We start from the raw sequence: 71,395 nt of genomic DNA on the forward strand, positions 1-71,395 counted from the left end.
AAAATTAAGACTCCTCGTAAAAATATTACCATTAGTCATCAATTGCATATAGAAACTATTTTGCACTAGCTAAGTATGATAACATTTATCGAATGAAAACATAAAATACAGAAAATAAAATATATGAGATGTACATCTGATGCTTTCATTGAACTAATATTAATATGACACGTCCATTTTTGCTGCAATCCGCTTGCGTTTTCTGCGCAAAATAATTTACATTAAAAAAAAAATTTGTGATTCGAGCATGACCGGTGATGACATTAAGTATATCAACAAACTCTTAAATTAGGTTAATTTTTTTAATTATATTTAACCTTGTCTTCTTCTTACACCTTATTAATAATAAAAAATGTTTCTAAACAAAACTAATACATGCAAGGCAGTGATAGATCTTAAGAAGTAATTCACCGGTCCAAAAAAAATAAAATGCTATTGCCATTAGTCAAGTAACAAAGGCGGATGCCTGTTGGGGAAAGTACTGCATCCAAGAGGAGTCAGTAGGGAGGGTATTAAGTCAGCGTTGCAGCAAGTTTGGAAGACAACGGAGGGATTCAAGGTGGAAAGCTTAGGAGGCAAGATGTTTATGTTCAAGTTTGCCTCGGAAGCAGACAAGAAAAGAGTTCTTTCTGGAGGTCCCTGGCACTTTGAACGTGCGTTGATAGTTCTACAAGAACCGAGCGGCATAGGGGAAATAGCAAAGCAATCCTTTACACAGTCAGCTTTTTGGGTGCAATTACACAATGTACCAGTTGGATGTATGGAGCAAGAAACTGTTAAAATGCTGGGGGAAACCATTGGAAAGGTTGAAGAAGTTGATGCTGATGAAGAAGGGGAATGCATTGGCCGATTTGCCAGAGTAAGGATCTCCATTGATATTACGCAGCCTCTAAAAAAGATAATATATCTAGAGCATGCAGGGGGAGAAGAAATTCCGATTCCAGTGGTATATGAGAGGCTACCAGAATTTTGCTTCTGCTGTGGTCGGATAGGACACCCATATAAGGAATGTGATAAGTACGAAGGGCAAACGAAGGATGAACTTGCTTATGGGGTGTGGATGCAGGCAGTCCAGTTGTATGGAAAATCCAGAGTTAACAGCAGTTATGAAAGAGGGCAACATGGTAGTAGCAAACCGGCCAATCACCCAACAAAGACAGGGTACCAGGAGCAAAGGGGAAATTCTCACCCTCAACGTCAAAAGCCCTCTCAATGGAACAAGGCCAGTGAAACCACAAGCGAACCAAGCTCCAACCAAGAGGACATACACGTGGCAGTCAGCCAAGAAGGCATTGCTAAGGAGATGGGGGAAGATCAATTAATGTCTGTCGTGCAGGAATCGAGAAACCTACAAATGGACTGCAACCAGTCAGCTATGACAGCTAGCAATGAGACACATGTCAAAGCTCAGACCAACAGAGCGGGAACAACAAGCAAAAAAGGGAGGGAAAATGAAAATTTAACCCGGGAAAGGAGCTTGGTTATTGGGAGGTTGGAAAAAGAGTATGAGGCCCAGAATAGCGGTGAAGAAGAGGAAGGGATGGAAAATGGGCCAGAGCTAGTACGTCAAAAGCCCAAGGGGAAAAATTGGAAGCGCCAGGCTCGGATTAAATGCGAGAAAGGTGCAGTGAAGTTGGAGACATACTTAAAGAAGAGACCATGTCATGAACAATATGGAATAAGCCCAAACCAGAAAAAACTTAGAATGGCTAGCCCGACTAAGCCAATGCCGAACCAAAAGCAAAAGAGTCCACCTTCAGTAATGCTCAAGCTAGCATGGGAAACGATGTCAGTAGAGGAGTTAGAGATGGCAACCCCAAAAACTACAGACGCAGCGGCGGAGGCTGGTGGCCAGCCCCGCCGACAGCCATGAAAATCCTCAGCTGGAACGTTCGGGGTTTGGGGAATTCCCGGACGTTTCTAGCCCTTCAAAAAATTCTCCAACAACAAAGGCCGTTAATTCTGTTTGTTTGTGAAACGAAATTAACGGCTAAGCAGATGTATGAAACAAGTAGGAAGCTTAAGATTGATAACTGTTTGGCAGTGAATAGAAACGGCAAAGGAGGGGGTTTGGCTATGCTATGGTATAATGAGGCTAATGTGCATGTCACCTCGTACAGCAATCATCATATTGATGCCCGGGTGCAGAGAGAGGATGGTAGCTGGATGAGATGCACTGGCATTTACGGACATCCTGAGATGTCACAAAAACATCACACTTGGATATTGCTGAAAAGGTTAGCAGATTTGTTTGATATTCCCTGGTTATGCTTTGGTGATTTTAACGAGATTCTGCACCCGAATGAAAAACTAGGAGGAAATGATAGAAATGTTAACATGATTAGTGAGTTTAGAGAAGCTTTATGTGAATGCAATTTGATTGATCTGGGCTGTAAAGGGTACCCCTTCACATGGAGTAATGGTAGGTTCGGCCAGCATTTTGTAGAGGAGAGGTTGGACCGATTTTTGTGTAATAAGAAATGGAGAGAAAAGTATGTGGACTGTGCAGTTGTTAATCTAGAGACGTGGACCTCAGACCACTGTCCTATCATCATGGAAGTGCAAGCTAAAGGTAGTGCGTTAAGTTATGCGCGAAAAAGGACCTCAAGAATCCATTATGAGGATGCATGGAGCAGTTATGAGGGCTGTAAAGACATTGTTGATAAGGAATGGAGGAGGCATGGCAACTGGAAATGTGCTGACCCGGTTTGGCTCTTTAAACAAACAACAAAGTCTTCGATGGCTCAGCTTAAAAACTGGAGTAACGCGGAATTTAAAGGGAGGCAGCAAAAGTTAGAAAAGCTGACAGCTAAACTGAAGGAGCTGAGACACAATGGTGTGAATATAGTGACGGGAAGGAAATTAAGAGAGTTAAAAGTCAGATCCAGAACATCTTGCTTGACGAAGAAATTTATTGGAAGCAGAGGTCTCGGGCAAATTGGTTGAAGGAGGGTGATAAAAACACTAAGTATTTCCACGCCAAAGCATCATCTCGAAGACGAAAAAATAAAATCTGGGGTATAGAGGACAATCAAGGTAACTGGATGCAGGAAGAGGAAGAGGTGGAACGAGAATTTTGTAGCTACTTTGCTAACTTGTTCACCACCTCCAGACCAGACCAGAAGCAGGTGGATGCAGCCCTAGAAGATTTGAAGCCAAGAGTCACCGATGAGATGAATGAGCAACTGATGCAGCCATTTACGAAAGAGGAGATTGTGGAGGCGCTGTCCCAGATGTGCCCTACCAAAGCTCCAGGGCCCGATGGACTGCCAGCGGCCTTCTACTAGAAGCACTGGAACACAGTTAATACGGGTGTGGTCAACACATGTCTCCATATCCTGAATGAGCGAGGTAATATCACTCCTCTCAACCACACTTACATTGCTCTGGTTCCAAAGATTAATAAGCCTAGGAAAGTGTCTGAGTTTAGACCCATAAGTCTATGTAATGTAATTTACAGAATCATTACAAAGTCAATTGCAAATAGGCTGAAACAACACCTCCACAAAGTGATCTCTCCATCCCAAAGTGCCTTCATACCGGATAGACTCATAACTGACAACATTATTATAGGATATGAATGCCTTCATAAGATTAGGCACAGTAAAGGGAGAAAAAATGGCCTTGTAGCTCTGAAACTAGACAATAGTAAGGCTTACGATAGGGTGGAGTGGCTGTTTTTAAAGCAAGTAATGCTCGAGCTAGGCTTTGCGGAACCTTGGGTCAACTTGATCATGAGATGCATTACCACATCTTCATTCTCTATTATTATCAATGGGACAGCTAGAGGTATAATTTACCCGCAAAGAGAGCTAAGGCAGGGCTGCCCTCTTTCCCCTTATTTATTTCTCATGTGTGCAGAGGCATTCTCGAACATGCTGCACAGGGCCGAAGAAAAAAGAGTCATCCATGGGCTAAAGTTCAGCAAAGATATCACCATATCTCACCTCTTGTTTGCCGACGACAGCCTTATATTCACAAGAGCCTCAGAAAATGATTGTATGCACCTGAAAAGAATCTTTGAGTGTTATGCCGTTGCCTCAGGTCAGCTCTTTAACTACGACAAATCCTCCATGTTTTTCAGTGGCAACATAACCAATGGGGTCATTACGGCAATTAAGAACATCTTCCAACTGAATGTAGTTTCTAGACATGAAAAATATTTGGGGCTTCCATCCATGGTCGGGAGGAAAAAATCGGGATTCTTCAATGACATTAAGCTGAGAGTGTCCAGCAAGATTGCGGGTTGGCAGCACAAGTTCTTTTCGTGCGGAGGGAAGGAGATATTGATAAAGGCAGTAGCTCAGGCAGTTCCAGCATACGCTATGAGTGTATTCAAAATCCCCATGAGCATTTGCACAGATATTCAGCGAGCAATTGCGAGGTTTTAGTGGAGCAGCAACATAGAGAAAAAGGGCATTCACTGGGCAAAATGGGAGAGGCTAAGCCAAGCTAAACGGAGGGGAGGGCTAGGATTCCGAGACTTTGCAAGCTTTAATCAGGCATTGGTAGCTAAGCAAAGTTGGAGAATTATTCAGTTCCCTGAGTCCCTGGTAGCAAGAGTCTTACAAGCGAGATATTTTAAGGATAACCAGTTCCTTACTGCAAAATTGGGCTCCAAGCCCTCATTCATTTGGAGAAGCATACTGTGGGGGAGACAAGTGATTCATAAGGGGATTAGATGGAGGATCGGGAATGGTCAGCAAGTTCAAATCTATAAAGGGAACTGGATTCCAAAGCCCACGTCCTTTAAACCAGTTTCCCCTCCATCCTTACCAAGTGACACACGGGTAGCTGAGTTGGTCAAGGAGGATAACCAATGGAATGAGGATATGATCCGCCAACATTTTTTGAGAGAGGATGCTGACATAATCTTAAGAATTCCTCTCCCTAGCACACCAATGGCTGACCAAATTCTTTGGCACTATGATAAGAAAGGAATTTACACTGTCAAGAGCGGATACCAAGTGGCCCTGAGGATTAATTTCCCGGATACCCCTTCCTGTTCAGAGCAGCCAGCCAACCAATGGTCGATTATTTGGTCCATGTCCTTACCAGAAAAAATCAAGATCTTCATCTGGAGAGCAGCAAAAAACATACTTCCAACAGCTGAGAACTTATGGAGGAGGAAAATAGTGCCACAACCCGAATGCCAAATTTGTGGAATCAGCATGGAAACTGTTGGTCATGCGTTGGTGGAGTGTAAATCTGCTCGCAAAATCTGGAAAACTACCAAGTTTGATGCTGAGCTTAAACACATTGGTGGCCATGACATTCTGGGCATATTGCATGTGCTGGTGAAAAGAGTGGGGAAATCAGATACAGAGTTGGTGGTTGCTCTTCTCTGGGTAATTTGGGGTGTTCGAAATCAAAGCTTGTTCAAAGGGAAGAGGGAGGACCCTGGCATAGCAGCAGCTAAGGCTGAGGTTGTTGTGGAGTCTTTTAGAAGGATCCAAAGTACTGGGACAATGGCCCATACTGGAGATACATTGGAGAATCATGTATGCTGGAGCCCCCCCCCCCCCTCCAAATTGGTGTAAGATCAATGTGGATGCAGCTGTAAATCTGGAGGATCATTTAGTTGGGCTGGGAATTGTTATACGGGATGCTAACAAGAATTTTGTGGCTGCTGCAATCAAGAATACAAAGCTGTACAGTGGCGTTACCTTTGCAGAAGCAGAGGCAATGAACTGGGGACTGAAAGTAGCTTATGATGCAGGGCTGGCAAACATAATCATTGAATCAGACTCTCTCGAAGCTGTAGATTATGTTAACAACAGGAAGAGTAGCAGAACAGAGATCCAGTGGCTAATTTTGGAAGTTCAGAATAGATTGAAGGAGTTTTGTTCTTGGAAAACACTGCACACGCCAAGGTCTTGTAATGCCATTGCTCATTCTCTAGCAAAGTTAGCTCTAGAGAAAAGTATAACTGTTGTTTGGGTAGGTTCGTACCCCTCAGAAGTCATGAATTTGTTAAACTCTTTTATGGAATGAATTTTATTTTCTTCTCAAAAAAAAAAAAAAGTAACAAAGGCTCTTCCCCAGTAATGGAGGGAATGATATTAGAAGTATCTGTATGGGAGGGAATGAATTCGATTCTTTAACAAGAGACTCACCTTAGAATATTTTAGCCCCCACAATGTTTTTCTAAAATCTTTCTCCCTTGCAAAATGTGAGTAGAGACGTTTCTCGTTTGTAAGGGCTATTTATTTGGACATATACTTTATAAAATTTAATGTAATAATTTAAGTCCCAATTATATATATCAGTGTAATGTCTGTTATAATAACAGTTATAGATATCTATATAATACAGTAATATGATGTGTAATCAGTATTAAAAAAAAAACAGGAGACTCATTCTTTTTCTCATATATATATTAATATATATTACATGTATTAGGTGCAATCTTTTGGTAATAATTATAATTTTATTACTACAGTTTAATAGATTTAAATTTTGGTAAACTTCTGATGGTAATAATTGTATATTTTAAAATGATTACTTATTAAAAGAGACAGTAAATGGAGCGAATTAGCTTACCCGAGCATCAAAATCACATTTCAGGATCAACATAGGAGGAGCCGGGGGGGTGTAGATTGGTGATTGATATTTGATACCTTTGGAAATTGGAACCTCCTTATCAAGTCCTCATTTGGGGTCTCTAAAAGAACACGTAGCATCGAGCTTTAATGGTGATAATGAGATACTTCTGCCCTACCTACCCACTTCAATCTCTTGTTTAATTTATCCCTCTCTTTTCTTGATTTTTAACATTTTTAAAGACACATAAACCTAAAACTATTCTCCAACTTTTTTATTTTTGCCTAATTTTTCTTGAAAATAATGGCTCCCAATCATAAAAGCAATCATGTTGAATGTTTTATAAGGCTTAAAAGAAAGGAACGATCTCTCACTTTCTCACATAGTGCCATTTTTCTTTGTAGATTTGGGGGCATAATGAATGATTAACGATGAATTGTATATACAGTTGTTGTGGCTAAAAGATGTACAATAGAATATAGATAGCTCTTTAGATTCCTAGAATTCCTTATTGGATCTCTCTTACATTTGCTTATATATATATATATATATATATATATATATATATATATATAATTTAGGTGCTATGATAATGAATCCATTATTCCTCTTTTTCTCTTCTGGTTTTATGTGGATGTAGGGTGGTCATAGGCAAAAGTGATTGATGATTAAAGTGGCGATTAACATTAGTGTGAAGCGTTGTCACCTATATATAAACCATCGCAACAAGATATACTTTCATTCTGTAAAGAACGGAGAGAAAAGAATCTTTAAGAAAATGGAGGAAAAATGATGACACTGACTTCAATTTATACTTGTTTGAAACTCAAATAATCTTTAAACTAATTAGAATATATAATTTTAAGCGTATTGTGACTTAATTGCAAGTAAACTAAAATATGATCTTCATATGCAATTACAACACAACATGCACATAAAATTAAGAGTGGAAATTTAAAATCGAACCTCCAACCATTGACATACTTTCCAAACTGATATTTAATTTCTCTGAATCTTTTTTGTAATGGTGTAGCATATGAATAAGATTAAATAGTCTCAAGGACCAAAATATCACTTTCACCATTTTATTTTACATCATCTTTCCATCAAAGATGAAGAGGTGCAAAGTTATCAAAACAGCTGATACACTGCAACTGCTTTCAGAACATGACACATTTTTACTTAAGGAAATGTTAGGCCAAAACGATGTAAACATATTTGCAAGACAAGTTTTTAACAGCCACGTGTTCAACATTAACAACACTGTATAATCTCATATTTATATTTTAGAACATGCTGACGATTTACATAGATGTAGTAATTTTTAAGTTAAAACAACAAGCATTGATTTCAAAATGATGGGCACTCTTTGATTCATTCATAACTCGGGTCACATATTCTCTATAAAAATATATCATAATCCATCGTGAAAGACTATCTCTAATCTCTATATTCTCTAAAGAGAGATGAAGAATAATTAAAGTGTTACAGTTGAATAAAAATCTCAGTGATTGCTTTTGAAGCTAACAAAAGCTATTAGCTGAATATATTACAGCATCATGGGACCAAGTTCATTCAATTTAATATTACTAGATAGAAGTATATCCATTAGAAAGAAAAAGGTGGACCAATTGCTGGGGGAAATTATACAGATCATTCTACATTAATAGCTATCAATTTCACATTCCATTTTTTCACCAGAGAACTGCAAAAATTGAGTGCATTAAATTAAATTAAAATGTGGTCCATTGACAAAATTTAAAGTCCTCCATAAATGAAGAAGTGAGAAAAACTACCTGATCAGACCTAAAGATAGGCTTAAGAGTTAAGAGTCTTTATTTTCAACAATCACCATCAATAACTCTTTCACAAATTCCAACCAATTCAGTATCTCTTATTAGCTATTTTTTATTAAAAAATTAAAAAAAAAAAAAAAAAAAGCTCTCTCTTCAGTGTGTGTGTGTCTATATATATATATTAAGAGTTAAGAGCCTTTATTTTCAACAATCACCATCAATAACTCTTTCACAAATTCCAACCAATTCAGTATCTCTTATTAGCTATTTTTTATTAAAAAAAAAAAAAAAAAAGCTCTCTCTTCAGTGTGTGTGTGTCTATATATATATTATTTTCTCTTGATCGAATTATATTCTGAACAAATAAATTAATTATTGATTAATTATTAATAAATAAAAATTTAAAAGAAATTAAATTTTACCTATACACTACCACTAAAAGATACATGACAAAAAATTATTAAAAGCTCAGTAATACTCAGATCAAGAGAGGATCATGTTCTATATGTATATACACACACCTACAACCGCAAGATTTAATAAAATGATCATGTAGACTTTTAATTTTTGAATAAAAGATAACGAGATCTCATTTTAACTATAATACTAAAAAGTTAGTTTTAAAATTGATAATAATAATTAAAGAAATTAATTTTAAAAAATTTTAATAATAAAAAATAATTTAAATAGTTCAATTTTTCTAGAAGACTAACAATATTAGAATAATTTTAATATATAAATTTATTTTTAAAATATAAATTTATTTTAATAATATAGTTGTATTTATTATAAAAAAATTAAATAGATCATTAGGTTATATAGATTTTACAATTAATAAAATATATCTCATTTATTAATAATGTTAAAATTATATTATATAATATTGAAAATAATTTTAATTTCTATATATTTACTTTAATATTATGTTTTTATTTTTTATAAAGTTTAGTTTAATATAATATAAGATTGTAAAGTATTAAAAAGTTTTTTTAAATATTGAAATTATTTTAAAATGTATATATTGTAACATTTATTTTAATAGTATATTTATATTTGCTATAAAATATTAGAGTTGAATTTTTTGAATTAATAGAATTAAAGGATATTATAGTCAAAAGGGAATCTTGATATCCCATACTGAAAATTTGAGGGTTTTATATGATTATTTCTCTAACCTTTGGAAGTATGAGTATCTTTTTCTCATATTTATAATTAGAATTATGACTAAATAAATTGACTCTAACTATAACTAAATTTTCGATAGAATATCTTTCCACAAAATTCATGAGGAGGTTTGAACCCTTACTCACAAGAGTAATAAAGAAAATAAATAATAATGATAATGGAATCAATTTTTTTTGGACTCTTTGGATTATTTGAAGACAATCTATTAATTATTCACTTAAAGTTAAGTACTTAAAGTAATAAGCTTGTATGGGGACGCAGACTATGTCAAATTTCAAGAAATATTCTCATCGAAAAGTAGAATGAATGAGAGAATCAAATCCTCCCACTTGCCTGAATTTGAGGTTCTTGAACTCGATCATCTAACTAGGCCTTCATCATTTGCAAATTAGCCATGTTATGTTCAAATTATAAAATTCCTTTGAAGTAATATATAAAAAAAATGTGCACATGCTCATTTTTCTTACCTAATTCAACAAGTGATGATGATTAGTCCATCGCAAATTTCCATAAACTAGTTCAAGTGAAATTCCCCAATTTTATATTTATTTATTTTTATTTACCAGCAGAATGTCGGCATTTAAATTGACAAAGTACTAAACATTCTCTCCAGTCCCACCTATTTGACTAATGGTAAGAAACTTTCTACGTCCTGTCCACACCAGCATTAAGGGAGGTGAATTTGTGACTGCCGCACATGTGTCAAGCTCCCATTGAAGTGTCGTGGGCTTTAAAGCTCAATTCCCTCTAATGGAAGGAATATGATTATCTCATTATCTGAATTTTACTAATTTTTTAAAAAAATTTTGTTATGTGTCTTTTAGTGATAGTGTATGAATAATATTTAATTTTTTTTTATTTTTTTATTTATTAATAACTAATCATCAATTGAGTTATTTGTTCAGGATATGATCAGATTACGAGAGAATTCTATTACTATTAAATGTAATTCTTTTTTATTTAAAAGGTATCATTATTTTCGAAGATGTACTACAACTTTGCCACCTAATGTCCGAGGACAAGGAGTCGAGTCTTTATAAGCCTAAATTTTGAGGTATGCTTAGCCGAATTTAAAGTATACGGTAATATTGTAGAAATGTAACTTTTCAATAGACTATTAATCAATTTCAATATTAATAAATTTCAGTGTAACTTCAAAATGTCAAAGCACGACAATTTCAAACAGATGCTATAAGATTTTTAACATATATCACCCTAGTTTTGATTTTTAACAATTATCGGATCCAAATGTCTCTTTATGATATTTGATTCTGCGAGAAGAAACATTGAAACAAATGACTGAAAAGAAAAAGAAAAGGCCAGATTCTTGTGAGTTTAAATAACCTTTTTCGAATTCTGTTCTCACACACAGGAGGTGGAAACAAACCAGATGAGAGTGAGATGATGAAGTCAGTCACGCCTACGCTCTTCGATTAAAGTATAATATATATATATATATTTTTTGGTGTTTTTTGGGGTAATAACATCTGAATTCCCGTAATCTGTATTATTTTTTTTGACAAATAAAGATATTATGTGTCTGTATAATCTCCAAACTTTACTCGAAAAATAATTGAGAAAGTGAAAAAAAAAGGCCCAGTCCTAGCTTGACTAAATATTTATGAGGACATAAAAGTAGCCCCAATGATTAGTGTTAAAAATTATATGTTTATTAAGGGATAAAAATGTTATTTTATGATATTACTGTAATTTATATTTGTAATTGTGTAACATACTGTGAATTTTTAATTATTTTTCTAAATATTTGATTATGTGTATTTTGTGTGTTTATTAGGTAATAATAATAATTTCATGCAATTTGAGGCTCCAAACAAATGTACATATATCAAATTTAGATTCCGAAAGTCCTAGAAATTATGTCATTATCGAGGAGAAACCGAGACTTTTGTTGTAAATTTTTATATTTTTATCATGGTAAATGTGATAATTGTAAAATTATAAGTTTTTATCATGTTAGGTATGATAATTGTTAGTGAAATATGTTGGATATGCTTGAGTGGATTAAGTTAGGTTTATGTTTTATTAGTGGGATTATTAGTAGGACAAATGTAAGGTTAAGACGTAATTATATTTTTTTTTTATTTGTGTGGTGTGGATTTACCATGTAATAGTATAAATAGAAAAGGGGTCACACACATCTTCACATATCTCTTCTCTTCTTTCCCCCAAAATTCTTCTTCTCATCTCTCTTTATAATATATTTTCAATAAATAAAATTAGTTTTATTTTCAAATTTCAAGTATTTTTTAATTATGTCTTTTTTTTTTGTTTTTAAAGAAAATTCCTTTTATTTTAAATATGTTTAGCTAAATATTAGTAGTTAGGGGAAGGTGAAACTCTTAGTAAAAATATGGTTTAATCAACTTCCATTTTTAATTTTATAAATTAAATTGTTTTCTATTTAATTTTATCCATATTTTATATTTTGAAATTTTAATTTATTGTAAACAAACATGGGAGTTTGGCACAATGAATTCTTAATATCTTAGTATAAAGTATGGTAAAATGATATTTTGACTTATTGTAAACAAGTTAAGTTTTGGCACATTAAGTTCTTAATTCATAATAAAATAAATGGGAAAATAATTTAAACTTATACAATTAATCTTTTGAGAAATGTAATAAAAAATAAAAAGAATTTGTTAAATTGTATTTATTACTAAGAGTGGATCAATAACCCTAATTAATTCAATTTCATAATTTTTCTTAAACTAAATTACATATTTTTATTTTTAATTTTAATTTTTTTATAAACTTAAATAAACAAATTAAATCATTTCTCTGTGGATTAATTTCGGACTCACCAAAATATATTATAATTAAACACTCTTATACATGAAAGAAAATCAAATATTTTTAAGTCGTGTCACCCGACTAGTGGCCTGAAGGGGGAATTTTGTTATCTGCATAAGCCAAGCTTGGGACCTAAATGGCACAAATGAACAACTTATATTTTCATTTGAAGAAATATGAAAAGGGATCGATGTTTTGGCTGTCAGCCCATTGTTTCAAACAGAAACCAGAAAATAAAAAAGAAAAGAAAAAAAGAATGCGGGTGGGTGTTTGTGAAAATTTTGTCAGAGGTGGGCAGCTCGCGGTACGTGTTTTGTCTGGCACCGAGAAAGCCAAGGCCTGGGGCTTCGCCTTCGCTCCCAATTGTTGTTAACTCCACTACGGGACATAATCAGTTAATCACCTGCAACTATTAACCCCCGCATTATTTATTCTCCAACGTGGCATTCTACTGTGTGCTGGACCCCACCTGATCGCGGGTAGCAGCCGGGTCCTGATCTGATTTGATGGTGAACTGGAGCGAGAAAATTAAGGAATGTGCGGATGAAGATTCATCTTTGTTTGAGATTGGGCCCCTTTTTATTCAACTACTAGAAGATCACGAGTATTGGGATGGCCGATGGGTCATCCTGCTTCTTGGGGTCTTGGCGACCTTTTTTTTTTTTTTTTTTAAATTTTTTCCCCCAATATTATTTGAATAGGAAAAAATATATATAATAATTTATTTACAATGCTCCCAAGTTTGTGGTTTTGATCTGGATCATCAATTTCTTCTTAAAATAGAGCAGCTAATTTTATGATAATACGATGAGTAAGGCACTTTCATATCTTGTTATTTCATTGAGTTAAGACTTAGATCTTTAGAGCACTCGAGGTGACAATTTTAATTTTAGGCCACACACTTGAGACACTGTACTGTCTGCGTACGCGCAGCTGGCAGTTGGCCGCCTTCATCTAATTGGTACCCATGCGCTTGCGAGCGGAAATTCTTTTAACCAAGCTCCAATTAATATGCATGCTACCGTATTGGACCACATTGGTCATTACCATTTTGTTTACACATTCCTCCTCTCCATTAAAAAGCTGATTTTATTATGACAAAGTAGCATAAAATGATAAATTAATTAAACAATAATAGAAAGGATCACGATATTTCACCACCAAAAAAACAAAAAAAAAATTGAAAATTGGGTATAAAGATTGAAGAACGAGCGAACATGGTGCATGAACGAGAAGGCTTTGTCTCTCAATCATTGACGTTGTAACCATTCATTGGAGGCTCACTGGCATTACCTCATTCGCAGGTTATTCCTGTGAGAAACCCCATCTCATTTATTATTCCAGATCGGTATGCATCACTAATTTCCTCTTGTAGGCTCCATTTTGCCACCACTTCTTGAATTCCCTATAATTATAATTATTGATGGGTTTTACTTTTATCTTCTTTAGGATGAAATTTCCTTATTAAACTGTTTAATTTTTATGGGTAGAAACTCAATAAGTTTATTTAAACGTTACTGACGCTAGAGCTTGTAAATAGGTTGATTGACTAAAAATTGGTTAGTGAATAAAATAAGTTCTCAACAACTCATTTCACGCAAAAAAAAAAAAAAAGACTGAGACGAGATTTTATAAATGAGACAAAAGAATACGAAAATCAGCCAAATGAGCATAAAGATGAGTAGTTTAAAAGTAGAGCTAAAAACTGATAAAATTAAAATATACATAATTGCATATGGAACATGTCCATATTTATATTTAGGTAAATGACTCAATCAATATACATGATTGCATACAAAGATAATTGAAAACTAATGCTCTGATTTTATTTTTACAAACCACTTAGTTAATTCAGAAGGTGAAGTTTTACGAGGATTATGGTAAAAATTCCTCCAATGCCTTATTAAATATTAGGGTGTGCAATCATGAAGTTAGTTTTCCTCTGGGTTATAAGAATTTTATAGTGAATAAAGTCAATTTTTATGGTATTTCTCATGATGTTAACCGTAGTTGTAAACGGATTTTTTTCCGATGTTGTAATGGAGCTTTTTTTTTTTAATTACATGAGACTAATTTATATTACATAAGATTACTACTGATACTACATCAAATTATTACTGATATTTACAATTAGATAATTAACTAAATTTCACATTATTTAATATTCAAGAGACGTATATCTACTCTACTCACGTTTTGAAAGGAAGAATAAAATCTTCACTCGATTATCTCCATAATTGAGGAAAAAATTAAGGCCCCATAATGTTTTGTGGGGGCTTGAATTGCCTGCCTATGACACTAGCCACTCGGCCTTTCTAATCAAGCTTAGAGTTTTAAGTTTTGCCATGCAAAGCTTAAATGTTGTATTTAAAGCCTATTGAGACATGAGATGTATGATGTATTATTTGCCAATTTGGCCCTTTTAATATAATTTATTATTTGAATAATAATATCAATAGGATTGTATTAAACCATCACCAAAAAATTATTTTTAATTTTACTCTTCAAATATTTGTTTGGATATTTATGTAATAAATAGAAGAGTGAAGAAATAAACCATCTCCTAAAACATTCTTTAAATAAAAATAAATTTATAGTATTTTAATTAAAAATTTTCTCTACTTAAATAATAGCAATGTAGCACTTTTTGTCTTCAACAATGATGAGATAAAAAATAAATAATAACAATATTGAAGAGAAAAAAATATAATCTCTCTGAAAAGTCTCTTGAAACTTTTATTATTGGTGTGACTGTTCAACTAAAAGTGGAATTTAATTTGGAGAGTTTTTTGATGATGCTCAAAATTAAAAAAATTAATAAAAAAATAAAAGCTCATATAATTTTATTTTTCAAATGCTTATTTATTTATTTATATGGCAAATGACACGATAAAAAAATAAGGGTGCGTTTGGAATTGAGGCTGGACAGTTGTAACTTTTAAGATGCAGCACTAAAATATTTGGTAAAACTAACTGTTGTACATTGGAAGCTATATTAATATGAATTTTCACTTGTATAATAAAAAATATATTATATCTTTAATAGTTTTGTAAAAATTATTATTTAAAATTTATTTTTACTATATATTATTAATTTTTATTTATATTTATAATTTTTTTCTACAATAATTATAATTTAAAAAGTACAATACATCAATACCAAACGCATTCCTTTATTATATTATTTTAGTCAAATTATTTTCAACCAAATTTTATTACCCTCGTCTTTTTCAACATCGTAATTAAGATACTCCCCTTTTTTCTATATTGATAATATAAAAATAACATTAATTAATTAAAATTAATCTATAAACAGATGACATTTTTTATTCTTTCCATCATAACGAGCATTAATTAAAAACACATTAATTAAGGTTAAGTCCTTCCATCAATTGAAGCATCAGCTTAATTACTAAAACTAACCGTTAATCCACCCCATAGATGAATTGATAACTAGAAGTGGCAGTGGCACCCACAGGCCACAGCCACCAGGCCCACCACGGCCCCCATCGAGCAGCACGTCATCTCTACCGATCAAATCCCGCCGTACGACTCAAACACCAGACTGTACAACACTCCCCACTGAGTGTTGACAGTCAACCGTATAATTGACCATCATCCTATTTCCAATTTTACCCCTATTTTCCTCGTTTTTTTTTTTTTTCTATTCCAACAAGCAGTCTTTACTTTTCTTGACAATATTAACAACATAAGTTCCGATTATTCATAATTTCCAAGGTATCAACATAACTTTTGCATTTTTGTTAGATTAGTCTCTCGCCTCTTTTAAACCAACTTAAATATCTTTGAGTAACATACAATAACTTTACGATGTCAAACTCAGTAACATAGAGCTAATCTCCACTATTTCAGTAAAAATCAACTACGATCACATGAGAGAATTAGGTGATACGAATATTTTATTCTCGTAAGTTTAACATTTAAGTAACATAAATATCTCTCTCTTAAATTAAAAAAAATTCACTCGAATTGACTTTATACATAAGCTTCAAAATGAGCTCAAATAATTTGCCAAAGTCTGATAATTATCCAACTAAATTAGTAATTCAAAATAACGGTAAAAATCCACAACGAACATATTTCATATATAAAAGGACTATCGATTTTCCGAGGAAAAAGTAAAACATTAAGGACCTGTAAGATAATGGCCCATTATTTTTCTTTAGTCCAGAATCTCAAGCAGAGCCTTTTAACACTTTCAGCTCCTCTATAAAATCGCCGATCAAGCTTCACTCTGTAATGCCTTTCGCTCGCTAACAACACATACAAAACAACTCTTCTACATTCCCTTTCATTAAAAAACCTCAAACATGGACAAGCCCGTACCCATGCCCGAACCTTGGCGACCCGACTCGTTACTGTTCCGCCCGCCGGAGACGCCCCGCGAGCCGATGGAGTTCCTATCGCGGTCTTGGAGCGTCTCGGCTGTCGAAGTCTCGAAAGCACTGGCCCCACAGCACCCGCAGCTGATCCTGTCGAAGACTCCGAGCAGCGTCATACAAGAAGACTTGGCCGCCGAGCTCGAAGACCAAAATGGCGCCGTTTCGGGTAACCCCTTCTCCTTCGCTTGCTCCGAAACTTCGCAAATGATCATGGAGCGTATCATGTCACAGTCGGTAAGTTCAAAGTGCACGTCTCCCACTAAATTACAATTTTCTTTTTTTTTTATTTTGGGTTGTGTGTCTTTTAGTTTTTTGTTTTCTCGGTAACACGTTGTCGTCTTTTGCATTTTAGCAGCAAGACGTTTCTCCGCGTACGTCCGGTCGGCTCTCACACAGCAGCGGTCCGTTAAACGGCGGCGGTTCATTAACCGACAGCCCCCCTGTTTCTCCATCGGAAATCGACGACGTGAAGGTTCGTTTAGTTCATCTGACAACAAAGAACCAAAACATGAAACACAAAAGCAAATGACTCTTGATAATTATTTGGGCTATGGGGATTGATTAGTTTAATTACCGAGTTTTAAAAAATTGTGAAGTGTGCTGTGTGTTTTTTTATCTCTTTTAGGATACAAAAGCGCTGAGTTACTCCTGAATACTGACTCGGAAACAAACATATCTCAGGCTTTCTCTCTAACCAACGCTGCTTTAATCAACACTTACACTCGGCAGCATTTGTTTTGATTTGCTTTCTTCAATAATACAAAAGTAAAAAACACCACTTTTTTTTTCTTTCTTTAATCCCAAGAAATCCATTTTTCTCTTCATATTTTCTTTTCAGGTATTAGGAAGTGAGGTTCCTCCATATTTTCCTTTATTATAATTTTGATGTGATATTAGAAAATCAGTTCACTTTGATCCTTTGAAGCTATAAACAACCACGCGGTGTGACTCTGCATAATTAGTTAAAAATGAATAATATAATAGGATTAATTTTATTATAGGCCTGGCTTACTTTTTTTAATTGATGGATGATTATTATTGTTTTACCAAGTTTTTGTACAGAAACGGAAAATGCAAAATTAGAATTTTTATTTGTGGTGGGTGCAGCAAAATTTGCTTAATTTTAAAACCGAAAAGAAAAATTGGAAGAAAGTATTAACGATAACAAATTTCTATGTCCAATCACTGGCGTTGGTTCTCTGTGCAGTTCTGTCGTAACAACAATAACAACAGCAGCGCTAACAACATTCACGGGGGGTATCATCACCATCAGCTGAACACCGGCTCAACTTTTCGTACACCCGCCGCCGCCGCCTCCGCCACCCCCGTCGCCGCCGCCGGGGGGAAGACGGTGGGGAGGTGGCTCAAGGACCGGAGGGAGAAGAAGAAGGAAGAAGCCCGCGTCCACAATGCCCAGCTTCATGCGGCTATCACCGTGGCCGGTGTTGCTGCGGCCGTGGCTGCTATCGCGGCCGCCACCGCTGCGTCATCTGGGTCCGGAAAGGACGAGCATATGGCGAAGACTGACATGGCTGTAGCGTCTGCTGCTACCCTTGTTGCTGCCCAATGCGTGGAGACTGCCGAAGCCATGGGTGCTGAGCGGGAGCACTTGGCTGCCGTCGTTAGCTCCGCCGTTAACGTCCGTTCCGCCGGCGATATCATGACCTTAACTGCCGGGGCAGCCACAGGTACGATCAAGTTTTTATTCGAAAGTTTGTAATATTTCATTATGCATATAGTTTTGTTTTTGATGGGTGTTAATTATGAAATGTGTATAGCATTAAGAGGGGCGGCCACGTTGAAGGCACGTGCGTTGAAGGAGGTGTGGAATATAGCGGCAGTGATACCGGTGGAGAAAGGGATGGGAGGAGGCAATAATAATGGTGGCGGTGGTAGTAAAGATGGTAGTTCAAATGGTAGTTTCAGCGGTGAGCTTGTTCCTGAAGAGAATTTCTTAGGTATTTGCAGTAGAGAACTGCTTGCCAGAGGCTGTGAGCTCCTCAAACGCACCCGCAAAGGTAACATTTCTCAATTAATCTTGTTCATTGTGTTTTTGAGTTTTTTTTCCCTCCAAATTTACTTTCACTTGTTCTTTGTTTGAATAGGATTATGTTGTGTTTTGATGATTAGTAAATTAGATTTTAGTAATTTCTTGCTAGTTGTGAAAGTGATGCCTTTGCCGTATTTATTTGGTTCCTGTCTTTTTATGTGGTTTGATTTTTCAGCAGGATAATTTCTTACTATTCATTATAATTACTGATCCAAGTTATGGGGCACATAGAGGAATGCTTTGTTGATCATTTTATCTTTATCTTAATGGATTGTGGCATGTTTTGCAACCAACATCATGGCTGGTAAAAGGGACATGTGAAATTAATCTTGTCATTAGATTCATTTTAGTGATCAAATTTCAATACTGAGTAAAGAATCTGTTTCGGTAGAATTTACAAGGCTATCCTATATGATTGTTTACTGTGGTTGATTGATCTTTTGATCATTGCAGGGGATCTCCATTGGAAAATAGTTTCTGTTTATATCAACAGGTTGAACCAGGTACGGAATTCTAAATTCAAATTATGTTCTTTAATTTTTATCTGATAGATCATATCATGCAATTATTTGGTCATCAATAGAACTTTAGCGTGATGAGTGTGAATCTGATGAGTTAAAAAGGTTCTTGGCAAAAGGTTAAAATTCTGAACATGATGAAAGAAATGGTTCTGCTGTTACTGTATTTCTTTCTTCTTTCTCTGTGATCTTTAATTTTGTGAGAGCTTCCTTTTTGTGTAGGTTATGTTGAAGATGAAGAGCAGGCATGTTGCTGGGACCATCACAAAAAAGAAAAAGAGTAAGTAAATTACTTTTGTCTTTCTTCAATAATGTGAAAACAGAATTGGAGGTGGGTCTGCTTCTATTTTGGGATTTGAGAAAGCAGATTGGCACTAAAGTAGAAAAGATCAAAAGGGTTTAGCTTTAGTTGTATCTTTATTGAATTACAGGATCGAAAGTGTTCTCCTCTAATGTATTTTTCTCTTTTCAATTTTACAGATGTTGTATTGGAGGTGATCCCGGATATGCCTGCATGGCCAGGCCGCCACTTGCTTGAAGGCGGCGAGGACAGGAGGTACTTCGGGTTGAAGACCGTTTTGCGTGGAGTTGTAGAATTTGAGTGCCGAAGCCAGAGGGAGTACGATATATGGACTCAAGGCGTTGCAAGGCTACTGAATGTTGCTGCAGAAAGAAGCAATAGACATAGAATTTAAACTATTGTTTACATGAGCGGGATAATTTGGCAAATGGGAGGGGGATATGGGATTATTGGGGAGTTTAGGATCAAAAGCCCTTTTAACAAAGTATGAGATGTTCTAGTACCAAATGTTGGGCTGTTTTGCTTGGGTGTTTCTTGTTGTAAAAAAAGGTTTCAAATATTAATTAAAGATGAGTTATCCAAAGGGGTCTCTTTGAGCTGTGGGGGGATAATATTTTGTACTTTTTGTAAGTTAATTTTGAACTGGAAAGAGTAAAGTGATTTTGAATGAAAGCAAAGCAAGAAAGGAAAAATGCCATGTGATGCCCGGCCATTGTTGTTTCACTGTTGTGGAAAGAAAAGGAGTACCTTGGACTGAGATGGTCAAAAAGAGAAGAAAGGAATCCCATTTTGAGGAAAGAATAAATATTGAAGACAGAGACATGCCCTAATGGCTGATTCTACGAGCTTTTTTTTTTTTTAATTTTATTTGTAGGCTGATGCTTTTGTCCTTTTTCCACTTTGATTTTGGCTCTTAGTTTTAGATTTTCAGTATGGTGGAACCATAATTGTCTAGATTTGTAATCTTCCACTTTATATTATAGTTTTGTTTGGATTAAGTGATCAAGGAGTCAAGGACTGGTGAAATATTTTATTTTATTGAAGAGTGAGATCCTCTTACTGTCAGAGGAATGTGCGAATAAATCAAACTAAGTTTTCAAAGAATGGCCCTCATGGCTCTTTTTTATAGTGAGTTTGTATATTTGTTATTATAAAAACATTTAGTCAAAAGTAGCACCACAAAAATTCATCTTCAAAGATTAAGTTGTCAAGTATTTTTTTTTTTCCTTTTCCTGTAGCCTCTGTTTTAGGTTCATTGTGCAAGTTTGCTGTATTCAATTATTCTAATTCTGCTCCTCTCTTAATCTCTCTTATTGGATTAATTAACCACGTACTTGTGATTATTGTTGTTGGAGCCCATCTGCAGAAAATTCAATTGAGTGGCTAAAAGAGACGGGACATGTAGCCCAAGCAAAAATTTGGATTATTTATTCTAAATATGGGAATCTTGCTCTTAAGGAAATGAGTACATAATTTAATTAGAACCCACTATAAGAAAATGGACCGTCCTTGAGATCATTGCATGGTTTAATCACGTCATCATCACCAAGTAAACTTTTCGGCTTCATAAACCCAGCATGAGCTGAGACAACAATTAACATCTGACCACTAAAATTTTACCAATTTCAAATTAACCGCACTAAATTTTTTCTTTTTATCATAAATAGCCAAACAATATGAAAAATTTCTTGTGCTTTCTCTTCTAAAAGAGGAAGCCTTACCCATTCCCATGTTGTCGATTATAGGCAACTCATACTTTTTTAGATTAAAATTACTCTTCTTTTTTTTTTTTTTTATAAAAATTATCCCTATAATTCACTCACACACAACAAACATCCATTACTAAGCAAATTTGGTTTCATTTCAATCACCGAAGACAAAATTAAGCATCATTAATTTACGAATTTGACCACTAAAACTTAATCAATTTTAGACTGAAAGAGAGCTAAGAGACAAGCACCTATAAAAGTATAAATTTACGAATCTGACCGCTAAAACTTTCAATTTCAAAACTAATCACGCTAGACATTTTCTATTATAAATAATCAAACATATGATTTTCGGATGAAATTACCCGTAAAAGTCACTTCACATGCAACAAACGTCCATTACTCTCATGGTGCGTTTACTTCCTAGATTGGGGAATCAAAATCTGAAATCAGAATAATTGACGGCGTTTACTTCACAAAATAGAACTGGGAATCGGAATCAAAATCATGGGGCCCACCACAATTTGAGAATAAGGAATGAGAAACTCATTCCCAATGGGAGGTGGGAATGAGTATTCCATTCCCAGAAATGACTATTTTGCCCTCTCCCAAAATTAAAAATACCCATATTGTCCTTATTTATAATTAATTAATATATTATTAACAATAATTATTAATAATTATAGTTTTTGAATAAATAATCACAATAATTAATATATTATGATTATAATTAATTCATATATTATAATTAATTAATTAATATATTATTAACAATAATTATTAGTAATGATAAATAATCAAAATAATTAATATATTATTATTAATTAATATACTACTATAATAATTATATTAATAATTAATTAATATAATTGTTAATAATAATTAATATATTAATATATTATTAACAATAATTATTAATAATTATATTTTCTTATAAATAATCACAATAATTATTATATTATTCATAATTAATTAATTAATATACTACTATAATAACTATTAATATAATTATTATAATTGGTTAAAATATTATTAATTAATTAATTAATATAATTTTTACTGTTAATTAATATATTAATATATTATTAACAATAATTATTAATAATTATAATTTTTTATAAATAATCACAATAATAAATATACTTTTATTATTATTAATTAATTAATATAATTGTTACTGTTAATTAATATATTAATATATTATTAACAATAATTATTAATAATTATAATTTTTTATAAATAATCACAATAATAAATATACTTTTATTATTATTAATTAATTAATATAATTATTGCTATTAATTAATATATTAGTATATTATTAACTATAATATATTAATAATTACCATTAATCAATTAATATATAATTTTAATAATTATTAATATAATTATTTCAATTAATTCATATATTATTATTAATTAGTTAATATACTATTATAATAATTATTAATATAATTATTACTATTAATTAATATATTATTAAGAATAATGTATTAATAATTATAGTTTTTGAATAAATAATCACAATAATTAATATATTTTTATAATAATAATTAATATAATTATTATAATTAATTAGTATATCATTATAATTAATTAATTTTTTACAATTAATTAATATATTATTCACAATAATTATTATTAATAATAATTTTTGAATAAATAATCACTATAATTAAAATATAAAATAATAATTATGATAATAATTCATTAAATACTTTTTAGTAATTTGTTACATTCTAATTCATTCCGATTCCGATTCTAAGATAAAATAAACACATCAATGAGATTTCATTACATTCCAATTCCAATTCCTATAGGTCAAATAAATAACTTATTCTGATTCACATTTCTCATTCCCATTCCAGTTCATTTCGAATCCAGCTCATTCCGATTCCAGCTTATTTCGATTACTGACAAGTAAACGCAGCATCAGTCTCATTCAACTATGAAAAAAGTCTTTTTTACCCCTTGAGTTTGATACAATAACTAATTTCATTCTTATTATTTAAACAATAACCTATTTTATCTTTATTTTTTAAATAAAACCTCAAAACACCCTTATGTTAATTTACCATTAGTTTACTATGTAATTCATTGAGGCAAAATATGATTTTTTTTAAAAAATCAAAGATATACAAACTATTTTAAAATAAAACACTCAAACGTAATTAAATAACATATGATTTTATGCCTAAATTTAAAATTTAAGGGTAACTTAATGAATAAATAATAATAACACGAAATTTTGTGTGTGTGTGTGTGTGTGTACGCACACACATACATATATTTCACAGGCACTAAATAATATGTCCTTTAACTTTTTCTGACTTTAATATAATCAAGATAAATAAATAATTAATTAATCAATATTGTTATTTTACCAAAAACAAACATAAGCTCCTTCGTCTACTTAAAAAACACAAACTAAAGACATAAAAACACATAATTAAAATACTACAAAATAATTTAATGAGCGCATTCACGCATATGTGTAGGTGTGTGTTGCATATTCTTTAATTTTATTTTTGTTTGATTAAGTTATCCTTAAACTTTAAATTTATGCAGAAAATCATATATTATTTTATTGTATTTGAGAGTTTTATTTTAAAATAGTTTGTATATCCTTAATTGAAAAATAATATTTTACCCTCAATGAATTACAAAGTAAACCAACAGTAAATTAACGAAAGGATTTTTTAGGATATTTTTTGAAAAATAGTGATGAAATGAGCTATTGTTTAAATAGTAAGGGTGAAATGGACTATTGCATCAAATCCAAAGGTTGAAAGGGGTTTTTTCCATTCAAACTATTCAAAACTTCAATACATGCTAAAAATTATGCATCTCTCATCATCTCTCTCACGTTCATTAAACAATTGTGGTTTCTATAGTTAAAGATAAAATTATTCATCATAAATTTTGGACGGCAATAAGTTAAGATTAATGACTTAATGTATGTTTTAATAGAATGTTAATTTTGTATTAAGCTGTTTTTTTTTTTTTTTTGTAGATTTTATATACACTGTCTTTTTTTTCCCCCCATGTATAATACACTCGGTTTGAGTTAATAGAACCCAATTTACCAAAAATCTATGAAAAATGCATAATTTTCGAGATTGAAGACAAACCTAGAATCTTTGGGTAGCGACACTCTTTTTCCTAGTAAATATTAATTAAATTAATCTTCGTAATTCAAACTCACTAATTATATTATGGGTACTATCTAGTTGAGATAATAAAATCTTTTGTTTTGAAAATAATATGTTTACAGTTCGAACTCACATGGTGGAGAGAGGATTGTGTTGTTATTAGGCAAATAAAAGAAAATTCACTGACTATATTAATTATAGAAAAATTAAGATTTAGATTTTATAGAATCAATATTCAATAAGGAGAGATAAGGGAAAAAATAAAAAATGAAGTGTGTTTAAAGCTTCAATCTTATTGCGGCCTGATGAATCTCTCACAGTATAAGGAAATTAATTATTTGAAAAAATACAAGACTTTTTTTTTTAATACAAAAAAAAAATACAAGACTTAAATTGATGAGATTGAGAAAATCAAATTAAGGTTCAGTGCAGTGCATGAACCTAATAAATAGATGTTAAGATTAAGAATAATATATTTTTATTCAATTCCTTAATATTAAATTCAATTAATTATATAATTTTTTATCAAAAGAAGGGAGTCGCTCTTTCTTTCTAGATAATGTTATAACTATAAATTTTTGCAAAAAATATTTTTGCACAAATTGAAGTGATGACATAAAATAATTAGTTGAATGAAAATATAAAATAATAAAAATAAATCATACAAGTCAAGCAATTGACATCTTAATTCAGCCATTCATGTGATGCCATATTTATTTGTATAAAAAAATTCATTGCATTACCGTTCTTAATATTATATACAATACAACCAAACTCACTGAAAAACCTTAATATTTTTATTTTTTTCATTAAAATTATTATTTAAAAAGATTTACTTTACACTATCAGATGTTGATTGTTACAACTTAAACTTTACTTTATAATCAGTCTCCTCCTCCAGTACTGTTTCGAACAACAACTTCGTTCGGTCACTGACTGTGGCCAAACCTTTCTACACGTGACCGTTAAACACAGTAATCGCCAAGTCCTTAAAACCTTGTTGAACGAGCTGCGTACCAGGAATATGCTTGAGTTATTGCAAGTCAAGGATGAAGCAGGAGACACTGTGCTACGTGTTGCTGTTTCTGTTGGGGTAAGAGAATTTTTCATATGTTTAGATTAATGAACACCCAGTTGATCAATCAGAGTGTTGAGATATTAGGTTTTTGGAGACAAATGCCCGGAGCAAGAACAACCTTACAGCTCGAGGTGTGTTTTCAGATACCTCTTAAAGCTCTTGTCCTTATCCAGCTGACTGCATGATGGAATTGCTTGAGGACACGCTTTATTCTAGAGAAGACGACCAAACATAATTCTGCACTCGAGGATTTTTAATTAGCATCAAAAGAAATGAAGAAATTTTGGCTTCAGCAATTGCAACAACTCCTCCTCCAGTGAAAGAACACACCATTGATCCCCTGGTGGGGTGTGCCCATTGCCGCTGCTGCATGAAGCATGATCATGTCTTGGTGAGATCAACTTGCAGTTGTCCATCTGGAACAATATAATAGATGTTGAAAAAAAAAGGCTTTTATTTGGGGAAAAAAATTGAAGCGAAAAATTAAGTTTGTATTTTTGAGACTTTGTTATACATTACGAAACCAAAAACTTACACATTTCGTGGAACTAGGCTCCTCTTATTATTATTATTATTATTATTATTCACAATTTCGCAGCTGACGACGTACCTTGTTATTATTGTATTATACTCATATTTCTTCTCTTTCAATTATTACGTAACACAATTTGTCCACGTATAATTAAATTTCAAAAGTTGGAAACTGAAGTTCCAAATAAGCAATTATTATTATGCGTGAAAGACATTTTTCTTCTTTTTCTTATACAATGTTTCAGTTTTATTTTAACTTTGTACATGATTCTTTCAAGTTATATTAATATGTTAATATTGTTAATGCAATCTAAGTACGGCATTTTAATCCTAAGAATTAACCTCATAAATAAATTAGAACCGAAAACTCTACAATAATTTTTCAAAATCAAAACCTAAAGTTTTGGGTTATAAAAACATAAGTACCGGATTCTTTCCAAATTAGAATTAGAAGTTCCAAATATTAAGTATTGTCACAAAACTTAGTTCTAGTTTTCGTTATAAACAATCTACAATTCTAGTTTTTGTAAGATTTCAAACATATGAACCTAGCTAAGTTTTATATATATGGGGTATAAACGAAAATTTTCTTCCTCAAATGTCCAATATTCCGACTACATTTCATGCTCATATTGAGCTATGGGTAAAAACAAAAAATCAAATATCCCTGTAGGAGGAATATATGGGCGGCGGAATTACAGAACTCAAGTCATCTCTATGCTGCTGCTATGTGAAGATAAGAAGTGCAATGCGAGTAGGATTCAATCGGTGGCTCCGAGCATTTGGAGGAATGCAATGAAGATGTTGACGATGTCCAAGTAGAGTTCGATTGCAGCCGTGATGTATTCATCATATGTGTAACGCTTGATCAAGTTGTTTGTGTCGTACACGATGTAGCCAGAGAATATGATGGCTCCCATGAGGCCGTATATCATATGTGCTACCTTTCCCACACGGAAAAAGAACTGTAAAATGAGAAATGTTAGTGCACTGATCGGAATATGATAATGGGGAAAGCATATTAGGCAGTGACTGAGTGAATGTCAAATGAGAGAGTGAGAAAGTTGAGACCATGAAGATGCCGAAAACGATCAGCACCAAGAGGGACGCACTCAAAAAGGGACCGAGAAAGCTGAAATCTTTGCCTCTTTTCACTGCCCAAAATGTGTATAGAGTGAGACCAGCAACAGCAGCCCCAGTCAGAATGAAAGCTTCCAATATGATCTTCCCTGTTGGAAATCCAAATAGCACAAGTTCGTGAATGCTGATGTGCAACCTCATGCATTATTAATATTACTATTACCCACAACAAATGAACACATTTTGAAAACACAGAGCCACAAAAGTCACAGCAACTGAGCAAAGGTTACATTCTAATATGTATGCAAAACAAATTACATCAATTTAATCTTCTCCCAAAGAGTATGACAGTCATAATGCAGTTATGGACAATTGATCCAAGACTCTTCAGCCGTGTTTGGGAGTGAGGTGCTATAACTTTTAAGCTGCAACTGCTGTGGAGTAAAAAACATAGTTGTGGAGTATAACTGAGGAAAAAAAATTTGCTGAACTGCTAAAACACAACTGCAAGGTATTACCAAACACATCACTCCCGACCACACACTTCATCACTCAAACAAAGACACCAATCATAAATACTTCAGCTACTGAATTCGGGATTCATTAGCGACCATTTGGTTAACGAAAAAGTAAAGGTAAATGCAAGTCCATAACAATTAAGCTTTAATAAAATTCCCAATATAAACCCACTTCATTATTTATCTCACAATGTGCATTAGATACTAGTTTAGGCTTCAGATACCAATTAAGCTTTTCACCTGGAACAACATAAGTATAAACAAGAAAAAGATCCATTCCAGGAACTCACATACGTTGATATTAAAGCAATAAACTAGCACGATCAAAGCAGAATTGAGATGTGTTATCAATCAATCAATAATCACTGTACCTTTAGAGAAGGCGCAAGCAACTCCCAGCGTGAAGGAAAGTAGTATTGTGAACAGCACGAGAAGGACAAAGTTCCATGGATGGCGCTTTCGATAAGCAAACAGTGGGCATATTACTACAAATGAAAAAAAACATATATCAATTTCCCAATAAGAAAAAAAAAAAAATCAGAAATTTAACTCACATTAGCCTGAGAAAGCACAACAACCCCAATAAATTCTCTCTAATTTTATTCCTCAGAAAGGGGCAAAAAGATCTCAAAACACAAAATGCCATCCATTTGCAAAGATTAGTATGTGGATTTATAAGCAACCATGCACCGTTTCTTTACAAGTTAGCTTTAAAGAATGAGTAAGGCCACAATTAGTATCAGAACAGGCAACTCATTGCAAAAAAACAGAGTAAATTGGAGAGGACTGTTTAGATAATTGATGATAATAACTCATATTCTTTCAGTAAGAATTCCCTATTATTATTTAAATTCAACTCTCGCAACTCTTTCTACAAATAAATGCGAGATTTTTTTTTTTTACAGAGGATTAATTTTTGTTTCGAGAATAGAGCACGACTGTTAATTCATTGTACTAAAACCCTAAAGAATATAATATAAAAAAGAAAAGAAAAATTAAATTCGTAATTAAATAATTAAAAATTAAAAAAAGAAAGAAAGAACGAGAGAGAAATAACATACGTAAGAGGGTAAGAATGAAGACGACGATAAGAAGGACGAGACCGGGCGTCCCGCTGGCCAAGAATTTGTGAATGGGCTTGACAAAAACGACGACGGAGGCAACGGCAATGGTGAGAAGAATCTGCATGGCGACAATGGCGTAAACTTTTCTTATAAAAGCCCATCGTATCTCGGGCGGCTCGATCATGCCCGGATACAGCTCCGTGGTCCCTCTTTCTACGTCACCTTTTGCCATTTTTTTTTACTCTTTTTTTTTTGGTTTCGATGAATGGGAAAAACAAACCAAACAAAATTTATTATTAACTTTGTTTTTTCCCCCCGAAGCTAGCGAGCAGCGTTGTTATAACGGGCATGTGGCATTTATTCGAATTTATAGAGATTTGATAAATAAAAGATCAAATAGGAGATTTTATTAAATAGGAATCTAAAAGATTCTTGCGAAGGCAATAGCTAGGAAGCCAGGTGATAGATTCACGCGATTGCACTCTTTTCGGTTATGAATCGGAAGGAAGAGAAGCAGCGAGAATGTTTTGCGCGCCAGATTCTCAGAAATGATCGAGTTAGTTAGTTATGAGCGACGTTCACTTGGGATAGAAGGCAACTGTATTTATTCGCTGCCTCATCCGAGATTAATTTACATGTAAGTAATCGATGACGTAGACTTTACTCGGTAGAGAAGGCGAAACGAAGGAAACGAAACGAATCTTAGGCGCGTGGACTCGTGGTAGGCAATTTAATTAAGCATTAAGAAAGTGAAAAAAATATTATACCGATTCAATGTTAGTCGGTATCACCATTTAATCGAATTAATTAATCTTGAGGAAGTTGTAGAATTGTACGATTTGTCGTAGGATTTCTTCTCTTTCGGTTTTTCCAAAGAATATCACCGTCACCCACCAAATATGATGTTCAAAGTATTTCCTATGGATTATATTTATAAGACATTAGAAGTAATATTTCGTGAGTTGTTCTTTATCACGTGATGCCAATCAAAATAAATATAATAAATTATTGTTAAGAGCGATTACTTTTTGTTTGCTTGTACATTTTATTAGAGAAATGAGAATGCTTACAAACTATTTAAAATTTTGGAGATCAGTAAGGTTGGCAATAGGATGGGATGAGATTTGTCAATCTCAGTTCTGTCTCGTATATGTAAATGTGATAAAAAAAATTTCTATTCTCGTTCTTTTTTTTTTTTCAGGGGATAAAAATTTCCCCCACTTCCATCCTGTCAAATATCTCATCCCATCTAATATCTTGAATAGTTTTAAATATAAATAAATAAATAAATTTTAATTTTTTAAGGATCATCATAATTCAATATAGTAAAAATCTTGAATAAAAATAAAGTAGGATAATCAAATACATAATAGTTTTATTTTGACTACATGTATATTCGAATATAATTTTATGCTAACAGTAATCAACTTCAGCTATGTTAAAATATCTAATAATTTAATAATAAAATAATAAACTGAACCATTATGGTTAGTAATGAGATGGGGTAGGATGAGATTTGCCAACCCTAGTATTGTCCTGTTTATACAAGTGAGATAAAAAAAAAGTCTCATTTTCGTCCTTTTATTTTTTTAAGACAAAAATATATTAACAAAATAAGATCCCACAGAATTCCATCCCAATAAAAAAAAATTACCATCCCTAAGAATCAGAATCACATTCTCATATTTTCTACCCACTGAGGTTGAGTTGGTTGTTGATGAATGGATGATCTTAATGAGCTGACATTATGGGCCCAAGATGCACAAATACAGATGGGCTTAGGCTAAACAGAGACAGTAGGGCTAACTAAAAAAAAGCCCATTAAAATTAAAAATGGGAAAATATCCTAACAGCATAGAATACCGAGAAAGAAAATGAAAACGCATCCCCCAAGTCGGACTTTAGTGAGGCTATAAGGGCCACACAACAACTTATCCCACAAGGCTATTACATGCAAGCTAAGTAGAAGAAACTTAAGTGAGAAGGAATATACGTCATCATGTCTTCATCTTCAACAAGGAGTTTAGCTACAAATGTTTTTGATACTGGGAATTATTCAACCAGTCTTCTAAGGGTGGAATCTGCTACTGTGGCATCATGCAACAGTACAAGCTCCACTCCACTTCCGCCACCCAAGCCACTTTTGATCGGCATGCCTTCTGATGATGCTGGAGGAGAATTCCCAGTACTGATTTTACTCCACGGTTACGTTCTCCTCAACTCTTTCTACTCTCAGCTTATCTTACATGTTGCTTCTCATGGCTTCATTGTAATCGCTCCTCAGGTAAGCTATCCTAATTAACCCTTTGTACGGGCATATGTTATGCAATTGTGTCATGTTTATAACTTTTGATCATAGTTACATGCATCTATATATGATTGGTGCTAATCTAACTTACATGATGGGGGTATAGTACTAATTGCTTATAGAGTGCAAACAGGGGATGCTCATTGGTTTGCATTTGAGAGGAATTTCTATTTTAGTAGCATAACAAATATATCTGAACCGAACTCTTTGAATGTTTGATTTTCATGCGAATTTATTTGTGTATTTGAGAGTTTAGGGCTATTAAAAATTTATGGATGTACTGGAGTTGTATAATTGTGATTAATACGCAAGTCTAAATTAATGTTCCTTTTTAACTCTGATGCTGATATTAGATAAGGTGATTGCCAGCACAGACACATTTCGTTGCTTGTAGAGAGTGAATGAAGTAGCTGGAAGGCTCCATTTTCTTGTCAAAATACTGTTCTGTATTTTTTTGTTTCTTTTTTCTTGGAGGTCCACACTGTCCTTGTCAATTTTTACATAATAAAAGAAGCAACTAAAGTGGAATTAGTCAGCTGTTCACATTCAAATGTCATAAAAAGAAACGGCAGTCAATTCACTCAATTCATTTTGCTGCTGACTTAGCCAATTAATTATGAGACCGACAAATAGAGAATGCAAAATAAACATGGCATAACCCATTTTAATTTCCTCTAATTATTAGTTTTAACTAATACATAGACTTGTAGTTGTTGTAACATAGTGTTTAGCTCTGTCCATTAACAAAGAAATTGAGCTCTGATGACGGGTTTTGGAAAGAAACAAACTGATATCCTCTAATTGAACTCTCTAGCTAGTTTTTGTTTTACATTTTTGGATTTGACCAGATTAGAGAAATGGGTAGAAAGAAAGAATTTAAAATTGAAAAGTGACACTATTTCGTGTTTGGCTCATGGAAATATTTTTCTTCTTTGCCTTCAATAGTTATACAATGTGGCTGGACCAGATGCAACTGCTGAGATTACGTCTGCAGCTGCAATCACAAATTGGTTATCTGAAGGACTCGGCCACTTCCTTCCACCACATGTTCGGCCAAATCTAAGCAAGCTAGCCCTTGCTGGTCATAGTCGAGGAGGCAAGGCTGCCTTTGCACTAGCTCTTAAGAAAGGGGCCACTACTTTAAAATATTCAGCATTAATTGGTGTAGACCCTGTTGATGGAATGGACAAAGGGAAACAAACTCCTCCACCGGTACTAACTTACATTCCTCATTCATTTGATCTTGGTATGCCGGTAATGGTTATAGGTTCAGGCTTAGGTGAAATTAAAAAAAACCCTCTGTTCCCTCCTTGTGCTCCGAAAGGAGTTAACCACAAAGACTTCTTCAACGAATGTCGGACACCGGCCTGTCATTTTGTGGTTAAGGATTATGGTCACCTTGATATGTTGGACGATGATACTAAGGGGATCAGGGGGAAAGCAACATACTGTCTGTGTAAGAATGGTAAGTCCAGGGAACCTATGAGGAGGTCCATTGGAGGAATTATTGTTGCTTTTATGAAAGCTTATCTGGATGGTGATATCACCGACTTAATGGCTATAAGAAAAGAGCAAGAAACTGCACCAGCAGAGTTCGAAACTGTTGAATTTCTTGAGTGAAATTTTAGTAGTTTGACAATCGTGGAGGATTTTGAAAATACGTGCTGGTTTTCAATGTAAGTGCTATTTACGGTAAAAGAAATAAATACCAAAGATAGGAGATCAGGAAGAAATAGTAGTATCGCACCTAAACAACTTCATTTTGCTCTATTGGATCTCATTACAGCATCAAATAGTGGAAAATTTCGCTTTCCAGATATTTTGATGTCAATATAATCTCTTTTAACATTTAGACTAGTGTTACAAGCCGGTGATAATGAAACAGAATGTGAAGAAATCCCACACCAAAACTGGTTGGTGTGAAGAGACCTGACAACAGAGCTTGTGTGCTAGGCGTAAGAGTAAGCTCGAGTCAAGTCGGTCTAATACGTCAAAAATAGTGTTGAGAACTTTCCATTGACCTAGCCTTTGCCGTATCCTTTCGGAAAAAAAGTGAAAGTACAGAAAAGAAAATCTCACAATAACCCCTTCAACGTACCTACTCTATTATAAATTAACACGAAGTAACTTTCTGAAACGATACTGATTCTTGACTTTGTCTTTTCTCCCTCTCTATTCCAACCAGTCCCAACTTTGCAAGACAAGTTTTAGACCTACCACACATTAGTTTGAAGTCGACCTTCAACCTTCAGAACCGAAACCAACGCGTTATAGAGCAGTGACACTCTTACCTAACGAACTAAATGTCTGTTTTTGATGCCATTAAGTACCCATATGTGTCTCGCAACCTTGTTCTTTCAGAAGTCTTCTCGGTTCCGTTCGTTGTTTATTATGGGTTCACAGCATAGTTGACAATTTTTATTTATTGGAGTGATATAGTCAACTGAGATTGGTACATTGACTTCAGGAACACTTCTGTTCTAGAAATATATGTCACTAGTTAATGTTTTCGTTTATTGTTTTTTTTTATATCATTATAAATTGCAATATGCCGTCATTATCCTTAAATTTAAGTTTTTAACAAGTAAAAATTGAGACAGGGGAATATATGCAAATCATGTTCATGTGCTCATAGATTCTTGTAACCTTCTGATTGATTGGATTGGCCATTCTCAGGGGAATTTCTCCATTGCTTGCCTTCATTATGAGATGTATTGTTGAGTTGTGTCTAACATTGGCTAGTAAAGGGGAGATACTTGAGTTTATAAGGTAGTTGGTCACTCCACCTAAAATTTTAGCTTTTTGGGTTGGATACCTAGAAATCTTATGTTAAGTCCCTCCAACAAGTGGTATCAGAGCTAGACCTAGTAGCCAGAATGTGGTGGTGGAACAACTCATGTGTGTCGGACGAAAGGACCAGAGTCTGGCAGTGGTTTCGTCTGAGGGGGGGATTGTTGAGTTGTGTCCCACATTGGCTAGTAAATGGGAGATATTTGGGTTTATAAGGTGGTAGGTCACTCCACCTAAAAGGTTAGCATTTTGGGTTGGGTACTTAGAAATCTTATGCTAAGTCCCCTTAACATGTATATTATTTTTAATCTTTATTCCATCAAAGTCTTCGTGTCTGCTGTATTAAGTTTTGGGAGCAATTTTCTAAAATTTCCTGCTTATTATTTTTTGATTTTCTTCTTCATCTGTTGCAAGCATGTATGCGAATGCCTTGCGGCCCAAATCTATAATATTTGACTTTGATTAAATTTCTTTCTTTCTCTCTCAAGTTGTGGCCTGCAAGTGGAATTAAACAAAAACAAAATTTACATCACAAATAAATTTCAATTTTAGCATGCTTGAATGGACCACAGAAACTGAGTCTCAGCCACTATTGAATAGCCCCACCTGCTCTGTGCGACCACTCACATTCGTGAAACCTGACTGCATTCAAGTGTTGTTACTACTAGTTAGGACAACAGGCCAGGGATGTGGCCTATTTCATTTCTGGGTTCAAGAAGCTCATGACCCCGAGATAATAACACTTAAGCTATAGCAGCTACCTCACTCTTGATTGATCTTATCTTGTTTCTCTTTGCTACTACAGCAAGTAAAGTTTATAAAAGCTCAACGTGGGTATTATTTGGCTCTCATTCATCAAGCGTACCCATGGCAATAGCATAATTTAATGTTTCTTGATATATTTAACAACCATTTGCTTTGTAGATTGTAGGAAAAATGTTCTGTCAATAATGATTATCCAATTATCTGTTGACCCAGTACTCTTTTTTTTAATTATTATTTTTTAATTTCTGTCTTTTGGGGTTTCTAACCACCCAGATTTCTTAGACGTTCATAATCTTATTAAGCCTTGCGGATGACCAACCATAAACTAAAACAACAGAGCAATTGCTTAACAGATTGATTAAAGTGGGGTGTCTGCAACTAGCAATGAGAGAAAACATATGGCTTCAACTTCATTTTCGAACCGCGAAAACATATCAGAAATGACAAAACAAAGATTTACTTCTGATACAAGGTATCCAATTTTTTATATATACAACCTTTCACATCTGAGGCCTTGGTTCCATACATGTGCCAAGTATTGCATCATTAGTTATTAAGCCTTCTTCATTGCCTGCCAGACAATATAACTTATTAAATGGTCCCATGCTCGAGCATCGACTAAACAACTTAATACCGCCAAAATTGTACTTACAAACCCGAGTATTTGTTGAGGCCACACACCGGTTTCCTTCCAAATTTCCACCAATAACTTGAAACCACAACCACACCATTTTTGTTACAAACAAACCAAGGATCATTCCTTCTAATTTCTTAATCAAGTCAGTCAAATTGAAAGTTAAAATCCATCTGTACTCCACTAATATAACGTCAATGTTTTTAATCTTTTTAATATTCATAATATTTTACACTTTTGATCAACGATTACAAGTTGTCAATATGTTATATATACCCCTCGTATAAAACGTGATAGCCATCTTCTTATCAACAAAAGTCATAAGATGGCAAGTCTTTCTTCAAAATGATGATGAAGAGCCCTTCTCTGAATCTAGCTCTTTGGGGCATGCTTTGTGTCATTTTCCTTTGCTCTGAACCCTCTCAAAGTATAGACATTGATATTGGATTGACCATACCAAATCCAAGGCTCTCGAAAGCTTACACAGCCCTTCAAGCTTGGAAATATGCCATCACCTCTGACCCTAATGGCTTCACGTCAAATTGGTATGGCCCTGATGTGTGCAACTACACAGGCGTATACTGTGCACCAGCCCCAGATGATCCTCACTCCTTAACAGTCGCAGGTATAGACCTCAACCACGCCAACATAGCCGGTACCTTGCCGGAAGAGCTGGGCCTCCTCGAAGACCTTGCCCTCTTCCACTTAAACTCTAACCGATTTTGTGGCACAATACCTGATAGCTTCCGAAATATGCGACTTCTTTTCGAGCTTGATGTTAGTACCAACCAATTCAGTGGTTGTTTCCCTTCTGTTGTCCTTTGTTTGCCTTCACTCAAGTTTCTTGACATCAGATTCAATCAATTTGAAGGTGATATCCCCTCAGCTGTTTTTGATCTAAAACTTGATGCGTTGTTTATTAACAACAACAAGTTTAGCTCATCTTTACCGAAAAACATCGGTAACTCTCCTGTTTCTGTGCTTGTCCTTGCAAATAATAACTTGAACAGTTGCATACCTTCAAGTTTGACAAAAATGGCAGGAACCCTCAATGAGATCATTCTCTTGAATACGGGATTAACGGGGTGTTTTCCGCAAGATATAGGGTTGTTAAATCAAGTGACGGTATTTGATGTTGGCTTTAACAACTTGGTTGGTCCGTTACCGGAGTCTATGGGGAACATGAAGAGCTTGGAGCAGCTAAACGTCGCTCACAATAAGCTATCTGGTGCAATACCAGAAAGTATATGCCGTTTGCCGAAGCTGGAGAATTTCACCTACTCCTATAATTTCTTCTGTAGTGAACCGTTAACTTGCCTTAATTTGAAAGATAAAGATGATAGGCAGAATTGCATTCCTAATAGGCCATTGCAGCGATCAGCTAAGGAATGCAAGTCATTCTATGCACATCCTGTTGACTGTGGTGCCTTCGGTTGCTCACCAAGAAGCCCGCCACCGCCACCGCCTCCGCCTCCACCGCCACCACCTTCTCCTCCACCACCCTCGCCCCCGCCCCCTTACCAACCGTGGCATTCAAAGCATCCAAAGCACCCAAAGCATAATTGGGGAGCATTCCCGCCAGGCCATTTTCATCATCCGTGACCCCAGCAGTACAAACATAGGATAAAGAGGGAATAATAAAAATTCTTCTTTTGCAATATTCATGTATTTATCTTCTTGTTTGAATAATAGAAGGGGAGTAGTTTTTTTTCATTTTTGTTCCTTTTCTTTTCTATTTTTAATTTGCTTCTTTATACCAAAGATTGACAGTGTCCAATCTTGTTCTGTGGCACAATACTCATGTATTTACCAAAGATTGAAAATGCCCAATCCTGTTCCGTATGTAAATTTGACGGATGGAAATTAATGTTGCCGCTAGGTTATCATAAATGTTTCTAAATTATTAAGTTGAGTTATGATAAATTATTTTTTATTATTTAAAAAAGAAAAACCTTTGCTAGTAAAAAGAAAAATCAAGTGAAAAGTAAGACTAGTCAAGTGAAAACAATAATAATGCATCATCATTCATAAACGTTTTAGAACTTCAAGGAAGAGCAACAAGAGTCAAGATGGGCGGATATTGTTTAAATTAGTCAAGATGGGCCAATAGTGTTTAAATTAGTTTCGATTTTGTTTGTGCGGAGGCATGAGTTGCAGTTGCAGATGGGTATTATTATTATTATCATCTTAAGACTCCTACCAATTTTTTTTTTTCTTTGGAAACAATTGGGGGATATCTTCGATAATTTTTTAGTAGGGTGGAGATTAAAATGGGCCAATATCCAATTATTTTTATTTTAAAAAATATGATAATTTTGCCACTACTTAATCTTTTCGTCAAAAATTAAACACAATTTCTTTGATAAAACTGAATAACTACAGCAGCATAATTTCCTTGATTTTGTTTGCCCTCTAGTTTGTTTGTTGTGGATTTTTGTGGACAGATTGTTACGCCTCTAATAGGCCAAGATCGAGTCATCTCACACGAAGCACGCAAATATTCATTCTAGTTAATCCCTGCATTAGGATTTCTAATATGGTCTTCTCTTTCGATTGGGTTATGTATTGCTAATTAGGAATATATATTCTTTTCTATTTTAAATTGGTTGAATTGTGTTGCTTAATTTTAGGGCTTGGCCTATAATAGGATTTTATTTGTAAATTAAGAGTTTTTTTAATTATGAGTACTGATGGATTATCAAACAAAGAATCTTGGTTTCCCCACTTTTTTATTCCTTTATCTAAGTGATAGTCAATCATAAATCATAATGATTCTTCATCTGTGGTGGTAGTCGATAGTCAATCATAAATCATAATGATTCTTGATCAAAGTGGATGATCAGTAGAGTCTTTTACTAGATTTTCTACAAAAAGTTTGTCAATCAGTTCAGTCGTGTTATCACAACGCCTGTCTTTACAGCCCACCATGCGGTTCTGCCCAATTCCTAGCCTACTTTATTGAATATCTTAAGGTTTTAGCTAAGCCCTTGCGCCCTTAATAAACCGGAAGAAAAGCAGAAATATAATTAGTTAATTATTATGAATGACTGCAGTGTAAAAAGCTCATGCTAACATTTGATTTGTACATAAAATAATATTCAAACATTTGAATTCCCGAAACTTTAGTGCGCTCAAATTATTAATAATATTTTCACAAATTGATATCAAATTACTCGTATTAGTTACATTGAAAGAATGGAATCAGTATTTATTTAATTAATCAATCATTCTTCACCAACAAACTAAAAATAACACCGACAAATTCCAAACTAGAAGAAGTGGGTTTATTTTGAATTCGAAGATGATGCAAGGTAGGCAAGCGCATCGGTCAATATCTTGTGTTGCTCTTGTTCGGGGGATATATAACGACGAGACCAACAGTATTAAACAAGGACTTGCTTGCTGCGTTATGTTGTCCAGGAGCAGAAGCCTTTTGCCCGTTGCCCGTTGCCCGTTGCCAAGGAGGTCCTTTGCCGGGAATCATGGCACGAGCAGGAATCCTCTACTTAGTACCTAAGATAGTTCCCACTGAACTTGAGCTCGGCAGGCTCAGCCTTCGGAAGTTATCAGAGTGTTCACCACTCTCCAAAAATCTAGGCACGGGGCCCACTCAGCCACGATCGCCACTCTTCGAAAACCAGGCACGAGGCCCACTCAACCGCAACTACAAAGTTCAAGCATCCATGATTGAGAATCATGCTAAGGTGGAGAACGTGAACGGGAGAAGCTGAATTCTGATGAGGGCTATAAAGGGGGTGATCAAAGAAGGTAAAAAGGTTTGACAAAAAACACTAAAAAAATATAATAAAAGAATTTCCAGAGGACATTCTAAGAGAAAACCTCAATAAAATTTATAAGGATTTCATTATTTTAGAAATCAGAATAAAGCCAAGAAATTATTGGCAAAGTTTTTGGAATTGGCAAAGTTTTTCCAAAAGTAAACCCTGATTTCTGACTTGAGCGTCGGATGGTTTACGCTTACGCCGGGAAAATCCCAGCGTACTCTGACCAGTTTTTGCGTGCGTATGAGTCTGCAGGAAAAAAGCAGCAAGTGTCATAGTCCTGCTCGTCTAGAAGGGATAGTGTTGATGCTGAAATTTGCTCGCCTCTTGACCGACCAGATTCTTTCACCAACGTTTGTGTTATCTACTGTTGCTCGTTCACTGGGATTGGAATCGTCCTCCTTTCTCTCAATAGACCTGCACTCACTAAAAATGGATCAGAGACGCCGGTGGTTTTGCCGGCGTAAACCCTCCGATGCCTAAGTTAACACAAGGTGTTTACGGGAAAACAATGTAATTTGGATTCCAGGAGTTTATTAAAAATTTGTAAGGAAATGGCCTAGTTGCAATTTGGCAGCGTTTTCCCTCTCACTTTTTTCTATCCCCTTTCTTCACCGATTTCTTCTTCTTTTATAGCCGCTGTCCCTACGTTTCCGTTTGCCATTCATCCCACATTTTCTGGGTAGTGGCAGCCCCTCATGGAATTTTAACTGCTACATTGTGGGCAAACGTGGGATCTCGCATCTCCCACAACGGTTCTGGGAAAAGCGCAACTACCGCGATTTTGTGGGATCGTATTTCCGCTTTTTTGGGGGACGGGTACCGGCTCGGTATATGACTCTGGTCAGTATTCGTCTCTGATCAGCTCATGTTACCCCCTGTTCTGCTCGTACCATTTGGCTGAGGTGATTCATGCCGGGGTGGAAATAGTAGCATGGCCGACATGGTGCTTTTATTTGCTTAACACCAGTCCCCCAGTTTCTGGTCTTGTGAGTGAAATGAGTCAAGAGTAGAAACTGATAGTCAAATCTTACCAATCCGGGGGCTTCTCCTCTGGTCTTCCGTCTACCGGGATGGACTTGAGGTATCATTTTTCTTCAGGGGAGATTTTGACCTGAGCATGGGCCTAAATGAGTATGTCCATTGCGTATCTGGGCTTGCATCTAGCCTGGCCTCTTATAACGATTGGTGACGTGGCATCTCCCGACTCTTCGTATTTGAAATTTGAAACGACGGGCTATCTGTCCTTGATGTACGGTGAGTGAGCTGGCGTCTCTATCACTTAAATGCTTTCATTTCCCCCTTTTTATTTCAAATCCCTAGACTTATATCTTCATCGCTTTGTTATTCATCTCTTCATCGTTAACTAACTCCCTCTCTGAACTTTGCTTACACTTCTCGTGTCTGGAGTATCCACTCGCTGGATTTTTTCTCTATCACGGTCGCGCTATCAGTGCCAGTTCAATTCAGGTATTGCCTTTAACTTCTCCTCTGGTTGTTGTTGATTGGGTTCTGTGTTGCCCTTTTTGTGTCCATATACTCGAGTTTTCTTTGTTTTCTTTTGAGGTTCCGATATGTCAAACCGAAAAAGAAAATTAATTGTTGATGAGGATGATGAAGAATCAGGGGATTCAGGCCTCAACGTGTCAATACCCACCGATTTCTTAGGTCCCTCCAGTAATGTAGGTCATTCCCATGGCAGGGATACCCTTGAGTACCCACGCCCCTTGGTTGTCTCTTCCTCTCCCGAACTAGAGCTTGTAGGGAATAGAGGTGGACCTGCGTCGGGATCTGGTGAGAACCACAGCTCTGGTGGGGTTGGGATCCCTGAAGGAGTTGGCGATGGTGAGGGGAGCAGTTCCGGACCGAGCGGTCCTGCTAAGAAAAGGAATCTTGGCCATAGGGTGGAGGCTGATTCCTACCCTATTGATTACATAGCTTGTGCCACCACCTAAACTGACTTATTCAAGCTTAGGAACCTCTACGACATTCCTGAGGAGGTTCTCCTTGTAGTTCCTGGGAAGGGTGACGTTCTTAGTCGGCCTCCACAGGGGTATGTGACAATGCACCTAGAGAGTTTCAAACTAGGAGCTCGACTGCCCCTTCAGCGTTATTTTGCCAAAATATTGGGGGGTATGCACCTGACCCCAAGTCAGCTACACCCGAACGGGTGGAGGGTTCTCTCGGCAATGTTTGTGTTGTGGGAGAGGTGCGGGTCGGAGGAGCCTTCCCTTGTTGAAGCAAAACATCTGTATCAGCTGCGGAGCAGCCCAAGGGAGGTGGGCTGGTATTACTTCATGTCCAGTTCCGCAAAGAGAAAGCCAATCACTGGTTTCCCCTCCTCGTGCAAAAATTGGAAGAACAAATTCTTCTTTGCTGGGGGAAAGTGGTGTTCAGCACTCCGTTCGTTGGGTGATGATATTTACCTTCCAACGCAGTTTGTCACCCCAGGTCGTTCATTTTTTGCCTATATTCTTTCTCAAACTGTCACTTATCGAGTTCTTTAACCTCTTTTGCTATTTCAGAGTTGTGGGGTTTGATCGGGGGGCTTGAAGATCGACCTTTGCTTCAGGTGGAAACTGCTCTGTTGAACGCGTCTACCTGCCAAGACCTTCTATCGCCAACAAACCTGGTCGGTTCGGGCCTAGTAGACATAGCCGCTGGAATGGATAACAAGATCCTCAGCGCGATGAGCAGGAAGCGTGGTCGGGCTCCGAGTAGCTCCAGCAACCTTCCCCCTCCTCCAAAGAAACCCAGTGTCGGTCCTTCTAAGGCGCCTGTTCCTGCTCTGTCCCCTCCTCCACCTCGTAAGAGTGGTGGGGAGAAAACCTACGACAAGAGTCCTGAGGTCAGCTTGCAGTCTGGGGACCGATCTTCTCCTCTTCCATCTCGGGATCAAGGTGACTACCTGAGCCCATATCAGAAGGATTATAAAAAATCGGTTGGGCCCAAGATGGTGAAGGACATCGAGAGCATGAGCCTCTCCGAGTTAGCTGCTTCTGTTCAGAGAGTCTCCTTCAGGTTGTCCACAATGGTCTCGTGCTACAAGACCGGGTCCGCGCGTCATGAGAAGAAGCTTCAAGCTGACAATCAGGAGTTGAAAAAGAAAGCTGAATCTGCTGACCGCTCCAAGGAGAAACTAGCCGAGCTGAACAAGCAGATTACAGAGCTGGAGGAGAAAGTTGCAGTTGCTGAGTCTACTGCCTCCAGGTTTGAGGGTGAGTTGGATGGCCTGAAGTCGGACCTTCAGGTAACTCAAAGTGAAAGAGATACTTTGAGGACCACCCTTGAGGGAAAAATCAAATCCCTGAATGAGCAGCTGGCTGAGGAGAAAGGCAAATCCGCTGATGTGGACGATCGGTTTGATGCCGAGTATGACTCGGGGGTTGCTTTCTCCTATAAGTGTATCATGTCTGTGCTTTAGGGAGAATATCCCGAGCTGGACATGAGCAAGTTGGAGGCTGGAGTGCAGTGGTATATGGCAGAGGTCGACCAGGCGGACAAGGAGCAGGGTGAGCAGGATCAGGTGGAGGCTCCTTTGGATGGGGTGCAAGAGGGGGAAGCTAGGGGACGTCCTTTCGAAGTGGGTCAAGGGTCCATGCCTCCTCCTCCCGGCATTGCTGATCTCCCACCTCCTGATGTTGCTGATCCCTTGCTTTCCGAGCTCGCTGATCCTTCAGCTGCTGGAGCCGTTGACTCTGCTAAGCTTTGAGCCTATTTTTGTATAAACTCTAGATTTGCATTTGTTTTGTAAACAATTGAACATTTATAAATTTTTAGATGCTCTTTATTTGCTTTCTTGTCCGGTTTTTGCTCATAGATTGTTTCTGAAAAATAATTGGACAACTTATCTGATTTTGCCTGCTGGTTCCTTAGTGGACTGAGCAGGAGTAGGCATTTACTTGCCTTAGTAAAATTTCCATAAAACTGGTTGCTTGTCTTCATTGACCGAGCCGAACTAGACACTTACTTGCCTTAATAGGATTTTTTGTAGAATTAGCTGCTGGTCTTTCGTTGACCGAGCAGAAGTAGACACTTACTTGCCTTGGTAGAATCTTCGTAAATTTAGCTGCTGATCTTTCATTGACCGAGCAGAAGTAGGCACTTACTTGCCTTAGTAAGATTTTTTGTAGAATTAGCTGCTGGTCTTTCGTTGACCGAGCAGAAGTAGGCACTTACTTGCCTTGGTAGAATCTTCGTAAATTTAGCTGCTGATCTTTCGTTGACCGAGCAGAAGTAGGCACTTACTTGCCTTAGTAAGATTTTTTATAGAATTAGCTGCTGGTCTTTCGTTGACCGAGCAGAAGTAGGCACTTACTTGCCTTAGTAAGATTTTTTTGTAGAATTAGTTGCTGATCTTTCATTGACCGAGCAGAAGTAGGCACTTACTTGCCTTAGTAGAATCTTCGTAGATTTAGCTGCTGGTCTTTCGTTGACCGAGCAGAAGTAGGCACTTACTTGCCTTAGTAAGATTTTTGTGGGCTTATTAGCCGGGAGATTCCATACTGAATTCATCTTTATTGAAATTTGAATGCGTTACAAAAATACAAAATATATGCATGTGCACCAAGCCACCATGCATTTGACAAATATAACTTATCAAATTGAAGATTTAGTAGAGTATTTTGCTTACTGGAAATACTTCTTTAAGTGTTCGGCGTTCCACGACCTCTTCACGTCTCGCCCATCTGGGTATGCTAACTCATAAGCTCCTGGTCCCGTGGCTCGTATTACTCTATACGGGCCTTCCCATTTTGGGCCAAGAGCACCATGGTTGGGATCCCTAGTATTTTGATTCACCTTCCTAAGTACCCAATCTCCTGCTCAGAACTGCCTCACGCGTACATTCTTGTTGTAATAACGCGTGACCCTTTGCTGATACTGGGCCACTTTCTGTGAGGCCCCTTCCCTTTTCTCCTCAAGTAGGTCCAGGTTTAGGCAGATCTACTCGTCATTTTCTTCCTCAGCGAAATATTCCGTTCGATGTGTCCCCACTCTAATCTCTGCTGGGACTACTGCCTCATGACCAAAAGCTAAAGCGAACGGGGTTTTCCCTGTAGCAGTTTTGTGAGTTGTCCGGTAAGCCCACAATACCCCTGGTAGCTCGTCAACCCAAGCTCCCTTCTTCTCTCCCAATCTGGTTTTCAAGAGCTTCTTTATCACTTTGTTGGCTGTTTCCACTTGTCCGTTTGCCTGGAGGTGTGCGGGGGTGCAGAACTTCAGGTCCACCCCCAAATTTCCGCAAAACTCTCTGAAGTTGCTGTTGTCAAATTGTCTCCCATTGTCTATAATGATGGCATAGGGGATCCCATATCGGCAGATGATGTTCTTCCAAATAAAATCTGTTGTCTTTCTCTCCGTGATTTGGCTAAGGACTCCCACTTCTACCCACTTGGTGAAGTAATCTATTGCTACAATTGCATGTGTCGCCGCTCCTCGGCCTTTCGGTAACGGACCAATCAAGTCGATTCCCCATTGGGCAAAAGGCCATGGGGATGTCATTGTGGTCAGCTTTTCTGGGGGTTGTACAGGAACCTCAGAGAAGCTTTGGCATGTTTTACAGTTTTTTGCCATCTTTTTTGCATCCTGGTGCATGGTCGGCCAGAAGTATCCTTGCCGGAGTGCCTTGAAGGCTAAAGTTCTTGCTCCCGAGTGATTGCCGCAAATTCCTTCATGAATTTCCCTTAGTACATAATCTGCCTCCTCATCATCCACACATCGCAAAAGGGGCAAGGTGAACCCTCGGCGGTACAACACTTCATCTAGTAGCGTGTACCTCGCTGCTCGGCATTTTAACTTTCTTGCTTGCCTTTTATCCTCAGGTAAAACTCCGTCGCGGACATACGCGCGAATCGGGTCCATCCAGGATTCTCCAGTGCTTACTCTCATCACCTCCACTTCCTCCCCTATGCTCGGCGAGGTCCTTACCTCTAAGGAAACCGACTTAGGTAATTTCGGGTCTGCAATTGCAGCCATCCTAGCCAACATGTTCGCTCGGTAATTCTTATTCCGGGATATTTGCTTTACCTCCACCTCTTGAAAAAGCCCGACCATCTGCTTCGCCTTCTTCAAATAAAGGCCCATCTTCTCTCCCCTTGTCTGGAATTGATCATTGAGCTGATTACATACCAATTGGGAATCTGCTTGAATTTCTACCCTCTCTGTTTTTAAGGCGTGTGCGAGTCCGAGCCCGGTGATAAAGGCTTCATATTCAGCTTGGTTGTTTGTGAGCTGAAATTCGAACTTCACTGCATACGTTATTTCGGATCCTTCTGGGCTCCGTATTACAACTCCTGCTCCGGATCCTTGCTCACTACATGATCCGTCAACCATTACTAACCATACCCCTTCTGTTTTCTCCTGCTCTAACTGTTGCTCCTCCCGATCTCTTCCCCCTGGCTCAGCTCGGTCTACCATAAATTCTACCAGGGCTTGGGCCTTGATTACTCCTCGGGGCCTGTAGGTCAGGTCAAATTCACTCAGCTCCACTGACCATTTTATCAACCGACCAGACGCATCTGGTTTTTGAAGCACTTGCCGAAGGGGCTGGTCAGTCATCACAACGATCTGGTGGGCTTGGAAATAGGGTCGGAGTTTGCGTGCTGCCGTTATCAGAGCCAGCGCCCACTTCTCCATTAGTGGATATCTGGTTTCTGCGTCCACCAGGGCCTTGCTCGTGTAGTATACCGGGTGTTGCTTCCTTTCTTCTTCCCTAACTAAGACCGAGCTGGTAGCCCGCTTGGAGATTGCCAAGTACAAAAGCAGCTGGTCACCCTCTCTCGGAGTTGACAGTAATGGTGCACGGGCCAGATATTCCTTCAGCTGCCCAAATGCTTCCTCCCACTCTGATGTCCATTCCATCTTTCTTCATTTCTTTATGACTTGGAAGAAATGGTGGCATTTATCTGTGGCCCGCGAGATGAATCGGTTCAATGCTGCCAACTTCCTTGTAAGGCTCTGCACCTCTTTAACTGTCCGCGGAGATCTCATATCTGTAACCGCTCGTATTTTTTCAGTAATTCAAAGGTCTCTTCTAAATGCTTCACATGATCCCTCGGCTCTTTGGACTTTGTAATCATATCATCCACATATACCTCCATAGTGTGCCCAATCAACGGCTTGAAGATCTTGTTTACCAACCTTTGATATGTGGCTCCTGTATTTTTTAGGCCGAAAGGCATTACCCTGTAGCAAAACAAACCCATGTTAGTTATAAAGGCAGTGCTTTCCTCATCCTGCTCGTCCATGGGTATCTGGTTGTACCCAGAAAAGGCATCCATGAAACTCAGCAGACTGTGACTTGCTGTTGAGTCCACCAGCTGATCCATTTTGGGTAGGGAAAAGCTATCCTTTGGGCATGCCTTATTGAGGTCCGTGAAGTCCACACACATTCTCCACTTCCCGTTGGCCTTTTTTACCAAGACTACATTTGAAATCCATTCTGGGTACTTGGCTTCCCTTATAAATCCTGCTTTCAACAGCTTCTCCACCTCGGCGTTTATTACCTCGTACCTTTCCTGGTTGAAGCATCTCCTCTTCTGTCTCATCGGCCTTGCCCCCTTCTTGATTGCCAACTTGTGGCAAGCTACCCCGCGATCAATTCCGGGCATATCTTCATGAGACCAGGCGAATATATCCGCATGAGACTGTAGGCAATTTATCAGTTCGCCTTTTACTGCCCCAACCAATCCTGACCCGATCTTCACTACTCTGCTCGGGTTGCTTTTGCTTACCGCAACTTCCTCCAGTTTCTCAACAGGCTCTTGGCGGCCCTTTTTAGAGTCTCCTTGATTATCTAGAGAGGTAACCTGCAGTGTCTCCTTGGCCGCTGTAGCATAACAACTCCTTGCCATTCTCTGGTCGCCTTTTACTACGCCAACCACCCCATTTACTCTGTATTTCAGTGCCAAGTAATGCGTGGATACAACGCATTGGCTTATCCTCATGAATGGTCTCCCCAGTATCATCTGGTAAGGGCTTCTTTCCTCTACCACGACAAAATCCAGCATCATTGTTCTTTCAAATGGCTTTGCCCCCATAGTAATTGGGAGTTCGATGATCCCCATGGGAGTTAACCGTCCCCCTCCAAATCCCTTTAAAGATGTATTTGTCCACTCCAATTTCAAGTCTGCGATCCCCATATCATCTAGAGCCGACTTAAACAGGATGTCAACCGAGCTACCTGTGTCTACTAGTATTCGTCGCAATTTTGTACCGGCCACCATTGCCTTGATCACCAATGCATCCTCATGCGGATATAAGATACCCTCTTCATCGTCATCTGTCCACATAATGGGAACTTGCCGCACTTTTTCCTTTTTTGTTGCCGGCAAATTGAGAATCACTTCTTTGCTAGTCAGGGCATATCTCCCATAGTTCTTCCGTGCCCTGTTCGAATCCCCGGCCAATGTTGGCCCTCCTGCTATTACACGGATGGTCGGCTGTTCACGTTCCAAATCCCTCTCAACCCCTTCATCCTGTGTATATTGTGATTCCATGACAGGGAACATTCCATCTACATACTCGTCCAAGTATCGGTTCCTCACCAAATCCTCCACCCGAATCTTCAGGTCCCGACATTGGCTGATAATGTGACCGTGAGTGTCGTGGAACTTGCAGAATCTGCTCTTATCCCGTCGGTGAGTCGGTTTTGTTATTGGGGCTGGAGGGTGCAGCAAGCCTTGTCCCTCGATCCTCTCATAAAATTCCTCCATGGAGATCTTTAACGGAGTGTACTGTCTATACGCCAAGCTCTGGTCTATCAGCTGAACTGCTCGGTTATCATGAATGTCACCTCGGGCTGGCACAATCGCTAACTGATCTGGTCGACTAGCCCTGGAATTGGTTGCATGTGATGCTCTGGGAGTGTTGTGATAGGGGTGGGCAGCCATCTGCCGGAATTCTCGTTGCCGATCCGGGAATGGGGGACGCGGAGGTTGAGCCCGGTTGTGCTGGAACTGCTGTGATCTCGGAGCCATGGGGTAAGGGCGGGACTGAGCCGATATTCCGCCCATCACTGAAGATTCTCCAGCTCGTTTTCCAGACCCGCTCCCTGTCAGGGCTCTCCGTTCCTTTCGCCTCAGCTCGTCCAGCTGTTCACTTTTTATTCTTGCCAATTTCTCCTCTTCGATTTCTATATCTCGCCTCGCCTGCTCATACCCCGAAGAGTAATTCTGTACAAGGGGGCTTCTTAAGTTATACCACAGCCGACCGATTCTTACACCTTCTTTTAATCCCCTCAATGCCTGCGGGTCATTTCGCCCAGAGTATTTGAGGTCGGGGAAGCGGAAATCTCTTGGGATTATGGTCCTCATGATCTCAGTTGATAACGGAGATTCTTCATCTAGCATTATCCTCCAGCTCATGAGCTTTCTCTTGCCCTGTATCTCCTTTATCACCTGCGCCAATCTGCGCACCTCCCCCTCCAATTCTAAGGCACGGTCAGGATCACGTGCAACTATATGGTCTCGTTCCAGCTCGGCATTGTGTAACCGCTGTCTGAGCTCTCCTTCGTCAACACTGGCACCTCGGCCATTGACTTTCAGGACCCGTCCGGGGCGAGGTTGGTCCCTCCCTTCATCCACGCGTTCTCCCGGGACTCGACCAGTACTTCTGTGGGGATGCACCCCATTAGGTTGGTCTGCGAGCGGAGGGATTTCCTCGACTCTACGCCTCCGAAGGCTGGGTTCTGCTCCAACTTCATCTCTTCCTACGGGGGTTTCACAATCCCTTCTCCGCTCATCCCTCAGCTCGAACAATATGGTTGCGAGAGTCTCCATTTGTTTCTCCATCCGCTCCAGTCTATCTTGCATCATCTTCTCTCGGGCTTCATTTGCAATTTCCCGGAGAGTGACTGTCTCCCCAACTTCGTTATCCTCCCTCAAAGCGTCCTTCCTTGTCACATCCATGCCTAACCGTTCGCTTTTTTTCCGGTAACTACTAATTCGGTGGTAGCTTTTTATCCAGCTCCCCACAGACGGCGCCAAAATGCTGATGCTGAAATCTGCTCGCCTCTTGACCGACCAGATTCTTTCACCAACGTTTGTGTTATCTACTGTTGCTCGTTCACTGGGATTGGAATCGTCCTCCTTTCTCTCAATAGACCTGCACTCACTAAAAATGGATCAGAGACGCCGGTGGTTTTGCCGGCGTAAACCCTTCGATGCCTAAGTTAGCACAAGGTGTTTACGGGAAAATAGTGTAATTTGGATTCCAGGAGTTTATTAAAAATTTGTAAGGAAATGGTCTAGTTGCAATTTGGCAGCGTTTTCCCTCTCTCTTTTTTCTATCCCCTTTCTTCACCGATTTCTTATTCTTTTATAGCCGCTGTCCCCACGTTTTCGTTTGCCATTCATCCCACCTTTTCTGGGTAGTGGCAGCCCCTCATGGGATTTTAACTGCTACATTATGGGCAAACGTGCGATCTCGCATCTCCCACAACGGTTCTGGGAAAAGCGCAACTACCGCGATTCTGTGGGATCGTGTTTCCGCTTTTTTGGGGGACGGGTACCGGCTCGGTATATGACTCTGGTCGGTATTCGTCTCTGATCAGCTCATGTTACCCCCTGTTCTGCTCGTACCATTTGGCTGAGGTATTTCATCCAAAATTCATTTCTCACTTTTGCTTCTTAAAATGGTCATTGTCATCATTCATCCACTTACTGCCGTTGGTCCTGACCGGTTCAGTAAAAGATGAGTTTACTGGTATCAAATTTAGAAAAGAAAATGCACAATTTACCATGCATCGGTTTTCTAATTTTTTATTGCACTTCACAATATTTTCACAATAAAAAAAAATATTATTGGAACAAATTAAATCAAGTATACCATAATAAAATTCACAGTTTTACCCTGAGGAATATTGAAGGAAAATCTATTTCACCCATAAATAATAGTGAGAAAGATGATTATCTCTACTCAGTTTAAAATTAAGGATAGAATAAAATCTTAACATACAATGGGACTCGAATTTGAGTGTATGATTATCTGACATAACTGATATAATGTTGATGACTATGCACACTACATTATCCCTCTTTGTAGTGTTTGCGCCAATTCTTTGGAAGTTATTACTATAGTTGCAACTTTTTTTTCTTTTTTGGTAAAGTTCCAAGTTGTTTTTTATAATTAACTTTGATTTCGATAATGGGTGAGTTTTTTTTTAATTCTTGTCCAAAAATTTCTTAAAAAATTTAATCTACATTTTTATTTGTCACATTTTGGCTATTTTGTAATATCTTATGTTGATGCGAGATTCCGGTTCTCCTCGTTCTACGACCAGGATCTCTGCTCGATCAACTTCATCACGACCAGGGGGTCTCCTCGCAAGGCTTCTTCTCCAGAGGTTCCTGCGAACACAGACAGGTCAGAGTACGCCGGTTGTTTTCCCGGCGCAAACCCTCCGACGCTCAAGTCAGATATGAAGGTTCGGGGAACGCTTGCCACAAATCTTATGGCTGTTCGTGGTTTTCTCTTTTTTAGAATTTCTTTTCTAATCTCAAAAATGCTAACACTTTTACCTTCGTTGGCTACATTTTTATAGGCTTCCTCTGAATCCCAGTTTTCCGCTTTCTTCGAGACGGTATGGGACTCTGACTGCCGCGTTATGGGCAAACGTGGGATCTTGCGTGTTACGCCACGGTTCTGGGGAAAGCGTGGCTGTCGTGGTTTTGTGAGATCTTGTTTCCGCTTTTTTGGGGGACGGTATGGGGCTCCGACTGCTGCGTTATGCTGCGTTATGGGCAAACGTGGGATCTTGCGTGTTACGCCACGGTTCTGGGGAAAGCGTGGCTGTCGTGCCTAGATTCTCGGGCTGGAGAGCATGTCTTACCAACTGCCGTCGACCGGGTCTCCTCGCCTCTCGACCTCTAGCCGGAATGGCCTTATGCCTCTTATAGGAAATTTGCCTCGCGGATGAGGTGCTCGAGGACGAGCAGGATATTTCTGCTCCTGTTCCCCCGCGCACCAGGCTTTTACGGAACACACCGGTTCGCAGAACTCTGCCATCAGATATCTGCTCACCATGCCTGGTCTCGTCGACGTATTTCTCCCAAACACCGGTCCCCCAGTTTCTGGTGTTGGGTAATGTAGTGGACCAGCAGTAGAAACTCGTTAGTACTCGCTCGCGTGGGATTGGAAAAGGCTGCCAAGAATCACGTCGCATTTAATTGCGGACGAGGTGATGTGGCAGAAATCCCCCCCTCCATTTGAATTTCAAACCGACGGTTATGAGACCCTCGGGATTCGGCACTGTTAATTGCTGGCAACCCAAGAGTCCGTCCTCATTAGGAAAACCAAATCTTCTCCGTTAATTATTAACAAATTAATAAAAATATTTTTTGATTACTTTCTTGTGTTGTAATTATGAGTTAATTTTCGTTTGAGAATCTGCTTGTCTTTGTCTAGACGAGCAGGTTCCGGCTTTGCTCATGGTTTTGCCACACGCCTTTGAAGATTCTTCAATACCTGGGATTCGGCTCGCCTTCGCGAGGTCGAGCAGATCCTGGCACGCTTGGCATCTGTCTCGCCGTAAGACAGGCTTTGAGACTTTGATGAGCCTTTGCATGCCTTTGATTCTTCAAGGATTGGGATGCTGCTAGCCTTCTCGTGGCCGAGCAGATCCTGGCATGCTTGGCTTCTGTCTCGCCATAAGACAGGTTTTGAGACTTTGTCGAGCCTTTGCATGCCTTGGGAATTTCTTCGAATGCTTTGGAGTCTGCTCGCCTTCTCGTGGTCGAGCAGATCCTGGCATGCTTGGCTTCTGTCTCGCCATAAGACAGGCTTTGAGACTTTGTCGAGCCTTTGCATGCCTTTGATTCTTCGAGGATTGGGATTCTGCTCGCCTTCTCGTGGCCGAGCAGATCCTGGCATGCTTGGCTTCTGTCTCGCCATAAGACAGGCTTTGAGACTTTGTTGAGCCTTTGCATGCCTTGGATTCTTCGAGGATTGGGATTCTGCTCGCCTTCTCGTGGCCGAGCAGATCCTGGCATGCTTGGCTTCTGTCTCGCCATAAGACAGGCTTTGAGACTTTGATGAGCCTTTGCATGCCTTAAATGATTTCTTCAAAACCTTGGATTCTGCTAGCCTTCTCGTGGACGAGCAAATCCTGGCATGCATGGCTTCTGTCTCGCCATAAGACAGGCTTTGAGACTTTGTAGAGCCTTTGCATGCCTCAGGAATTTCTTCGAATGCTTTGGAGTTTGCTCGCCTTCTCGTGGTCGAGCAGATCTTGGCATGCTTGGCTTCTGTCTCGCCATAAGACAGGCTTTGAGACTTTGTCGAGCCTTTGCATGCCTTTGATTCTTCGAGGATTGGGATTTTGTTCGCCTTTTCGTGGCCGAGCAGATCCTGACATGCTTGGCTTCTGTCTCGCCATAAGACAGGCTTTGAGACTTTGTTGAGCCTTTGCATGCCTCAGGAATTTCTTCGAGGATTGGGATTCTGCTCGCCTTCTCGTGGCCGAGCAGATCCTGGCATGCTTGGCTTCTGTCTCGCCATAAGACAGGCTTTGAGACTTTGTCGAGCCTTTGCATGCCTTTGATTCTTCGAGGATTGGGATTCTGCTCGCCTTCTCGTGGCCGAGCAGATCCTGGCATGCTTGGCTTCTGTCTCGCCATAAGACAGGCTTTGAGACTTTGTTGACCCTTTGCATGCCTTTGATTCTTCGAGGATTGGGATTCTGCTCGCCTTCTCGTGGCCGAGCAGATCCTGGCATGCTTGGCTTCTGTCTCGCCATAAGACAGGCTTTGAGACTTTGTCGAGCCTTTGCATGCCTTTGATTCTTCGAGGATTGGGATGCTGCTCGCCTTCTCGTGGCCGAGCAGATCCTGGCATGCTTGGCTTCTGTCTCGCCATAAGACAGGCTTTGAGACTTTGATGAGCCTTTGCATGCCTTTAATTCTTCGAGGATTGGGATTCTGCTAGCCTTCTCGTGGCCGAGCAGATCCTGGCATGCTTGGCTTCTGTCTCGCCATAAGACATGCTTTGAGACTTTGTTTACCCTTTGCATGCCTCAGGAATTTCTTCGAGGATTGGGATTCTGCTCGCCTTCTCGTAGCCGAGCAGATCCTGGCATGCTTGGCTTCTGTCTCGCCATAAGACAAGCTTTAACACTTTGATGAGCCTTTGCATGCCTTTCATTCTTCAAGGATTGGGATGCTGCTCGCCTTCTTGTGGCCGAGCAGATCCTGGCATGCTTGGCTTCTGTCTCGCCATAAGACAGGCTTTGAGACTTTGTCGAGCCTTTGCATGCGTTGGGAATTTCTTCGAGGATTGGGATTCTGCTCGCCTTCTCGTGGCCGAGCAGATCCAGGCATGCTTGGCTTCTGTCTCGCCATAAGACAGGCTTTGAGACTTTGTCCAGCCTTTGCATGCCTTGGATTCTTCGAGGATTGGGATTCTGCTCGCCTTCTCGTGGCCGAGCAGATCCTGGCATACTTGGCTTCTGTCTCGCCATAAGACAGGCTTTGAGACTTTGTTGAGCCTTTGCATGCCTTTGATTCTTCGAGGATTGGAATTCTGCTCGCCTTCTCGTGGCCGAGCAGATCCTGGCATGCTTGGCTTCTGTCTCACCATAAGGCAGGCTTTGAGACTTGGTGAGCCTTTACATGCCTCAGGAATTTCTTCGAATGCTTTGGAGTCTGCTCGCCTTCTCGTGGCCGAGCAGATCCTGGCATTCTTGGCTTCTGTCTCGCCATAAGACAGGCTTTCAGACTTTGTCGAGCCTTTGCATGCCTTGGATTCTTCGAGGATTGGGATTCTGCTCGCCTTCTCGTGGCCGAGCAGATCCTGGCATGCTTGGCTTCTGTCTCGCCATAAGACAGGCTTTGAGACTTTGTCGAGCCTTTGCATGCCTTTGATTCTTCGAGGATTGGGATTCTGCTCGCCTTCTCGTGGCCGAGCAGATCCTGGCATGCTTGGCTTCTGTCTCGCCATAAGACAGGCTTTGAGACTTTGTTGAGCCTTTGCATGCCTTTGATTCTTCGAGGATTGGGATTCTGCTCGCCTTCTCGTGGCCGAGCAGATCCTGGCATGCTTGGCTTCTGTCTCGCCATAAGACAGGCTTTGAGACTTTGTCGAGCCTTTGCATGCCTTTGATTCTTCGAGGATTGGGATTCTGCTCGCCTTCTCGTGGCCGAGCAGATCCTGGCATGCTTGGCTTCTGTCTCGCCATAAGACAGGCTTTGAGACTTTGATGAGCCTTTGCATGCCTTTGATTCTTCGAGGATTGGGATTCTGCTAGCCTTCTCGTGGCCGAGCAGATCCTGGCATGCTTGGCTTCTGTCTCGCCATAAGACATGCTTTGTGACTTTGTTGACCCTTTGCATGCCTCAGGAATTTCTTCGAGGATTGGGATTCTGCTCGCCTTCTCGTAGCCGAGCAGATCCTGACATGCTTGGCTTCTGTCTCGCCATAAGACAAGCTTTAAGACTTTGATGAGCCTTTGCATGCCTTTCATTCTTCAAGGATTGGGATGCTGCTCGCCTTCTTGTGGCCGAGCAGATCCTGGCATGCTTGGCTTCTGTCTCGCCATAAGACAGGCTTTGAGACTTTGTCGAGCCTTTGCATGCGTTGGGAATTTCTTCGAGGATTGGGATTCTGCTCGCCTTCTCGTGGCCGAGCAGATCCTGGCATGCTTGGCTTCTGTCTCGCCATAAGACAGGCTTTGAGACTTTGTCCAGCCTTTGCATGCCTTGGATTCTTCGAGGATTGGGATTCTGCTCGCCTTCTCGTGGCCGAGCAGATCCTGGCATACTTGGCTTCTGTCTCGCCATAAGACAGGCTTTGAGACTTTGTTCAGCCTTTGCATGCCTTTGATTCTTCGAGGATTGGAATTCTGCTCGCCTTCTCGTGGCCGAGCAGATCCTGGCATGCTTGGCTTCTGTCTCACCATAAGGCAGGCTTTGAGACTTGGTGAGCCTTTACATGCCTCAGGAATTTCTTCGAATGCTTTGGAGTCTGCTCGCCTTCTCGTGGCCGAGCAGATCCTGGCATTCTTGGCTTCTGTCTCGCCATAAGACAGGCTTTCAGACTTTGTCGAGCCTTTGCATGCCTTGGATTCTTCGAGGATTGGGATTCTGCTCGCCTTCTCGTGGCCGAGCAGATCCTGGCATGCTTGGCTTCTGTCTCGCCATAAGACAGGCTTTGAGACTTTGTTGAGCCTTTGCATGCCTTTGATTCTTCCAGGATTGGAATTCTGCTCGCCTTCTCGTGGCCGAGCAGATCCTGGCATGCTTGGCTTCTGTCTCACCATAAGACAGGCTTTGAGACTTGGTGAGCCTTTGCATGCCTCAGGAATTTCTTCGAATGCTTTGGAGTCTGCTCGCCTTCTCGTGGCCGAGCAGATCCTGGCATGCTTGGCTTCTGTCTCGCCATAAAACAGGCTTTGAGACTTTCTCCAGCCTTTGCATGCCTTTGATTCTTCGAGGATTGGGATTCTGCTCTCCTTCTCGTGGCCGAGCAGATCCTTGCATGCTTGGCTTCTGTCTCGCCATAAGACAGGCTTTGAGACTTTGTTGAGCCTTTGCATGCCTTTGATTCTTCGAGGATTGGAATTCTGCTCGCCTTCTCGTGGCCGAGCAGATCCTGGCATGCTTGGCTTCTGTCTCACCATAAGACAGACTTTGAGACTTGGTGAGCCTTTGCATGCCTCAGGAATTTCTTCGAATGCTTTGGAGTCTGCTCGCCTTCTCGTGGCCGAGCAGATCCTGGCATGCTTGGCTTCTGTCTCGCCATAAAACAGGCTTTGAGACTTTGTCGAGCCTTTGCATTCCTTTGATTCTTCGAGGATTGGGATTCTGCTCGCCTTCTCGTGGCCGAGCAGATCCTGGCATGCTTGGCTTTTGTCTCTCCATAAGACAGGCTTTGAGATTTTGTCGAGCCTTTGCATGCCTTTGATTCTTCGAGGATTGGGATTCTGCTCGCCTTCTCGTGGCCGAGCAGATCCTGGCATGCTTGGCTTCTGTCTGACCATAAGACAGGCTTTGAGACTTGGTGAGCCTTTGCATGCTCAGGAATTTCTTCGAATGCTTTGGAGTCTGCTCGCCTTCTCGTGGTCGAGCAGATCCTGGCATGCTTGGCTTCTGTCTCGCCATAAAACAGGCTTTGAGACTTTGTCGAGCCTTTGCATGCCTTTGATTCTTCGAGGATTGGGATGCTGCTCGCCTTCTCGTGGCCGAGCAGATCCTGGCATGCTTGGCTTCTGTCTCGCCATAAAACAGGCTTTGAGACTTTGATGAGCCTTTGCATGCCTTTAATTCTTCGAGGATTGGGATGCTGCTCGCCTTCTCGTGGCCGAGCAGATCCTGGCATGCTTGGCTTCTGTCTCGCCATAAGACAGGCTTTGAGACTTTGATGAGCCTTTGCATGCCTTTGATTCTTCGAGGATTGGGATGCTGCTCGCCTTCTCGTGGTCGAGCAGATCCTGGCATGCTTGGCTTCTGTGTCGCCATAAGACTGGCTTTGAGACTTTGTCGAGCCTTTGCATGCCTTTGATTCTTCGAGGATTGGGATTCTGCTCGCCTTCTCGTGGCCGAGCAGATCCTGGCATGCTTGGCTTCTGTCTCGCCATAAGACAGGCTTTGAGACTTTGATGAGCCTTTGCATGCCTTTGATTCTTCAAGGATTGGGATGCTGCTCGCCTTCTCGTGGTCGAGCAGATCCTGGCATGCTTGGCTTCTGTCTCGCCATAAGACAGGCTTTGAGACTTTGATGAGCCTTTGCATGCCTTATTAGTAAACCTTGATTGGCTTCTCAACGCTAGCCTAGCTCTCTTTTCTTAAATTATTCTCATATTGAGCACAATCAATTTAATGAATATCAGATATCCTTATCTCACATAGCAGAATTTAGAGAAATAATTAAATTTTCATAGAAAAAACTGCTTGTAAATCAAAATATAACTTCTGACCTGTTCCGATTCCTACAGATGTGTGCCTTCGATGTGCTCTTATTTGAGGTTTTTTCTTGAAATCCTTAAATATGGATTTGCTCTGCAAATTGATCAACTGGGATTGTGCTCTGGGTTTAGATCTTGGCTCCTGGGCAGCATTCTCTCAAGCACATATGTAGTATATGTAGTGTAATCAGCAACAAACTCACTTTTGAACTTTCATATCCCTTGAGACGATTTAACGAACAACTCCTGATTGAATTTTAACAATTCTGCCTCAACTTGTAATGAACCGAGTTTCATACCAGAATTGTCTAAATACTTTCCTTTATATCTTTACAGGTAAGCATTCCATCCAGCCTTGATTGGTTTCCGTGTTTGAGCCAGCTTATCAATCGGTGCATGATAATATTCTGCCTTTGGCTTGGCCAGATGAAAAATCGGTAGAGACAAGAAGTTGGCTTTTGTACCGAGTCCCCACAGACGGCGCCAAAATGTTGATGCGAGATTCCGGTTCTCCTCGTTCTACGACCAGGATCTCTGCTCGATCAACTTCATCACGACCAGGGGGTCTCCTCGCAAGGCTTCTTCTCCAGAGGTTCCTGCGCACACAGACAGGTCAGAGTACGCCGGTTGTTTTCCCGGCGCAAACCCTCCGACGCTCAAGTCAGATATGAAGGTTCAGGGAACGCTTGCCACAAATCTTATGGCTGTTCGTGGTTTTCTCTTCTTTAGAATTTCTTTTCTAATCTCAAAAATGCTAACCCTTTTACCTTCGTTGGCTACCTTTTTATAGGCTTCCTCTGAATCCCAGTTTTCCGCTTTCTTCGAGACGGTATGGGACTCTGACTGCCGCGTTATGGGCAAACGTGGGATCTTGCGTGTTACGCCACGGTTCTGGGGAAACCGTGGCTGTCGTGGTTTTGTGAGATCTTGTTTCCGCTTTTTTGGGGGACGGTATGGGGCTCCGACTGCTGCGTTATGCTATGTTATAGGCAAACATGGGATCTTGCGTGTTACGCCACGGTTCTGGGGAAAGCGTGGCTGTCGTGCCTAGATTCTCGGGCTGGAGAGCATGTCTTGCCAACTGCCGTTGACCGGGTCTCCTCGCCTCTCGACCTCTAGCCGGAATGGCCTTATGCCTCTTACAGGAAATTTGCCTCGCGGATGACGTGCTCGTGGACGAGCAGGATATTTCTACTCCTGTTCCCCCGCGCACCAGGCTTTTACGGAACACACCGGTTCGCAGAACTCTGCCATCAGATATCTGCTCACTATGCCTGGTCTCGTCGACGTATTTCTCCCAAACATCTTATATTTCTAGAGAGGGAAATTATTCATTGACCACATAATTTTTCATATTTATAAAAAATACACAACTTTTTTTTAAGCAATAGTCTACCTGAAGTTTACAAGGTTATCATTGTTCTACTCCCAATATAATCTTGTTAGAATATTGTTGACATCAGAGTGTTAAATTTGTCATTTGAACTAAATACACAAAACGACCATGTATTTTGATTACAAAAACGACCGCCAATTGCTGGCACGTCGCTGCTACCCTAAATACCCAAATTGAACAAAAAAAAAAGAGATAAAAGCACAAAAACATAACTAAATTAAAATCTCAAAAACCCAAAGCATGTCGTGGATAATATTTGAAGGATTATTGTCGTTGGGCATCATAGTAGCAATGCTAACAATTGTAGGAAATGCTCAATATCACATCCGCAAAGCCGTTCGTGGACGCCCAAAGCACGTCGCTAATGATATGTGGGACATGGCAATGGAAAGAAGGGACAAGAAGCTTATCGAACAATTCTTCGATGCTTCCTCCAATTAGATGTTGACTCGTCTTTCTGGAAGCTGCTAGTGGACTGAATAAAGTGCTCTTGTGATATTCTAGCTTTGCTTGTGAAGATTCAACCAGATGCAATATGTTCATTTTCTTATCTTTTTTATGTGAATCTACTTAAGTTTTTAAATTGTTTTCTAGAAAAATTACTTTGTCCAACCATGAATCTAGGAAATTGATTAAGGTTAACAAGTTTGGTGAAGAGCCCGCAAGTCCGCAACAGCAGCTGCAAACGATTTAGGTGGGGAAGAAGAAGTTGTTTTAGTGTTGTTCAGTTGTTCTTAACCTTTGTTATCTAATTTATTTATTATCTATTTTTAAGATTTTTTGTTTGATAATTATTTATTTTTATATGCAACTTCTATTATCTTATCTATTTATTATTAATTTAAGATTTTTTACTTGCTATTACTTTCAAGATTTTTTTGTAATTACCTCTCTCTAAATAAAAAGTCCTATTTTTAGCTTGGATAAAATAGTCATTTTGGGTTTTTTTTTTGGGTAAAATGGTTATTTGATTAATATTTCGTTAAGTACCTTAACGGTGTTATAACGAGAGCGGAACAATGATACACTTTGTAGACTTTGTGTGGAGTGTTGTAAAAACAAATTGTATATTTTTGGTAAAGTGTGAAAAATCTCGTAGTAGGTGAATAATTTCTCTTCTAGTAATTTCTTAGATCATCTTGGATTTCAGTGCTTGCTTTTAGTTCATACAAACCTTCAACCGTATATTCAACCTTTTCAAGATTATTTCTTTTATTTTGTCTGTAAATCTAATCTAAAGTATGAAATTGATTTAATCAAAAAAAGAGAGGGAAGTTTACACAAAGTGTTAAGCCCGAAAAGAGTTTCTGAAGCGTGATTGGCATGTTCGCATTAATCATATTTATTGTGAGACCAACTATGCTGCAGATCACATGACTAATCTTGCTACCTCTTTCTCGTTGGGTCTCCACATGTTTATAATTCCTCCCGAAAGTGTTAAGCCCTACTTTTTTATAATTTGCATGTGGTAGCTTACCTCGTTTAGTTTTTCCTTAACTCTTTATTGAGAGCCCCTTTGTAATAAAAAAAAAAAAAAGAGAGAGAGAGAGTGGTCAAGTTGACTTTTTTATAAAAGTTTATTGAAGAAATCAGGGTCATTTTTTAAATTAATGGGATTTGATAAAAAGAGAAAAAACTAGAATTTTGTATAAACTAAAAAAAAAATGTTCAGAGGTATTTAAAGGAGTGACAATAGTCAACTCCATCTCAAATTTTGGGTAAAGAGGTAATATCCAAATCTTCATCTTTTTTCTCCCTTCCATTAAACCAAACCGCTAGCCATTCTCTAACGCCGAATGCACTGAAGAAGCTGCTGAAACCATTCAAACGATCCTGCAGCTGTTTAATCAGAGCTATGAACGAGAGAAGCTTAGGCGGTGGCACAAGGGTCCGGCGAACGAGTTTCGCAGGCGGTCGGTCGTCGAAGACGACTGGCATTGGATCGCGTAGAAGGTTAGTCTTCAAGAAGCTCCGCTGCTTGTTAGAGTGGGTGATTTTTATTTTTTAGATTATTAAGATTGAAAAATCTAAAATTGATTCCTTGAAGAAGCTGTTGGTGTTGCGATGTTTTATGAAAATGAAAAGGTTTGTTGATATATTAAAAGAAGCTGTTGTATGTTGATATTGTCACTTTCACTATCTGATTTGGACATGTTATGAGCTAAACAAACCATCTGAAGCTATAAAGTAGTGATCTTTACGTTAGTTTTGTGTTTTGAAAAATGGGTTTATTTTATCGATTTCAGAAAATGGGTGCTGTTTGTTTAAATTGAACTTGCTAATATGTGCTTGACGTAAATAAACTAATGCATGATAGAAATTAGTGACTTGTAAGTGCTTGATATGTTGGAAAGGCGGGTTTTATTTTGTACTGTTTCGAAGTAGCTGAAAAGGGATGTTGTTTGTGCTTCTTAATATGGAGTATTAATGTATTTGTCGTTTGATATTGAAAGCAGTAATGGGAGTATTAACTGGGTTACTTGGCTGCTGATATGAACATACATGGCACTGAAATCCTGTTCTTTCCATTTTGGAGTTAGCTGTTAGTCAAATTTTCATTTATTATTATTATTATTATTATTTTTTGTTATGTTGGTGGCGTTAAGTTGGGTAGTTGACAGCCGAGAGTTTGGCTCAAAATCAAAATCTATGAAATTAATTACCAAGCCAACAACTTTGTTATTAAAATAAAACAGATAAGTTCCCCAAGTGATCTGGATATTAGCACTTGTTGAACTAGAAAAAACAAAAGGAACTGTTGAGGATCTCGGCCACAAAATCAAAGTTAATGAATCCAAGAGTCAGGAATTAAGGCAAGAGAAGCTGCAAAGAATTAGCCAAATCGGATTGAGGAATCAAATTATAGCAACCCTCTGGCTCTGATGGTGTTAGGAAACAAGAATTAAAAACCGAAAGGGAAACGTACATGAGTATGTTCTCTGAACTCGATGCTGCAAAGCAAGAGCTATGGAAAAATTGTCAGGGTTGCGATGCAACCTTTGAAGCGAAAGTCACTCACTTCAATCCTGCAGCAGCAGCAGCAGCAGCAGAAAATTCAGCCAAAGCAAACATGGAGCAAGCAATTGGTCCTGAACTCACATGGAAGCTTTAAACTCAATTGACAGATACAATAAACGAGAGTGCAGCTTTGCAGAAGCAAATGGAAAATGCGAAGGCTTCAGATTTAGATTCCATGAGAAATGCGACTTCAGAGTTGGATGATGCTAGGGGGTCATTACCGAAATAGCAGAAGAGGAAAGCTCCTTGCGAAGCTTGGTGGAGTCTCTTAAAGTAGAGTTTGAGAATGTGAAGAAAGAGCATTCTGAATTGAAGGAGAAGGAAGAAGAAACAGAATCCATCGCCAGGAATTTGCATGTCAAACGAAGGAAGAGCAAGTCTGAGCTTGAAGCGTACCTTGCAGAGGAAGCCAAAATAAGAGGTGCTTCTGAAGAAATGATCTGAAGTCTACACCAGTTTACCCTCGGAAACCAAGAGTGCACAAGAAGAAGCCAAAACAGATGAAGAATAAAGCTATGGAGTTGAAGAAGGAAGCTGAAGCCACCAAAAATTGTGCTCAAAGAATCAGAGAAGCTGCAGAAGTGAAAGTAGCAGGGACAAGGGCCCTTGATCAGATTAAGTTGTTGTCTGAAAGAGGTAGTGCTGCACGAGCATCTACTTCCTAATCAGGTGCCAATCTGACCGTCTCAAGAGAAGAATTCGAGTCTTTGAGCCGTAAAGCATCTACTTCCTAATCAGGTGCCAAACAGCTTCTGCTGCTGTTTTGTCCTTCTCTCAGCCATCTAGCCATTTAATAAAAATAATAGAAAAATAAAAGGGCAGTGTTATTTCTTTTAAAAAAAAAAGTAAGCCACCGTTTTGCCATTAATTTAATTCATTAAATTTCTAAAAATTTAAATTAAAAAATTCTAAATCTCACACATCATTTAAATTAAAAAAATTTAAATCAAACACATAATTTAAATAAAAAATTTCTAAATTGAATACAAAATTTATCATTATCATTTAACCAGTAAATGTAAGTACATTTCTATTATTATCATATAACAAAAATTAAGAGGAAAAATAAAAAAATCACTCTTTATAATCAGGTAATTACCAGCTGAGTATTTTACTTCAAGATCTAGATCAACCATTACTGTTACTACTAATGTCATTTCTCTCTTGCTTGTGATGAGGAAAAAATGTCGTTTCGAGTTCTCCTGCGATGAACTACTGCTAAGGAAAAAATGACGTCTCTCCTACTTGTGAGCTATTGCTAAGTGATGAGAGAAAAATTATAAAGAAGGCATTCTCGTGAATGAGCAAAATTAAGTTACCTTGCCCCGCTCTCAGCAAAAGTTAAGTATGGTAATGTGGGAGACAAAAAAAGGCTGACTGTTTGCTTTGTCCTTTTAAAAAAGTAACGTGTTACCTTTGCCCCGCTCTCAGCCTTCCCAACGTTAAGAATTTTCCATGAATATAATGAATCGTTGGCCATTCTTAAAACAATAAGCTACTTACTCCTTTGACACAAGTCGAAATAATCAATATCCATGTGGTAATCTATGTCTAATGAAGACATCCAATTGGATATTAGACTCAGGCTCCGTTTGTTACAGCTTATTAAATAGAGCTTATAACAGTAGAGGTTATAGCAGTAGAGCTTATACCAATAGAGTTTTTTGACAAAAAGTCATTGGGTGTTTGGTTGTCAATAAAAAAAGCACTTTTGAACCATTAAACTGTATGATATTTTTTATATTATATATTTTAGAAAAGCTCTATAGCCTCTACTCCCAAAAGCTCAAATTTTGGGCTTTTACTAGTAGAGGTAAATTAGCTTATTTAAGCTAAAAAAACTCTATTAAAAAAATAACCAAACACCATAAAAAATTTTAAAAAGTGCTTATACGATTAAATAAACACTTATGACTCTTAAATAAGCCATACCAAACAGGCACTCACTGACCCACCAATAAAGTTGAACCTCGCATTTTCCTTCACCTTTAAATCATCCTCGGAGGGCTCTTACCTCAACCAAAACACCAGCACTCTCATGGTGTTTCAGTTTCCCTTGTTTACTTGGAAACAACTTATGTATGTTGATAGGCGTTGCAGTTCTTTTTCGCGCCACTTATCCCGCAAACGCATTCCACTCCTTCCTTTATTCTTGCTGGCCTGAGAATGTCTTTCAAACTTGTTCTTGTTAACCCCCTTTGTACCCACCGCCCTCTACGAACGAAAAACAAAAATGAGTTTACAGTTCTGGTGGCATGCCACCCTTTTATCGTTCACTTTATTATCAACCTTTGTCTTCGCTTCTTCTGCACTAACTCCTTCATCATTTTTCATTACTTCAAAAAGTGGTTCAAGAAATTCAAAACATATGCTAAACACTTTTTGTTGATTTTTTAGCAAAAATCAACAGAAAAATTGATAAATCTGAATTCAAACACATACCCATATTATATGCGGAAAACCGATAAACCAAGGTTGTGCTACTGATTTATGGTCGGAGGATGATCACAAAGTCAGAAAATCCTCTCAATTCACGTTGCAACTTGCAAGAACCCTATAACCTTTTCTTGACTTGAATTTTCTCTAAATTGCACTTTTGCTTATTCTTTACTTAACCTCTTATTTATGAATTTGCACTCTATTTATAGCATTCCAAGATTAGTGATCATCTTTTCAATGATCACTAAATAAGTTTAAACAATTGTTGAAGTGAACATCTTCTTAATGATCACTTAATATCTTTCAATATAATATTGTAAGATATTATAGAGTTCTAACTCAAAATGATCACTTGTTCTTGGTCATGCTTCCCTCATGGGTGACCTCCAAGTGATAGAACCTTATAAATAAAGATATAATCATATAAACATATATTTACATATATATTTCCAACACTTTTCTGTTTTTTCTTGATTCTCGTGTCTCTGAACCTTCTTGTTTTACTTCTCGATCATGGCCGCATTCATTGGCTTGCCTCTTCACTGTTTCACAATCACGGCTGCATTCAACTTCCTCGGAATCCATTTTGAATTTCTGAAACTTCTCAGACAAGACTCAAGATTTTTTTTAATTTGTTTGAATTTTTTTAAAATAAAGATAGAAAGACTTTTGTGATTCTTGAAAGAATTCCGTTTTTATGTTAAAATAACTGCTGACAGTGACAATTGGGGCGACTCGTCACCCGTTGGTCACTCGTGAAGCAAAAAAATCGAATATGTACCATTCCTCCACTACTAATCTAACGATTATCTGATTCGATCAGCGTATTCCACTATAAGTACCCAGTACCCATTTTTTTTTCTCACATTCAAAACACCCTCCGCTCTGTTGATGTAATTTAGTCCTAGTTTATTTTGTTGAAGCAATATTGTGTTTTACATTATGATAATAAATATTTTTGTCCCATTAACCTCTACTTAGAATTCAGGGGAGCTCCCTCAAATTGCCAAAGGAAAATGTCAATGACAGAAAATTGATGCTTTCAGATGCATCATTGTGCTTGAGTCAACTGAATTTGCATGCCTTGGCTTACAATCATGTAAAATGTTTGAAATTGAATGTTAATACAATTCCATTAAAAAATTTCTTTCGCAAGTTTGACAAAATTCTCGTGATAATTGAGTGTCGTTTGTTGAATGAATTTAACAAGAAATGTTGTACCAGAAAAATGTCTCATATTTTCTACAACTGCAATTCTTAAATCATTGTTAAAGAGCTAGCATGCTTGTTATTTTTACGCAACCCTTGTTGCAAATTAAAATCAACTGCTTGTTAATAGAATGCTTGTCGGATCAAATACACTGGCTCTGAGTACATATGTACTTGGAGTTGGATGTAAGATTAATAGCTTGACTCACAAGTTAAGTTATTAATCGAAGACATGTCAACTCATTACTGGTTGCTCAGCATTGCCATGCAATGTGGAAGTGGAACTCCCATTGATAACATGATAAACTTTCCAAAACTGAGTTCCAATAACAATGGCTCAAGAAACCCCCAACTGCAGAGCGACCTTGCCTAGTACCATGTTTTTTACTTGACCACCCACTGAGGATCATAGCCTGAAATCTCCAACCTCAAAGCAATCTCATCAGGATCAGCATCTGACAAGTTTGCTTGGGTACTACATAAAACATAGGGGAGCCCCTATGTTACAATTAATGTAACATACACATTCAACAACAACCACACAAATGATGGGCTCCCACAATTTGTGTGGTTGTTGTTGAGTGTGTATGTTACATTAATTGTAACATAGCATTTGCCAAAACATAGATAACTCTTAGCTCATACTGATTTAATGGTTTTGTTACATAACGATCATCTCATCAATCCTATCTAAATAATTGACGCATCATGGGGATTTGAGAAGGCTGCCATCATGCCTTAGCTCTAATTTTGTAGAAGTGCTTAAAGAATGACAAGTGGCAGCCTTCTAACTCAGCAAAAGTATCAAGAGCTATTCCTCAACTTCCATCATCAGTTTCCCCAGAGTCAGCTACAGACTTGAGAAAGCAAGTGTTATAGCATCATCCAATAATAACCTGATCTGGCAAGTCTGATATGTCAGTGTAAGTTTGAGTTCTTTTTTAAATATATATTTTTTGTTAATTTTGTAATTAAAAATTATAATTTTTTAAATAAGAATAAATTATAATTTAAAATTATTTACTTACAATTCAAGATAAATTCAAGATAAAGTAAACACATAAATTGAATTATAATTTTTATTTTATATTCTCATTTCAGTGTAAATAAATAACCTATCTCTTCATATCCAATCTTAGAATTCTCACTCCTCAGAATTTCCATTCCAACCAAGATGTAAATATTAACTAATTGTTTTAAAATCCTATTAAATTCCCTCGTACTTTTCTCGAGAAACAAATAGATTTTTTTTCCTCATGTTTACCTTCATCGTGCTTCCTTTATCATTTCTCCACTTCTCCCTTTCCTTCTCCTACCACATTATCAAGAATCACATCAACAGCCTCGAAGCACTTGCTAGCTACGCCCCCACATGCTTCGAATCACGACACTTGTGGCAAGAGTCACGCTCTGACGCCCTCTCTATCCTCCACCTCAAATTTCTCTATTTCATGCCCTCCTATCTCCTCTCTTTCATCGCCGCTACAACCACTGTCAACTCCAGTTACTCTACTGTTAACAATAGATGTTTCACTCTCTAAACCACCATTGCCTCCGTTAAGCTGACGTGGAAGCATTCGTTGGTTACTACGATTTGCATCTACGTCAAGTCATTGTCATACTCTCAACTATTTTTTGTGTCAGTGATTGTAATGGGTAATAACTCACTTTCAACCAAGCCCTCTTTGTTTGTATAGGCAGTCGAGTTAATTCTTCTGGTTTATTTAATGGCGGTTTTGGATAATGGGAATTAATATCTAATTGGGTATGATACGATTTTGTGTAGTTGGGTTTGATGGTGGGCCAGTGGTTTCTGTTAGTTATTATTAGATATTAAGAATCGGAATGGAAAATAAAAATTAGAAAAAATTATTTACTAAATTATAAGAATTTGAATCAGAATGAATTATATTACCATTAATATTATTTATTTTATTTTGGAATTAAAATGAATTATTTTAAATTATTAAAATATCTTTGATGTGTTATTTTAATTATTATTATTTATTATAATATTTGTCATATTATTTGTTATATTATTATTATTATTATTATTATTCAAAAAAAATTATTGTTAATAACAATAAGAAATGATAATAATAACTTTATTTTCAATAAAATAATGATAAAATTAATAATAATAAACATAACAACAACAACAACAACAATATATCATGTCGAAAAAAGAGAAAAATAACAATAATAATAAAAATAATCATCATCATCATTTTTCCCCCCAAAAAAAAAAAATCAACGTTGTCATTGTCGTTTTGAAAAAAAAAATCATTATCTTCATCTTTTTTGCAATGCCTACCGACATGGGTGAGATTGGCTGCTACATCCATGTGAGATCAACTGGCGATGCATTATCAACTGTTATTTTCGTCGACAACAAGTGGTTCTGTTGCGATTTGGGAAGTTGCTGCTCGATATGAGATCCATAGCTGGTCGTTAGTGGTTGCACAGTCGATAATGACATGTGCTGTTGGTTTGATTTTGGGTGTTGATCAATTCCATTTTTACGATTTTAATTTGATTTTTTTTCTTTTATATTTTCGTGAATTAATTAGGACAAAGTAGGAAATTAGAATTTTTGATTGGGGGTACTTTTGTCAAGCATAAGAATGGAGTTTGGATTCCCAACTACCCTTTGAAAATCAATTTTTTAATCCTCGTAATAAATCCTAAAATTGTGGGCCCCACATGAATTTTATTCCGATTCCAAGTTTCAAATTTGTTAGCAAACATTCCAATGATTTCGATTTCAAAATTCCCATTTCGATTATAAGTAAATAAATGCACCATATTTTCTTTTTTGACTTTTCATCTTCATCACTGAGCTAAGTTGGCAATGATGCTTTGTTTTTTCAATTTATAATTGATTTGCTAATTTAATAATCCATTATTAGAGTCGGTTGGCTCAAGATAAATCAAACGGATTACAGCAAAGTTTTTTTTTTCAAATAAAGATTCTATTAATTAAAAGAAGAAAGAAGATATATCAAATGTGAAGGGAATGAACCCATCTATACAGCAGTTTTGCATTTTTTTAAAACTAGTTTAGCTAGAAAATGGGCAATGTCATTGCAAGATCTACGGGCATACTTAATGTTAACTTGATCAAAATGCTTCATTAAGCTTTGGATTTCTGAAAGGACCCAATAAATCCCGGTTCTGCTAGCATGTCTGTTGTTTACTAAATTAACCACTCCTTGTGCATATGATTCCACAACCAACGCACGTATATGTGCATCTCTAGCAAGTTGCATGCCCCATTATTCTGCCTCAGCAAAAGAAACATCTCCAAAAAATTTTGAGACTTCAATTTCAGCTGCTATCACCTTCCCGTTTTCATCTCTAATAATAGCCCCCAGCCCTGCAAGGTTTAAATATGAGTTTGTAGCTGCATCCACGTTAACTTTGGCATATCCATTTTGGGGGGGACTCCACTGTTGGGAAAGAATCACCTGATGGTTTCCCTTGCGTGCATAACTTAGATGTTTTACTCTTGTGTAAGCTTCAGGTACGGCTTCAGTTTTGGCAATAATCCCCTGTGGGGTTTCTCTTTTCCCTTGGAACAGCAGCTTGTTTCTCACGTTCCATGTCACCCAAAAAATTATTACCATCATTTCTAAGTCAGCTTTACCTCTTCTTCTGTTCAAGTCATGCATTATAGTCAGAATGTCTTACCCAGGCCTACCTCTGATATCCTCTTCCATGTGAGTAATCCTCCAAATTTTCCTGGCAACCTTACAATCCACTAACACATGAAGCACATTCTCCAGCCCTGTTTTGCACGCTTGACAGGTGGGCTCCTGAATTATTTTTCTCTTCCACAAGTTCTCAGCTGATGGAAAGAGATTCTTGGCAGCCCTCCAAGCGAAAATTTTGATCTTTTCCGGCAAGGCTAGGTTCCAAATTATGTTCCATTGATTTTTCATAGGCACTGAACTTGACAACACTGCTGGAAACTTCAACTTGAGTGCTGTTTGATACCCACTCCTTATCGTGTACTGCCCTTTCTTCTCATAGTGCCAAATAATTTCATCTTCTTGAGGCCTTCTCGGCAAAGGAATTCTGACTATGTTATCTGCATCCAACCTATCAAAATGGTTGTATATTAGCCTCTCATCCCACTGATTCTCCTCGTTTATCAGTTCAGAGACCAGTGCATCAGTTGGCATATTTGGCTTGAACACATGCTTAAAGGTTAGCGGCTTGGGGATCCAGGTGGCCTTATGAATCTCAATCTGTTGTCCATTTCCAATCCTCCACCTAGAGCCAGCATGTATGATCTGCGGCCCCCACAAAATGCTTCTCCAAATGAAGGAAGGGTTGGAGCCAAGTTTTGCATTCAAAAAATCTTTATGCTGGAAGTATCTGGTCTTCAGGACTCTCGCCACCAACGAGTCTGGAAATTTCAAAATCCGCTAGCCTTGTTTAGCAACTAACACCTGGTTAGCAACTAACACCTGGTTGAAGCTGGAAAAATCTCGGAACCTCATTCCTCCCTTCCATTTAGCTTGACTCAGCTTTTCCCACTTCGACCAGTGAATATTCCTACGATCACTCTTTGATCCCCACCAGAAATTAGCAACTACTCGCTGAATATCATTACACACTCCCATAGGAATCTTGAATACGCTCATTGCGTAGGCTGGAATGGCTTGCGCTGCAGCTTTGATCAAAATTTCTTTGCCCCCGCATGAGAAGAGCTTATGCTACTAGCTTGAGATCTTGTTGTAAAGCCTTAGCTTAATATCGTTGGAGAAGTTGCTTCTCTTCCTCCCAATCATAGATGGTAGGCCTAGTTACTTAAAGTTCATATTTGGTTGGAAGAAATAAAAAGAGAAGAGAGGAGTGAAAATAAAAGAGAGAGAGAGAAAAAAAGTAAAAAAGAAGAAGCTAATCATAATTTTATTATTTAATTAAACATAAAATTCATCTTTTTTTTAATTATTTCTTTCCCTTCTCCTTTTCTCTTATCTCCGTATACTTTTTCAAACCATACATACAGAAAGAGTTATAAACTCCATGTTCTTTTGCTTAAGAAATAAAAAAATAGAATCACATAATGCGCCTTCACTTGAGTTGACACGTTTCGAGAAAAATCTTTTACTCTATAGACATATAGCCAAGCTGGCAACCCATAGATCAATGAAGATTTGAGTGGCGTTATTGGCATTTTCCATGTGTGTATTATAATTAAAATTTTCGGCAGATGAGGTATCCAATTTTTAATATTACTATAGAAAACACAATACAAATCTGTTAAAAAAAAACACAACACAAATGGTGATAAATGCATCCAAATATGTCAATCATCCAATATATACTGGGACTTGAATAAACGATTGAAAATTAAAGGTAAGTAAATGTATTCAAGATATGTCGTAATGTACCAAAATTACAGTTCAACTTAAAAATTTGAAATAAAAAAATTAATACATAAACACTCACACTCATGCGATTATGTGAAAACTGAAATTATCACCTCGAAAAATGAAGTAAAGAAGTGTTTGACAAACTTAATTAAAATATTATCTAGCATTGGATATTTAATTATAGTATATTTTGTATGAGTAGTTTTATAACAAAAGATCCCTCATTTCAATAAAATATAAACCAAATTTTATTTCATTGAAGACAATATTAAAAAAAATAGTAATCACGAGATAATTTTAATAAATGGAATTTGTTTTAAAATACAATTAAAAATTTTTGACGCACACAAATAGTCATTCGGCTTGCTTTAAGGGATGTTCGTTTATATGTTTTGAAATGGAGTTGTGATGTTTGACTCCCTCATTATACTCACCAACTTCCAACTAATCACTTTTATGTTAATACCTATTTTATCCTTATATAAAATGACTTTTAAGTGCACCCACATTATAATTTCTATTAACATCTAATTTAGCTAATCTTATTTATTAAACCCTAATTTCTTTTAACTCTTTAAATTATTATCTCTTCCCAAATATTTTATACTTTAATTTTGTAATTACGAAAGAAATTAATTTATAATATTTAATAGAGGATGATAAAAAAGAATTAAATCTTTTTTTATGGTTATGGTAATGGTGAATAAAGCCTTTAAAAATAAAGAGAGAGATTACGGCAATTATTAATTTTTTTTCTTTTAAAATAGATTTTATAAGTTTGATATAATGGGTCCTTGAAAAAAATATAAAATTATAATAATGGTAAATTTGAAATTAGGTAGGGTATGTTAAGAGATAAGGATTAAGAGATAAAGATTAGTTTAAAATTTTTAATGAAGTTAACTAAAAAGTGAGGGTTGGTGAAATATAACAAGAGAGTCAAATATCACCACTCTCAACTACTCTCATTTACATTGTACTAAAAAGATTGCTAACTTGTTAAGACCCGAGGAGTTGGTAGTACCCATTTAA

The 71,395-nt window shown here is 37.9% G+C and overlaps 6 protein-coding genes and 1 pseudogene across 8 annotated transcripts; 5 read left to right on the forward strand and 2 right to left on the reverse strand.

Annotated features, from left to right (window-relative positions):
* The first annotated feature begins 1,451 nt into the window (after window positions 1–1,451).
* Window positions 1,452–4,410, forward strand: LOC127902042 (uncharacterized). Of its 2 annotated transcripts, none has more exons than XM_052440424.1 (2): window positions 1,452–4,044; window positions 4,144–4,410. In XM_052440424.1, exon 1 carries the CDS (start codon window positions 1,777–1,779, stop codon window positions 2,944–2,946), a length of 1,170 nt encoding a protein of 389 aa, XP_052296384.1. In that variant the 5' UTR covers window positions 1,452–1,776; the 3' UTR covers window positions 2,947–4,044; window positions 4,144–4,410. The 2 variants fall into 2 exon arrangements, with proteins under 2 accessions (XP_052296384.1, XP_052296383.1); XM_052440423.1 differs by having other exon boundaries at window positions 1,452–3,351; window positions 3,862–4,410.
* Window positions 4,411–16,562: 12,152 nt separating this feature from the next.
* On the forward strand, window positions 16,563–20,714 carry LOC102621060 (VAN3-binding protein). 2 transcript variants are annotated; one of them, XM_006489382.4, is made up of 7 exons: window positions 16,563–16,975; window positions 17,094–17,213; window positions 17,949–18,429; window positions 18,520–18,759; window positions 19,245–19,294; window positions 19,532–19,589; window positions 19,790–20,714. In XM_006489382.4, the coding sequence occupies exons 1-7, from the start codon at window positions 16,670–16,672 to the stop codon at window positions 20,002–20,004; spliced, it is 1,470 nt and encodes a 489-aa protein (XP_006489445.1). In that variant the 5' UTR covers window positions 16,563–16,669; the 3' UTR covers window positions 20,005–20,714. The 2 variants fall into 2 exon arrangements, with proteins under 2 accessions (XP_006489445.1, XP_006489446.1); XM_006489383.4 differs by having other exon boundaries at window positions 17,097–17,213.
* A 5,909-nt stretch (window positions 20,715–26,623) lies between these two features.
* On the reverse strand, window positions 26,624–29,333 carry LOC102620765 (protein LIFEGUARD 4-like). The gene is made up of 4 exons (XM_006489381.4): window positions 28,740–29,333; window positions 28,050–28,163; window positions 27,152–27,309; window positions 26,624–27,045 (listed from the first exon to the last, which is right to left on the reverse strand). Exons 1-4 carry the CDS (start codon window positions 28,972–28,974, stop codon window positions 26,842–26,844), a joined length of 711 nt encoding a protein of 236 aa, XP_006489444.2. The 5' UTR covers window positions 28,975–29,333; the 3' UTR covers window positions 26,624–26,841.
* Window positions 29,334–30,591: 1,258 nt separating this feature from the next.
* LOC102620504 (chlorophyllase-2) lies at window positions 30,592–33,566 on the forward strand. The gene is made up of 2 exons (XM_006489380.4): window positions 30,592–31,026; window positions 31,996–33,566. The coding sequence occupies exons 1-2, from the start codon at window positions 30,742–30,744 to the stop codon at window positions 32,668–32,670; spliced, it is 960 nt and encodes a 319-aa protein (XP_006489443.2). The 5' UTR covers window positions 30,592–30,741; the 3' UTR covers window positions 32,671–33,566.
* On the forward strand, window positions 30,879–37,087 carry LOC102614680 (leucine-rich repeat extensin-like protein 6). The gene is made up of 2 exons (XM_006489532.3): window positions 30,879–31,026; window positions 34,329–37,087. The coding sequence occupies exon 2, from the start codon at window positions 35,585–35,587 to the stop codon at window positions 36,839–36,841; it is 1,257 nt and encodes a 418-aa protein (XP_006489595.2). The 5' UTR covers window positions 30,879–31,026; window positions 34,329–35,584; the 3' UTR covers window positions 36,842–37,087.
* Window positions 37,088–43,965: 6,878 nt separating this feature from the next.
* LOC127903718 (uncharacterized) lies at window positions 43,966–45,882 on the reverse strand. Its single transcript, XM_052444322.1, has one exon. It carries the CDS (start codon window positions 45,880–45,882, stop codon window positions 43,966–43,968), a length of 1,917 nt encoding a protein of 638 aa, XP_052300282.1.
* A 14,933-nt stretch (window positions 45,883–60,815) lies between these two features.
* Window positions 60,816–62,548, forward strand: LOC102620213 (WEB family protein At5g55860-like; annotated as a pseudogene).
* Window positions 62,549–71,395: the final 8,847 nt, after the last annotated feature.

Source organism: Citrus sinensis, chromosome 1 (assembly GCF_022201045.2).
Source record: "Citrus sinensis cultivar Valencia sweet orange chromosome 1, DVS_A1.0, whole genome shotgun sequence".
Taxonomy (NCBI): domain Eukaryota; kingdom Viridiplantae; phylum Streptophyta; class Magnoliopsida; order Sapindales; family Rutaceae; genus Citrus; species Citrus sinensis.

Coding starts and splice junctions, on each gene's coding strand:
- LOC127903718 (XM_052444322.1), bottom strand. CDS start 45,882: ATGGAATGGACATCAGAGTGGGAGGAAGCATTTGGGCAGCTGAAGGAA.
- LOC127902042 (XM_052440424.1), top strand. CDS start 1,777: ATGGGAAACGATGTCAGTAGAGGAGTTAGAGATGGCAACCCCAAAAAC.
- LOC102620504 (XM_006489380.4), top strand. CDS start 30,742: ATGTCTTCATCTTCAACAAGGAGTTTAGCTACAAATGTTTTTGATACT. Junction 31,027..31,995: donor TCATTGTAATCGCTCCTCAG/GTAAGCTATCCT, acceptor TGCCTTCAATAG/TTATACAATGTGGCTGGACC.
- LOC102614680 (XM_006489532.3), top strand. CDS start 35,585: ATGATGATGAAGAGCCCTTCTCTGAATCTAGCTCTTTGGGGCATGCTT.
- LOC102620765 (XM_006489381.4), bottom strand. CDS start 28,974: ATGGCAAAAGGTGACGTAGAAAGAGGGACCACGGAGCTGTATCCGGGC. Junction 28,164..28,739: donor CTTCATTCTTACCCTCTTAC/GTATGTTATTTC, acceptor TTTCATTTGTAG/TAATATGCCCACTGTTTGCT. Junction 27,310..28,049: donor TGCTTGCGCCTTCTCTAAAG/GTACAGTGATTA, acceptor GATTTCCAACAG/GGAAGATCATATTGGAAGCT.
- LOC102621060 (XM_006489382.4), top strand. CDS start 16,670: ATGGACAAGCCCGTACCCATGCCCGAACCTTGGCGACCCGACTCGTTA. Junction 17,214..17,948: donor CGGAAATCGACGACGTGAAG/GTTCGTTTAGTT, acceptor TTCTCTGTGCAG/TTCTGTCGTAACAACAATAA. Junction 18,430..18,519: donor AACTGCCGGGGCAGCCACAG/GTACGATCAAGT, acceptor AAATGTGTATAG/CATTAAGAGGGGCGGCCACG.